Source organism: Pecten maximus, chromosome 9 (assembly GCF_902652985.1).
Source record: "Pecten maximus chromosome 9, xPecMax1.1, whole genome shotgun sequence".
NCBI classification, from domain to species: Eukaryota; Metazoa; Mollusca; class Bivalvia; order Pectinida; family Pectinidae; genus Pecten; species Pecten maximus.
Window position 1 is genome coordinate 24,580,753 of NC_047023.1, and position 72,089 is coordinate 24,652,841.

The 72,089-nt window shown below is 37.9% G+C and overlaps 6 protein-coding genes across 7 annotated transcripts; 1 reads left to right on the forward strand and 5 right to left on the reverse strand.

Moving 5' to 3' along the window:
- Nucleotides 1-11,590: 11,590 nt before the first annotated feature.
- LOC117334975 (UPF0235 protein C15orf40 homolog) lies at nt 11,591-33,586 on the reverse strand. Its single transcript, XM_033894850.1, has 4 exons — nt 33,319-33,586; nt 31,902-32,034; nt 14,417-14,544; nt 11,591-14,254 (listed from the first exon to the last, which is right to left on the reverse strand). Exons 1-4 carry the CDS (start codon nt 33,478-33,480, stop codon nt 14,162-14,164), a joined length of 516 nt encoding a protein of 171 aa, XP_033750741.1. The 5' UTR covers nt 33,481-33,586; the 3' UTR covers nt 11,591-14,161.
- Nucleotides 33,587-33,662: 76 nt separating this feature from the next.
- LOC117334976 (nuclear receptor 2C2-associated protein-like) lies at nt 33,663-36,382 on the forward strand. The gene is made up of 4 exons (XM_033894851.1): nt 33,663-33,731; nt 34,261-34,351; nt 34,779-34,949; nt 36,034-36,382. The coding sequence occupies exons 1-4, from the start codon at nt 33,697-33,699 to the stop codon at nt 36,151-36,153; spliced, it is 417 nt and encodes a 138-aa protein (XP_033750742.1). The 5' UTR covers nt 33,663-33,696; the 3' UTR covers nt 36,154-36,382.
- Nucleotides 36,383-38,706: 2,324 nt separating this feature from the next.
- Nucleotides 38,707-39,871, reverse strand: LOC117334756. The gene has a single exon (XM_033894552.1). It carries the CDS (start codon nt 39,553-39,555, stop codon nt 39,016-39,018), a length of 540 nt encoding a protein of 179 aa, XP_033750443.1. The 5' UTR covers nt 39,556-39,871; the 3' UTR covers nt 38,707-39,015.
- Nucleotides 39,872-41,181: 1,310 nt separating this feature from the next.
- On the reverse strand, nt 41,182-47,288 carry LOC117334754 (putative uncharacterized protein DDB_G0282133). The gene is made up of 3 exons (XM_033894551.1): nt 47,014-47,288; nt 45,041-45,290; nt 41,182-44,901 (listed from the first exon to the last, which is right to left on the reverse strand). The coding sequence occupies exons 2-3, from the start codon at nt 45,281-45,283 to the stop codon at nt 41,362-41,364; spliced, it is 3,783 nt and encodes a 1,260-aa protein (XP_033750442.1). The 5' UTR covers nt 45,284-45,290; nt 47,014-47,288; the 3' UTR covers nt 41,182-41,361.
- A 5,706-nt stretch (nt 47,289-52,994) lies between these two features.
- LOC117335180 lies at nt 52,995-55,357 on the reverse strand. 2 transcript variants are annotated; one of them, XM_033895162.1, is made up of 3 exons: nt 55,172-55,357; nt 54,870-55,051; nt 52,995-54,497 (listed from the first exon to the last, which is right to left on the reverse strand). In XM_033895162.1, exons 2-3 carry the CDS (start codon nt 55,011-55,013, stop codon nt 53,145-53,147), a joined length of 1,497 nt encoding a protein of 498 aa, XP_033751053.1. In that variant the 5' UTR covers nt 55,014-55,051; nt 55,172-55,357; the 3' UTR covers nt 52,995-53,144. The 2 variants fall into 2 exon arrangements, with proteins under 2 accessions (XP_033751053.1, XP_033751052.1); XM_033895161.1 differs by having other exon boundaries at nt 54,870-55,357.
- A 153-nt stretch (nt 55,358-55,510) lies between these two features.
- On the reverse strand, nt 55,511-56,573 carry LOC117335181 (cell wall protein DAN4-like). Its single transcript, XM_033895163.1, has 2 exons — nt 56,393-56,573; nt 55,511-56,127 (listed from the first exon to the last, which is right to left on the reverse strand). Exons 1-2 carry the CDS (start codon nt 56,544-56,546, stop codon nt 55,670-55,672), a joined length of 612 nt encoding a protein of 203 aa, XP_033751054.1. The 5' UTR covers nt 56,547-56,573; the 3' UTR covers nt 55,511-55,669.
- Nucleotides 56,574-72,089: the final 15,516 nt, after the last annotated feature.

The following is a 72,089-nucleotide window of genomic DNA, read 5'->3' on the forward strand; positions in this document are numbered from 1 at the left end:
AATACGTCATAACATTAATTTATAATTTTTGTCTTTACGTGAATCTCACGACAATAGGACAACGGTTATATGTCGTTAACCAGGTGGAACAGACGCTGCCGACCATACGACCTCTATGTTAACAATAGGATAGTCTCTCCGGTGTCTGTAGCTCGTCCTCTTCAGAATCAGTTAATGTCCGTTCCCGTATCCCCAAGGTTATCCCCGTATTGCAGCGACACATAATTACCATTTCCAATGAAAAGGACACTTTATAAAGCAATGCGCCTGATCTATTTATAGAACGTTGTCGATATAAAGACTGCATTCCATTTGCTATCTCTATTACCGCCAACATTTTTAAATGCGTGATCAATTCCACTATACGTCTCCGCTGTTATAGTGACAGTCTCGTTATTGTGCCTATATTTCGATAGATGAATATTGGTAGTATAAAATGTATTAAAACTATGGATAGTTTGTAAGATGAATGAACGCCACTTACACTAACCAAGCTTAACATGTGTATGTTATTGTAATATTGACTTGTTCATACTGGGTAATCGTCCTAAAGGAAATCAAAACCTAATGTCTGCTAATTTTCACGAAAAGTTATATTCGAAGCAAGGTCAAGACCCTGTACCTAAATATATAATATATATATATGCAAATTACCGTACCTCGTAATCCACGCTTTTTTCTATCTGTTTTGTTGGATCTAGATTTAACTTAAATGTTTTTTTCTCACTGAACAAATCACAGAATATATTAAATTGTTTGTCTCAGATGATCTACATAAAAGACATTATAGAGTAAAAGTCTAGGTTCCAATAAAAATCTTCCAGATATAAATTACATGTATTAGAAATTTGCGACAAATTGAACATAATGTTCCCCTAAAGATTGAGGTTATCAACCGTCCGTGACGGTACGACGGGAGAAGTTGGGTTTTTTTTTTTGTTTTTGTTTTTTGTTTTTTTACAAATGTACGATATCTATATTCATTGTATTGATTCTAAGTGGAGAGGCAATAACGATAGGAGATACGTTCATTATATGATCAGTTCCCCACACCTGTGGTCAGCGGGAGTGATATTCGTCATGTTGTTATCAATCCTTATAGTCTGGTTACTATGGTTACATGATACCGGAAGAAAACGGAAGTACAGTGTATTGTTTGTACGAGTAGACGGAAAGTCGTCCTCGGGACAGTTCTTGGTACGAGGATTATCAGAAGTGTTACAAATCTATCAAAGTTACTGTCAGGCCGACCTCGCCATGAAGATACAAAACGTGACGCATTTCCTCGTGGCGGAAGCGCGCGCTGTTTTGTAGTAACTCCCACAAGCCGCTATTTTAGTCTTTGATCGATGATGTAAATTTTTAGAGACAGTTTCGTATTTAAATATCTGTATTTCTGCAGCATTTGTTTCACACCAACCGGTAATTTTCTATAGTTGGTGAGTTCAGTTGTGATTCGTCTTCAGTGGATGGCATCTCTATTTGTTTTCCGTTAAATTATGCTTTATGGGAAAGTTTGAGAATCAATGTCCAGGTTAAGATAGCGTCTTACCGAGGGTGCTTACATGGGAACGCCGCAGTTATTTCCAGGCCTTTCTGAGAAGGAACAGATGTCTAAAGAGAATTCCGTGAATCCAGGTTCTTGTCGAATTCGCCATGCCGACCAAAAATTAAATCAGTTCATTGCAAGAGTGTGACATTTACGTTTATATCATCATATTTTAACGCCAAAACATGTCTTCCATGACACGCTTCTAACTGATCAAAGACATTAACAAGGTCTCTCGGTAATTTGTTATCACTAAAATCCGTGATTTGGGAGAGTTAACTTTGTAAATTAGGACTCTTTTGGGTCGTTTGTCCATATTTCGAAACGATAAATCGGAAAATTCTCTCTTTGAAGTTTTAATTAAAAGCCATTTTCTTCGAATAAAATAAATTGACGAAAGAAAACAAAATACGATAAATCATCTATAAATGAAATTGTTCCGTATTGAAATTAAATTTGAACATTTTAATTTTGACATTAATCTCATAAAACTGCACGTATCCATTCGGCAACCCGAGATCTTACGCAGAGTGACTATAACAGTTTATATCTACACACGCACATGTTCATACCTATAAATAACCAGGTTTATACTCTTAAAGTAACCAGGTTAATACCCTGATACAAGTAACCAGGTTAATACCCTGATATAAGTAACCAGGTTAATACCCTGATACAAGTAACCAGGTTAATACCCTGATATAAGTAACCAGGTTAATACCCTTATACAAGTAACCAGGTTAATACCCTGATACAAGTAACCAGGTTAATACCCTGATACAAGTAACCAGGTTTATACAATAAACAAAAACCAGGTTTATTCTCTGATAAATGACTATCTGTAAACTAATAAGATGGCAGTCTGATAGACCATTTCATACTCCGATAGAAAATCGAATATCGTGACACTGCCATTGAAGTTTTTTCTGAGTTGGCAGCTGCGATACTTCACCCCAAAGCAAAACGTCAATATGACGTCAGCTATATTTTAATATATTGAAATATTACACTAGGTTTGAGGTCACAAACGTATGCCAAATCTACTGTACAGTTGTTAATCATATTCAGAATGGTTGCCGAGATTCAGATGTCCCCCACACTGCCCCAACATTACAGTCCTAAAGTACATGTACGTCGGGGAGACCGGCAACGACCGGTCGACTACGGCCATTTGATGTATGTCATAACACCCCCTAATAAATATCCACAAATTAACCTCTCTATAATAGGTGGCGCTGCTTTATCACATTTGCGAATTAGTCTGAACTGAATCCCAACCCAGTATTAGAGATTTTTCTCCTCTCCCGTAGGGTATTGTTCAGGCCTCCTTTCATTGTAACACATCGTGTCACGGACAGACATACTTCTACATAATATGTAGATACGTTGTCCACACTGGGGACTGAATGTAAAGTGTACTGTGCCTTCTGTGTGCTGTATTGTTGTGTATTTGTAATGTATATATTACATGTACATATGTATATGTATTGTTTTAAACCGATGAGTCGTATGACTCGAGATTATAAATAACTTAACTTGAACATGTACCTCCATCTCAGGCTGTAGAGCGATCACACAAACAACAACAGAGATTAGGGACTTGGCGCGAACATACAAACGGACGTTGCAATAATGCATATAATTATAATATTCATTATTGACCCTGGATTGGGACTTCGCGCCATGTCCCTCTAAATATGGCTACGTATAAGTTGTGTATATACGATAAAAACAAAATGTCCAGGAAGACGTGGACAAATGATTGGTAACATGACCAGTAGCTTTTTTGTTATTGTCAATGAATGTAGTTGTAGTTTGTAGATGACCTTGTTGGAAACAGTTTTCAGGACCTTCCGCCATGTTTACATCAATCTGTTGTATTCATCCATCCGATTTGACATTAGCACATACCTTGTGTGATTTCAACGATCTTCACTTTTACATCGTCTTCCTTGACAGTACACTTCCAAAACAGTACTAATTATAACAGACACTGTTACATATGTCCCCAGAACCATCCCACAGTTAATAAAGTAGTGTCTGTAGTGTCATACTACACCGACATACCTTCATCAAAATCAGGCAATACCAATCAATCAGAGACCAACAGTTGAGCGGAATTAAACGAATCTCTAAATGAGTGTTCGTGTAAGACCGACTGTGCGCAAAAGTGATTTCGTTAAAAAAAAAGAGAAAATATTCATGCCCACTGCCGGTCATACATGAAGATTCGTTTAATTCAGCTCTACGGTTTTTGAGAAACATGTTGGAAACTTTGTCGTCGGGAAATGGTGGAGGTCTTAAGGAGCCCCGTGAAATATGCTATATGTACTACAAACGTAGATATTTTAGCGGAAATCTTATTTAATTACGATACCAAATGTGTCAATGGGGACAAAAGATCTATATTGTTCTCTCCAATGTCCCCTTAATAAACGGCACGGAAGAAGTCACCGATTTTCTAATGCGCCTACGTTTAGTCGCTTTCTACGATGCAGTTGGAGACAGCGAGCCTTATTCTGGGGCTCTCAATGTCATCTGAACAGAAGACAAAGGAGAAACCACCCGAACCTGAGGTAGGTACAACATTGCGTATGTAGGTACATTTGTAGGTACATGTAGGTAGGTAGGTACGTAGTAGGTACGTAGTAGGTATGTAGTAGGTACATTTGTATGTATAGGTACGTAGTAGGTATGTATAGGTAGAGGTACGAAGGTAAAAAAAACCCAATAAGTTGATAGTGTAGGTACAGGACAGCAATGCGGGGCAGGGCATAGCATACACATAGTAGACTTTCGCTCACCAGAATCAAGTACGCACGGTATCAGGTAGGATGCAGACCTTTCTGTTTCTTATTTGATGACATTCACACAATTTATCTTTCGTCTCAGAATTATATCTTTGAAAACTGTCTGGGTCATATTCTGTTTTTCTTTTCGGGCTGACTCTGTTAATGTTTCAAGCACATTTTCGTTCGGCCATTTTTCTTTTCATCAAAACATCAGCTTTCCTACTGTAACTACATGTAGTAATGCAATTAGGGATATAGACAAACATTAATTTTCATTTTATTTATTTAAAAGTAAGACACATATGGTAAGGTAAGGTAAGGTAAGGTAAGCGACTGTAAAAACCAATACACTAGGTTGTGAGGACATATTCTGTCACCGTTCTAAAATACAGACCGACAACGGAGGGGTCAACTCCTGTCAGGCCTACACATGTACACATTCTAAAATACAGACCGACAACGGAGAGGTCAACCCAACTCGGCCCAAAACACATTCTAAAATACAGACCGACAACGGAGAGGTCAACCCAACTCGGCCCAAAACACATTCTAAAATACAGACCGACAACGGAGAGGTCAACCCAACTCGGCCCAAAACACATTCTAAAATACAGACCGACAACGGAGAGGTCAACCCAACTCGGCCCAAAACATATTCTAAAATACAAACCGACAACGGAGGGGTCAACCCAACTCGGCCCAAAACATATTCTAAAATACAGACCGACAACGGAGAGGTCAACTCCAGTCGGGCCTACACACATTCTAAATTACAGACCGACAACGGAGTGGTCAACTCCAGTCCGGGCCTACACACATTCTAAAATACAGACCGATAACGGAGGGGTCAACTCCAGTCGGGCCTACACACATTCTAAAATGCAGGTCGACAACGGAGTGGTCAACTCCAGTCGGGCCTACACACATTCTAAAATACAGACCGATAATGGAGTGGTCAACTCCAGTCAGGCCTACACACAATCTAAAATACAGAACGACAACGGAGGGGTCAACTCCAGTCGGGCCTACACTACAGACCGACAACGGAGGGGTCAGCACACATTCTATTGCAGACTGAGCTGTTTTTGTTTGGCAGGCTAATATGATTCAATCATGACAAATTGGGGGAAGAGGAAGTTAATCGAAATCGAACACAAATGTGGAAAAAATATAATACGTCTTAGCTCTGTTGGTATATGTGTGCAGCTTAGTTTAAAGTGTGAATAACAAATTTATTATAAATAAAGCATTAAGAATTTGATTCAATACTCTCGAGAAATATAAGTTTATGTTGTAACGACTGGGGCCTAGTGTCGTCCATCAATCAGCGATACTGTCACACAGGATGTTGATTCCAGAGATCGGCTCAGCTAGCCCCTCCAGCTTCCGCATTCACGTACAAAATCTGTCGCTGAACACCTCGTTTATATAGAGTTATTACAAAATTTTCCAAACAAACATCAAAAATATCAGCAAGAAGCACCACTGATTCCAATACATCGCCCGCTGTGTCTGTGATATGGGGAGATCGGTAATATAACCAGAACACGTCGACATGTCACGCACAGCTTGAGAATTAAGTGGCATGTGTAACTTCCGAGGACGATGCCAGAAAGATCCGTTCAGTGCGAGAAAACCGTAATCATATATAGGCCTCTAATGTATATAAGTTGTAACATGAGGAAGGGAAAATCATTTTAAAAATGGTCATTGTTTGTTACAGAATGAATATTTTAATGCTCGATAACTGGCTATTGACCCGATCAATGTTCCACAAGACAACTTCAGACTTAAACACATCCCTATGGTAAATATCGCTCCTTCGACCAAAACGCGAAGGAGTGAAGGAGCGAAAACATGATGGCGAAGAAGCGATGGAACTTCGCTCCTTCCCGATCGTGTTTTCGCGCCTTCGCTCCTTCGGTTCTTCGTCATCGTGTTTTTGCTCCTTCGACATCGTGTTTTCGATCCTTCACAAACTTCGCGTTTAGGTTGAAGATTAGCACAGTAAATATTTGCCATACAAAACAAATGTGCGTAATTAGAACAATGTATTCAGTGCTAAAAGCGCTTTATATCAGTAATATCAGTCTATTTCATGTTTCTGAGGAGACACATCGGCATTACAACTGTATATCATTGGACCTGAATGTAACGAAAAATTTTGAAAAACGATGCAAAGCGCCCCTTAGGGTACCTCTAATAAACCACACCCTTATGGGCCTCACGCCAATCGATTGGGGACGTGAGGGGTAAGGGTTTCTCGGGGACGTTTCCCACCGTGGAGTTGTCAACACCGCAACTTTGCCTGCATAAATGATTTAGGTGGGAACTGTGGTGTGGGACCCCCAGACGGCACTAAAGTCAGTTCCCGACATCACGGTCTACACAAACCCAAGGCTACTCTTCGTACATATCGCAATCATATACACAACCAACAGATACGTGACGGATAGCCACGAAAATGTTTATTGCTGAACATGTTTTACATTCAAATGTTACATCCACCTCATTTCCATTTCCTGACAGACATGCCCGATACATGATTCGATATTCCGGGGAAAAAAACACAATTTTTCCTTCAAATACCACATGAACTTTGGTGCAAATGGGATAAGCTCTCCTAAAACTGTCAAGAACGAGCACGTGATCGCTAATATGGCATTAGTGGGATGTGCGCTTGCATTTGGAAGACTCAGACAGTTTTACAGTTCCCGGCAGGAAAGGAAGAGTGTTTATAGGGATTTGGAGGACAGGAGAAGCATAAGCCTAAACTCATCTACAATGGAAAGGAAATGACAATTATGAACTATTATGTATTTAAAAAAACAAAGAAAGATTCCGTAAAAAGGCCGCTTTGTCATCAATGACATGCATTGATCACATGATCGCATTGTCATGTCCGTTATATCTCAAACTGTCACGAGAGCACCTTAAAACGTGATCCACTTAGTATTTCAATATAATTAATTTGATAATTATATCGTACTCTCATATTCAGAGGCCTGTTCGTTTGAGCGGACGAACAGAAACCTCAGTTTTTAATGAAACATTTCAGACATAAGTATTAACATACTTGCAGAGGTTGATACAGGTCTTGAAAGTCTTCAAAGCTTGTCCGAAAGCAACATAAAATCACTAGATCCGTCCTTATTTCATAAACGAACAACTTTGGTCAAACCGGACGATAAAAAAGGCCCAGGTAATATTATATTGGTTATTTTACCTTTAAAAGCAATGCACAAATAGAACAAGTCCACAAGAATAACTACAAAAGGCAATGGTAAAGCGAGTAAATGATGGCCCCTTTTGTGCACCATAAGTAGAAGTCACAGATAAAATCCCCCGATTTTTTAGGGGACACAGGGACACAACTTTAGCCGAGTCCCCCAACCAACGTGCAATGGGATTACAGCAGGGCTTATTATTATTATTATTATTATTATTTTGTTCTTCGATGTGTCTCAAATGGCAAAGCAGGAATCAATGTCTATCATGTAAGGAGGGGAGGAGGGGGGGGGGGGGGGGGGGGGCTACAATTAGTTTTCTCTGACAATCCGTTCTCGGTCATACACAGGTGCGAAATTCTCCGATTGAAGTAACAGAACCAGCGTTGGAATAAAGTTTCCAGGGAAGTACATTTTCCGGGGAGACGAGTGGAAATGTAAATTTCAGTATTAAACTACTTTCCGTCATTATAGGCAAATAAACGCCCACGATGACAGGACAAAACATGAACCGGTTCGTGCATGTTATTTTACTGTGTTGCAGTGGGCGTTCATATGCCTTTGAACCAAAACGGAATTAAGTTTAATGCTTGAATGACATATCAGATCAAAGTTAACTGTAAAATAGAAATACCTCTCCTGTTCAGATTGTTTCAAAATATAGGCAACATGGCCTTTCAGGCAGGTGAGCTAAAAATGAAGACACAAGCTCAATGATGAAAGTACACTACATATGTAAGTATAACACTAGAAGTGACATACACTCATGTTTATAGCTAATACTTATTCAGAATTTTGCTTTCCATGCACCGTACTAGTGCTATTTTACTCTCTAGCTTATGCGATACACAATAATGTTTGATAGTTATGCTCTGTTATTTAAATTTTCCTTGAGTCAAATAATGATATCAGCAAAGATTTACAAGAATTTTACATCAAGCTGATGCCCAGCCCTACTGTTGTCCGTCCGTCTGTCTTTGTCTATCCGGTCACTGCAGACTGTCACACTTTTCATTGTTTTTTTGACCGAGGAAGTTTTAACAGTTGCGTTAGTCTGGGTTTCTTCTGGTTCAAAACCAGACACGAGGCAATAACATTACATTACGACTGACATGCCTAGTCCAAACGTCTTGTATCTGGTGGTGAGGCCAGAAGAAACTCAGACTACAAGTTTGTATAGTCAGGGTCACCTGATTTTATATGGTAAAGTGCAGCACTGAGCAGTCCCTTCTCTGATATTTCAAGTAGCGTTATTTATTAATTGTGCCCATTTTATTAGGATGGAATAATCAGTATTAAGACGGAAACGGAAGTGAACTCGACAAGCCTGCCACCATCTCTTCACAACTTAGCTATTTCTATAAAGGAATCACTTTTCCTGGGAGGAGCGAGAGCAATGTAATATAAAGACAGTATATAGAGTGTGTGGGAACGGCCACAAAACCACAAGAACTCCCGTCTACAAAGTAGGAAGAAGAGAGGATACAGAACGCCGTGAAGTTGTTTGATTTGGTTATCGCACACTAAATGAGGAAGGGGGTCATTTTTATTGACACATCAACCATAAGATTTCAGTTGAGTAAAGAAAAATCACTGTTATATCCAGACCATGTGTAAGAAGATTATCTAGACCGTGGCTCCCAGCTAACAACATATTCACTTGTCAAAAAACCAGGGAACAAGAAGATGTTTGAGAAACTTTTAAACAGTCATTTAATTTGAAGCTGTTAAGAAACTTGTTACTTGGACATTAGATATTATTGTCACAAGTATTCAGTTAGGATGTTCATTTGTCGACTATTGTTGGTGTATGATACGGTTATAATGGGTTTTTTTTTTTTTTTTAAAGAATTCTATTTGAAATAAATGACAGAGATGATTTTCGTCACATACCTATAAATAATTACCAAGACGAACTTTGTGTTAAATTGAATCCTTCGGAATGTAATTTTTTTTAAATCTTTTATTTATAAATTGAAAGACAAAGCAAAGAAGAAACGTAAGCTAGGTGGATTCTAATTAAGAAAATTTCTTTCTGAACTTTCTACATCAGTATTTAAATGGCAAGTTCCTGTTGACAGGTATGAATGTGAAACAGATCTTAAAGAACATAAAGAAAAATTACAAGAGGGAAACAGACAATTAACAAACACTTTTGAAAAGAAAAACAACAACACTACACCAGAATGTTCAAAACTTCATCGTCGAAAATTTTCTGAAATGTCAAAATCTGATCAGTAGAAAAAGAGTGAAAAAATCTTTAATGATGAGAATATAAAACCTTTGCCTTTATCTGTTGAGAGAGAAAATTGCAAGAAAGGGGAATCTGTAATGAATGATAGTAAAGAGAAAAAAAAACATGAGGAATTCTGAGGCCAAATCTGAAGACTTAAATGCTTTGCTTTATATTTACAATGTAAGACATTTTCAATATTAGGAGGGAGGCATATGCAGAACTAAGTATGTATCGTAAGAATTTACCAAGACGATATATACTACAATAACACCTGTCTGATGATGGATTTAAGATAGTTTTGGACACTCCTAATGGTCTGGGGGTCCAAAAGTCTTCGAAAACAAAACTTTTGCAAGAGTTCCTTAACTTCTGAAGATAGCACACATCGCCCCAAATGGAAAAACCAAAATCACGTTACCGTGAGACGGTACCAACTCGGGAAAACGCTTACATGTTGTAAATGTGTCATCTATAGTCATCAATGAAAAAGATGCCTATCTGCCAATGGAAATTACCCTCCTTGTGTGATTAATTCAAATGAAGCCAACAATGAGCTTTCTGGTGGGCTAAGTGATTTGAGACAAGAAGTTCATGAATTACAGGATGCAACTCTCACTGTGAATGGAAGGGATTTTACTATAGATAGTAGTATACTCCTTGGTGGAGATTATAAGTTCCTTTTAGTTGCAGTAGGAATACCTTGTATAACTTCAGAATAATTCTGTGTGTATTGCAAGAGCAGTAGGTCTGAAAAGTGGAAGTTGGTCACTGACTGACATGGCAAAAGGTGCTAGGTCTCAATATGAATGTTCTGAAGGTTGTCCGACAGCAAGCAAAAAGAGCAGTAAAATATTCTCTGTAGTTAACTCTTCCCAGATATCGGACCACTGAGGGTTGTAGTTGACTCTTTGCACACGTTTTTAAGAAACTCTTCCACCTGCTTGTAGCAGAACTCAGAACATTTGACAACGTAAATGCTAACACAACATGCAACTCGGGTGATGTTCACAGAAGCAAAGTGCGATATATTGCAAAATCAAAATCTGTGTTAGAACAATTAGGAATAAATTTCTCACTCTGCTGTCGTCCGGGATACAAAGCGCCTCGAGTACAGAGTATCCTGTTGGCCCAGAAAAGCTGAAACTGATGGAGTCTTTTATTGCAAAAGACCTCATTTCAGATGAAGAAAGAGCAGAAGTTGTACAGAAAGTATGGGGTGGTTTGTCTGTTATTGTAAATATTATGAAATCAGAATCCCCTGATGCTGATGAATTTGAAGAACGGGCAAAGGAGTGGTGCTAAGTGTATGTTAAACCTTTCAGTCAGATGTTACACCATATAATCATTTTCTCTGATGTCATGCACATGAACTAGTCGGACGTCATGGAAACATTTCTGTTTATCAAACAGGGACTGGACAAATTGAATGACACTTTAACACAACAAACTTTCGAGGCGCCATTGCGCCAGAATATAGACAAACAGAATCTCAATCTTCGAAAATTCACAAAGGAACATCGCAAAGACATTGAAACGTTCATGTTGTGGTGCGGATCACAATACGATTAGTTGTGGCAGTGGTCAGTCATAACATGTATATAGCCTATTCATGGAACAGAAAGGTTGAACAATGTTACTGTTAGTAAGCCTGACACGTGACAGAAAACTAAGAAACCTGATACCAGGTGAGGGTGTGTTAATGTGTTCAGCACATACAGTTCTTTTTATGAAATATAATACATATTGTTGTATATAAAGTACTAATTGATTTGCATATACATAAGTGAAATCCACAGCCACTTTATTAGCCAGTGCACAATATATAAGTCAATTTGCTAATACAGCACGTACATTCTTTTACGAAACATATTGGATATTGTTGTATATGAAGTAATACATGTACCTGACTTGTACATAACAGTTAAACCCATTGCCTCTAAATTAGACAGTGTACAATGTATAAGTCAAATTGCTAACCACATATTGTAAGAGATTTTACACTTTATTATTTGTGTTTGTTAAATGTTAAAAACATTTTCTCTAGCGGATTTATTTGACAAACAAATATTTTATTTTATCTATAAATAATTCGCCCACTAATTGGCTGAATAAGTGTGACTCCCAATGATGTCATTGCAGTGGTAATAAGCGATTGGCTTTTTCAAAGTTTCTACTAAGGGCTACCCCCTCACCAAATGCCGCCTTTACATTGGTAGTGCTGCACGTTACCATACATTAACTTGTTATTTTACGACGTTTATCTGATCCTGATGTAACTGCAAGCACATTATCAAATGAAAAAATAAGCACATTTAACTGCAATCGAGAGTAATAAACGATACAAGGTCAATATGTCAAGGAAACCAACATTTTCACGTTAAAAGCCGGTCAAGATGCACTGGCGATCGTGACGGAGCATCCCAAAGGACAGACATACCTTTCACAGTCAACATGTATCTGATATTATGGCGAATGGGTGTCCTCTTGTGCGAGGGACAATTTATGTCTCGTGACACATGTAATATGCTTTTACGAATAAAATTTATGTTGAACCTTAAAAGTAGAGTATCCAATGTGTAGATTGTTTTATAAAAACACTCCTTCAGGCAGGGACAAATGATTAGGATCTAACAATGTTAGTGATTGGATTTCACAATTTTAAGGTGCATAATTTTTCCGAATGTCATCAATGGTACAGATATTATGTAGTTTAGCGGGAGCCTGCATACTGATTATAAGCTAATTGTATAGATTTTCTTAAACTAATGAATGGGCTAGGTAGAATGTTCTTCTAAAGATTGCTATGTCAGGGTACACACTTTCCTTATGGGAAAGATGTTAACTTCTGTTAGATCAGTAATTCCAGGGTTTCCAAGCCCAATGGCAATATGCTATTGTAAATATATTTCTCGGGCTGGGAATTACTTCACTAGAACGGGAATAACCGTAGACCAGACTGCGAATTACTACACTGGAACGGGAACAATCGGGGTCCAACCTGAGAATTACTAGATCGGAACGGGAACAATCGGAGTCCAACCTGAGAATTACTAGATCGGAACGGGAACAATCGGAGTCCAACCTGAGAATTACTAGATCGGAACGGGAACAATCGGAGTCCAAACTGAGAATTACTAGATCGGAACGGGAACAATCGGAGTCCAACCTGAGAATTACTAGATCGGAACGGGAACAATCGGAGTCCAGACTGAGAATTACTAGATCGGAACGGGAACAATCGGAGTCCAGACTGAGAATTACTAGATCGGAACGGGAACAATCGGAGTCCAACCTGAGAATTACTAGATCGGAACGGGAACAATCGGAGTCCAAACTGAGAATTACTAGATCGGAACGGGAACAATCGGAGTCCAACCTGGGAATTACTAGATCGGAACGGGAACAATCGGAGTCCAAACTGAGAATTACTAGATCGGAACGGGAACAATCGGAGTCCAAACTGAGAATTACTAGATCGGAACGGGAACAATCGGAGTCCAGACTGAGAATTACTAGATCGGAACGGGAACAATCGGAGTCCAACCTGAGAATTACTAGATCGGAACGGGAACAATCGGAGTCCAAACTGAGAATTACTAGATCGGAACGGGAACAATCGGAGTCCAACCTGGGAATTACTAGATCGGAACGGGAACAATCGGAGTCCAAACTGAGAATTACTAGATCGGAACGGGAACAATCGGAGTCCAAACTGAGAATTACTAGATCGGAACGGGAACAATCGGAGTCCAAACTGAGAATTACTAGATCGGAACGGGAACAATCGGAGTCCAAACTGAGAATTACTAGATCGGAACGGGAACAATCGGAGTCCAACCTGGGAATTACTAGATCGGAACGGGAACAATCGGAGTCCAAACTGAGAATTACTAGATCGGAACGGGAACAATCGGAGTCCAAACTGAGAATTACTAGATCGGAACGGGAACAATCGGAGTCCAGACTGAGAATTACTAGATCGGAACGGGAACAATCGGAGTCCAAACTGAGAATTACTAGATCGGAACGGGAACAATCGGAGTCCAACCTGGGAATTACTAGATCGGAACGGGAACAATCGGAGTCCAACCTGGGAATTACTAGATCGACACAAAACGAATCCCAGACTTTGAGTTCTCTCTGTAGTCTTTAGAGTCTTTTAGCGATTAACAACCGCCAAACACTTCTATATATGAGATTAACACAATGGTGTAAAACTGATGTAGCACCTTGAGATGACAAATGTTTTAAAAATTGGAGCCACAAAATCGCAGACAATTGCTGTCACGGGACACTGATTTGTAGTACACAGGCATCATGTATGAATACACATTATCTCTCCACAAGGATAACTGCGTCATCCAACGTCCACTTGGGAGTATAGTTTTTCCAGTACCGACTGCCTGTCCATCCCACTGACCAGGATCATCTTCTGTCTGGATCTGGAGCCCTGTAACAGACATTTAAAAAATTGTTAAGGCCATGCATATGTAAAACGCGTACAAGACTGTGAGAAAAAACACGTGTCTGAGGTCGATGCGTCTCTAACAAAAAACTTTTTTGGAAATTACCACCTATGCATCTGTATATATGGCACGAGTCTCTTTATCACCTTATCCAAAGAAACGTCTGATTTCCTGACACCTAGCACCTTGGACAGGTATTTCACTAATGCTATGTTCGCTTCTCCGTCGACAGGTGGCGCTGATATTTGTACCCCTACTCCTTCCTCTCCAACACCTGTAACATGTGAAAGCGAAATGTATCCATCACAGCACACGCACATGCGCTGTTCACTATATATCACCGACCTTACAATAAAAGATACAATATACACAACTTTTTATCTTGCATATTATATTTTAACACGTACACCTGCTAAATAAAAACAGCATATGTTTATAATTCAAATCAATTTAATTTTCACACAAAAAACTCAATTATATACAGCTATTATATTTTTCAGTCTTTCAACAATTCGAAAGCAAAACGATCACCGCAACATGTACGCGTGTAAAGGTGAGAACAATACACTTCAGGTAGATAGGAATTTCCCATTCCCGAGAGATCGCTAGTTCGAGGACGGCCTACCTCGATGGTCAACTATTTACTGTAGTCAGACGGTTCAACAATAACCAGTCACTGCCGTAATGGCAGTCGCCTCCGACATTGTATTGCGATCATTTAACTGTGCAATATCGGTAAACATGTTTAATAACGTAAAACACACAACTCATGACCTGTTTTAATGACAAACTGTTCTCAGTTGCAACTCTCACGGTTCTTGCAACTCTCACGGCGACCGGTGCCCTCTCTGTGTAACTTACAAGTACATGTACCAGAAACGGAACTTGCAACTCTCACGGACTTGCAAATTACACGCTACACCATGCGTCTAAACGGTAACGCATGCGCAAACGAGAAGTAGTTGCTATAGTCGGGCCAAGTAGTTGAGCAAGGTCGACTAGACATGCGCATTGTAACTTCGTGTTTCCAGGGACATACATGGTGTTTCTTTATACATGCGCATTAGATGTAACAAAAGTGAGTTCGTTTCTACAATAGCTAGACCACAGTCACTTTAAGTAGACACACGAAGTAGGACGATATTGTTCTGTTCGAGGATGAAACCCTGTGAGCGAGTGAGTGCTGAATAGAGTGGTAGGGCGAACGGTCAAGGAGTTATACAAAATGAGCGTCTCTCGATTCGCTCTTGTCACTAGTACGTGCATGTATGTTCTGATAAAATACAGTATCGCGACGAATCTCATTTTTGCTTCTGTGATAACGCCCGAAAAGAAACAACGAAAAATATTGTCGTTTTATTTGATGTCTTTAGGATGTTTCATAACAGGTTTTTATCTATTCGTTTGTTGACAGATGCACCTTAAGATATCAAAATTCAATTAATTTCCGTATAAAAATGAGACTTGGGGAGGTTTTGTCTTAAAAAAAACATGCCGATACGTTTATTTGATCCTACTTGGAATTCACATGATGACGATGAAACATTTACGATACCATGTGAATTGTAATATGACGATTTCTCAGTCCCTACATGTACAGACTGTACGCTAAGGTACATACACTCGTACTTCGCCTCTTTGTGGATCAAAACTCTGTCATGTGGCATATATCCGTCCATTCTCCGTGGCCATGAGCATCGACTGCGCATGCCATGAACTGCAAGAAATGGTATTTCATCGTATGTAAACAGAACCAATTCAACAATATCAAAACGCATTGAAAACCTGTGTGACCAACGCAATTTTTTTCTCTAATTCTCTAATCACATATCTGAAAATCTGGCCGAATTTAGAAATGATTTTCGCTTTGAAAAATGATTTGTTCATTAGGCATATAAAGTAATAATCAAGAAAAATGCTATTCCACGCCAGGGTTTTTGCAGACTGAAGCAGGAAGTTCAAACGCATTTTCTTCACTTCCGCAGAAAATTCTACATCAATTCAATATCGACGACGAGCAATGAAAGCCACATACTCACAAAGAAATATATATTAATGTTGACCTCTTGACATTTTGACCTCTTGACAGTTTTTAGACTTAATATATATCAATCAAATTATCCCGAATCCAAAATTGGAGGGAAATGTATATTTATGAAAGTATACGGGAAATTCCCAATAATAATAACTGGGTCCGACGGACCAACTTTCTGTGCAAATTAGTCCCACAATACAACGGGCGGGTTATCTGTCAACACAAAATGGCGGACCGCCGAAAGCCGTGGTCCTGCAAAAATGCAGACAGATTCTGCCTAAAAGAAACGTAAAAGGGACTGGAATCATCAAAACATTCCTTAGGAAAAGAATTGATTCGTTGGAATTTATCAAGAGAAGGAAAAAAATAGACCCGAATTCCGACTTTGCCGGACGTGTATTGGATTGCTACATAGTTAGCTTGATCCGTATTTCTTAATTTAACGATGTTTTGATGTACCCATATTGATTTATTTCAAAATTAAGTATTTAGCTGTATGTTTATTTATATTGATCAGTTATAACGAGAATATTTTGCTAATATGTTTAAATGAAAGCATTAATTGACAAGTTAACGTGTACTCGATATGTAAACAGCCATGTGTGAAGTTAATGTGTAGTGTATGTTTTTTGTAGCCTCGTTCTCGGCTCCGTGACGAATCTCACGATAAAAATAAATGCGGCGAGTTATTTTTATACATTGATGTTGCAAGGATTCCCCCGTTCATGCGTCCAGTCCAGTGGCCATTTCAATGTAAGGAGAGCGTGAATGAGCATCTTGGATTGCTCACACACCAGACACACGCCAGTAACTATCAGTGTAACAGACACAGGTCAGTAACTATCAGTGTAACAGACACACGTCAGTAACTATCAGTGTAACAGACACACGCCAGTAACTATCAGTGTAACAGACACAGGTCAGTAACTATCAGTGTAACAGACACACGTCAGTAACTATCAGTGTAACAGACACACGCCAGTAACTATCAGTGTAACAGACACACCAGACACACGCCAGTAACTATCAGTGTAACAGACACACGTCAGTAACTATCAGTGTAACAGACACACGCCAGTAACTATCAGTGTAACAGACACACGACTGTAACTATCAGTGTAACAGACACACGACTGTAACTATCAGTGTAACAGACACACGCCAGTAACTATCAGTGTAACAGACACACGCCAGTAATTATCAGTGTAACAGACACACGACTGTAACTATCAGTGTAACAGACACACGTCAGTAACTATCAGTGTAACAGACACACGCCAGTAACTATCAGTGTAACAGACACACGACTGTAACTATCAGTGTAACAGACACACGCCAGTAATTATCAGTGTAACAGACACACGCCAGTAACTATCAGTGTAACAGACACACGCCAGTAATTATCAGTGTAACAGACACACGACTGTAACTATCAGTGTAACAGACACACGCCAGTAACTATCAGTGTGACAGACACACGGCAGTAACTATCAGTGTAACAGACACACGCCAGTAATTATCAGTGTAACAGACACACGACTGTAACTATCAGTGTAACAGACACACGGCTGTAACTATCAGTGTAACAGACACACCAGACACACGCCAGTAACTATCAGTGTAACAGACACACGCCAGTAACTATCAGTGTAACAGACACACGCCAGTAACTATCAGTGTAACAGACACACGCCAGTAACTATCAGTGTAACAGACACACGACTGTAACTGTCAGTGTAACAGACACACGGCTGTAACTATCAGTGTAACAGACACACGCCAGTAACTATCAGTGTAACAGACACACGCCAGTAACTAACAGTGTAACAGACACACGGCTGTAACTATCAGTGTAACAGACATACGCCAGTAACTATCAGTGTAACAGACACACGCCAGTAACTATCAGTGTCACAGACACACGCCAGTAACTATCAGTGTAACAGACACACGACTGTAACTGTCAGTGTAACAGACACACGACTGTAACTGTCAGTGTAACAGACACACGGCTGTAACTATCAGTGTAACAGACACACCAGACACACGCCAGTAACTATCAGTGTAACAGACACACGCCAGTAACTATCAGTGTAACAGACACACGCCAGTAACTATCAGTGTAACAGACACACGCCAGTAACTATCAGTGTAACAGACAAACGACTGTAACTGTCAGTGTAACAGACACACGGCTGTAACTATCAGTGTAACAGACACACGCCAGTAACTATCAGTGTAACAGACACACGCCAGTAACTAACAGTGTAACAGACACACGGCTGTAACTATCAGTGTAACAGACACACGCCAGTAACTATCAGTGTAACAGACACACCAGACACACGCCAGTAACTATCAGTGTAACAGACACACGCCAGTAACTATCAGTGTAACAGACACACCAGACACACGCCAGTAACTATCAGTGTAACAGACACACCAGACACACGCCAGTAACTATCAGTGTAACAGACACACGCCAGTAACTATCAGTGTATCAGACACACGCCAGTTACTATCAGTGTAACAGACACACGCCAGTAACTAACAGTGTAACAGACACACGCCAATAACTATCAGTGTATCAGACACACCAGACACACGCCAGTAACTATCAGTGTATCAGACACACCAGACACACGCCAGTAACTAACAGTGTAACAGACACACGCCAGTAACTATCAGTGTAACAGACACACGACTGTAACTACCAGTGTAACAGACACACGCCAGTAACTATTGTAACAGACACACGACTGTAACTATCAGTGTAACAGACACACGCCAGTAACTATCAGTGTAACAGACACACGCCAGTAACTATCAGTGTAACAGACACACGCCAGTAACTTTCAGTGTAACAGACACACGCCAGTAACTATCAGTGTAACAGACACACGCCAGTAACTATCAGTGTAACAGACACACGCCAGTAACTATCAGTGTAACAGACACACGACTGTAACTATCAGTGTAACAGACACACGGTTGTAACTATCAGTGTAACAGACACACGGCAGTAACTATCAGTGTAACAGACACACGCCATAACTATCAGTGTAACAGACACACGCCAGTAACTATCAGTGTAACAGACACACGGTTGTAACTATCAGTGTAACAGACACACGGCAGTAACTATCAGTGTAACAGACACACGCCAGTAACTATCAGTGTAACAGACACACGGTTGTAACTATCAGTGTAACAGACACACGCCAGTAACTATCAGTGTAACAGACACACGCCAGTAACTATCAGTGTAACAGACACACGCCAGTAACTATCAGTGTAACAGACACACGCCAGTAACTAACAGTGTAACAGACACACGCCAGTAACTATTAGTGTAACAGACACACGCCAGTAACTATCAGTGTCACAGACACACGGTTGTAACTATCAGTGTCACAGACACACGACTGTAACTATCAGTGTAACAGACACACCAGACACACGCCAGTAACTATCAGTGTAACAGACACACGCCAGTAACTATCAGTGTAACAGACACACGACTGTAACTATCAGTGTAACAGACACACGCCAGTAACTATCAGTGTAACAGACACACGACTGTAACTATCAGTGTAACAGACACACGCCAGTAACTATCAGTGTAACAGACACACGCCAGTAACTAACAGTGTAACAGACACACGCCAGTAACTATCAGTGTAACAGACACACGCCAGTAACTAACAGTGTAACAGACACACCAGACACACGCCAGTAACTATCAGTGTAACAGACACACGACTGTAACTATCAGTGTAACAGACACACGACTGTAACTATCAGTGTAACAGACACACGACTGTAACTATCAGTGTAACAGACACACGCCATAACTATCAGTGTAACAGACACACGACTGTAACTATCAGTGTAACAGACACACGCCATAACTATCAGTGTAACAGACACACGCCATAACTATCAGTGTAACAGACACACGCCAGTAACTAACAGTGTAACAGACACACCAGACACACGCCAGTAATTATCAGTGTAACAGACACACGCCAGTAACTATCAGTGTAACAGACACACGACTGCAACTATCAGTGTAACAGACACACGCCAGTAACTGTCAGTGTAACAGACACACCAGACACACGACTGTAACTATCAGTGTAACAGACACACGCCAGTAACTATCAGTGTAACAGACACACGCCAGTAACTATCAGTGTAACAGTCACACGCCAGTAACTATCAGTGTAACAGACACACGCCAATAACTATCAGTGTAACAGACACACGACTGTAACTATCAGTGTAACAGACACACGCCAGTAACTATCAGTGTAACAGACACACGACTGTAACTATCAGTGTAACAGACACACGCCAGTAACTGTCAGTGTAACAGACACACGATTGTAACTATCAGTGTAACAGACACACGCCAATAACTATCAGTGTAACAGACACACCAGACACACGCCAGTAACTATCAGTGTAACAGTCACACGCCAGTAACTATCAGTGTAACAGACACACGCCAGTAACTATCAGTGTAACAGACACACGCCAGTAACTATCAGTGTCACAGACACACGCCAGTAACTTTCAGTGTAACAGACACACGCCAGTAACTATCAGTGTAACAGACACACGCCAGTAACTATCAGTGTAACAGACACACGCCAGTAACTATCAGTGTAACAGACACACGACTGTAACTATCAGTGTAACAGACACACGACTGTAACTATCAGTGTAACAGACACACGCCAGTAACTATCAGTGTAACAGACACACGCCATAACTATCAGTGTAACAGACACACGACTGTAACTATCAGTGTAACAGACACACGACTGTAACTATCAGTGTAACAGACACACGACTGTAACTATCAGTGTAACAGACACACGCCATAACTATCAGTGTAACAGACACACGACTGTAACTATCAGTGTAACAGACACACGCCATAACTATCAGTGTAACAGTCACACGCCAGTAACTATCAGTGTAACAGACACACGCCAGTAACTATCAGTGTAACAGACAGACACAGTGACCAGCTATTAAATGTAACCACAAATCGTTAAACTTATGTGTAGCCAATAAAACAATTTCCCCTGGTAACACTAGACAAGTGAAATCCCATCAAAAAACCCGAAACGGTTCAAACTGAATTCCTTTGTGAGGGAACAGGATACCTAAATTTCTCAAAAGATAAACTGGAGGCAATAAATTATCGCCAATATTGTACGCCTCGTTCACAAAGAAGCTGTATATTACAATTTGGATCATTGAGCAATATTTCATAACGAAGTGTGTGTGTGTCGGAATCACTCATTTAACAAGATTAATCTTATCGGATAACTGACGTATGGGAGGTGCCTCTGTTCTCCCGTCTGTCCCCGGTGACTAGGAACCACGGTAAACATTGCCTCGACCCGAGTTAGCGCCTCCATCGCTTTACCATAAATCACAGACACTAATTTGTTTAGCTGTAAATAGGCTAAGCCTCGCCGATTCATGTTCCGTACATTACTCATTTTGTTCATAATAGCAAAGAATAAAAAAAATATCACTAAATATTGAAATCCTATAGATGGAAAATCGATGCATCTTCATAGGTTTAATTATTTTTATATCTTTCAAAATTTTCATTTACAGGCAAGAATGTTCCTAAAACGACCAAATTACGATATATTCACTTCATAAACAAGAGAAATTCTCTTATTTCCAAATCAATATTTTAAAGTAATATATTCCTTTTAGATTTTCGAACTTAACCTGAAAAATTATATGATCATCAAGCACACTATGTAATTTTTGTAATCTGAAATTGTATGGCTGAAACAGCAACCAGCGAAAAGCAAAGCTACCTGATTTACAAAGGTTTAACTTCGGGATAATGGAATTTTGTAGAATTACTTTGCAAGAGTGGTCCTTCCTGTAAGTTTGTCATCTTATTTCAAACATTTCGCTTTTTAATAGATTGAATTATCCGGAAGAAAGTAAATTTCCTAACTAAAAGAAATGTATTATACTTTCAAAAATAACTAATTTACAGGCAATATTCTCCATACCTTTCTGATCAGTGTTTGATAGTGTAATACGGTACTCTCTAGTTCCTGGTAAAATATACCATACAATAAGTAACTTTACACAGAAAAAAAATTATTTTCTTAATTAAGGATTTTATTGACATTTCATTCCTCACAACTCCACAGAATAATCCACTCCTACTCACGTGACACTGGTCGTAGCCTATAAAAACCAAAACACTTAAACCATCCCAGACAATTACGCCAGCTTGTAACCGAAACAGTTTGGATTTCTTTATTCTGCATTCCCTGGAGAAATTAGTATGCACCTCTACCAGCCAATCAAAAGCGACGTAACAATCAAGGAAGTCATTTTGTCGAGAAATGGAAAATGCACATGTAGCGTAAAACGGCCATTACAAACTATTTCTTCCCAAGTGTTTTGCATGTATGACAGTGTTATAGTCGATGACGTCATGACACCAAGACAAGGAAGAGAAATGCAACAATATAAAGGAGTAATCCATAGACCAGGACAAAGAGTTAAAAGTGTTATGGAATGTCTAGAGGTTACAAAACAGTGTCACCAAATAACTCAGACTGGAGTAAAGGTAACAGAAGAGGAAGCTGGTAGACCAATTCAGGTAAACTTTGAAACGGAGACTTACACTGAAACAATCGCATGGAGACTTAAAGACACTGATTCCAACGTACTAACAACCCTAGGTACATAGCACAGGCTACGACGAAGGAAGAAGACAAACATACAAACATATAAGGAGATGAGAGCAGAGACCTCCCGGAAATTACAGACGACGCCACTACAACGAAGGGTTAGGGTTAGGCAACAGAGATGTAGAGTCTAAATATAAAATCTTCTGTAATATCTAAACCTAAATTTATGCATAGGAATATCCCGAGAAGTTCACTACAAAACAACTCCAAGAAACCATGTGATAGAAATATTATAACAGCAATCGAAAATAAGCATAGATGTTGGTAGAGATATATGGAGACAAAATCAGGGTAGAAATACAATAGATATACAAAAGCAAGGGTCAAAGTCAATTCCCTCATCAAGAGTAACAAAAAGAAGATATAAAAAGTCGACAGCGAAAGAAGTCTAAAAGACAAATCCCAAACTGCCAAAGGTGGTGTATACCGGTGTATACCGGAACTAGAAGTAAAAGATGGAGTGAGGAATGCAGACGGATAAGGAAGAATATGACACATGTTCTCGCAGACTTTCAGGAACGAACCATCAGATGAATTCCAAGGTTATGCGAAAGGGAAATCAAAAGTGGCTTTGCGAACAAGAAAATTCCAGATGAAGAAACACTTAAAGTGCTATTGAATTTACAGTAGTAAAATTCACCTGAGCCAAATTAAATGCATCCTGGAGAACTGAGACAACTGCAGAAATATTGACAAAATCCCTCTATATTTTATTCAACCAATCGCTAATACAGAGGGGAATACATTAAGCTTGGGAAAGAGGACAAATAACGACAATACACAGGAAATTATCGCCCAGTCAGTCAGCTTAACCACTGTCACAAGCAGAATAATGGAAAATCTCATCCGATCCAGGTAAACGGAACATCTAAAAAAAAAACAAAAATATTGGGAATTTCTAAAGCAGTACGTGTCCCCTACCGACCACCACTTAAAATAGCAATAGTGACCTTGACATTGACAATATCCCTGCAACTCGAACTTTTACGAGATATAATGGTCCTTTATCACTGTATTCAGTTTCATGAATGTCCTCGAGGAATGAAGCTGCTAGAGCGCTGATAATCTTTGTCGTACATACGTACTTTCGTACGTGCATGCGTACTAGTAAGACGGGCGGTGAGGAAACATAACGTACGTACATGCGTACTAGTAAGACGGGCGGTGAGGAAACATAACGTTCCCTCCATTTCACCGGTAAGGCACTCATAATAACCTTTCCATCCAGACACATATAAAGATATGACTATAAGTAAAATATGAGTGAAGATCCCCACAAAGATACCAAGAACGAACGAGTGAAAGTGGCACTCCCTAAAGCTGGAGAAGAGACGGATCTCTGGATAATAACAGATGATGAACTGATGATTTTAAGGCAAATAAAAGAATAGGACTAATTAGGAGATCTAGATAACACAATATTCTGTCTGCTCGTTAAGGCCTTAGTCAGACCAGATTTAGAGTAAGGAGCGGAAAGACATCGATAAGCTGGAGAGCTTTCAAAGATGGGCAACTAAACAAATACCAAGGATGGAAGACGAAAGGCTCGGGCATTTAAAATTTCCAACATTACTATTCAGAAAACAAAGGGGGTGACCTGATTCAAGGCTTCAATATAACACACAACCTGTATGATCCGATAGACTCAGAAAAGTTCTTAATGTTGAATTCTAGCAAAAGAACAAAAGATCATGAATATATTGTTAAAGAGCGTAGCAGATTAGATATATACAAAAGTCATCATTTACACAAGGAGTGGTACACAGCTTGTGAGACACTATCAAAGGTGTCACTGTCTGACAGAACATGAAACAGGTAGATAGTACTGCTGTATATAGTGCTTTATAGAGAATAGGGAGATTTAATAAGTATTAAAAGTTGTAACATTGAATGTTTCATCTAATTATAAGCAGGGCGATCATATCCACAATCAAATGTACTATTTTTGGGTTTGTATAGTTGTAGTGGATTTAGATGTTGTAAATGCCTTTGCAAACAAGTACTGTATGTGCATTAGTGACCTTTGTAAACAGTGGTTTGAAATTGGGTTCATTTGTATAGACAATGTTTATGCTGGTACACCTGAAAGGCGCGTGATGCTATATGTAAGTATCATATAGTAAGTATCATATAATGCTTACTAAAGCATGTTTTAAGTGAAATGAATGTTGACCCTTACAGCAGATGGTTTTTTTTTTGTGCAGTTAAATAAAATGTCATGTAAATAGTGACTGGTGTCCCGTGGTCTGTTTCGTCGGCACACCTGGCTGTCACTTTGGACAATACTGTCTAGAATTTGGGAATTGGCCAATCAACGGTTGTCACGCTTCTGGTCGTCCCTATACATACATTTAAAAAGTCCAATCACTTAATCACACCAAGTTAATAATATACATCATTCCACCGCTTCAAGTGAACTTTTCGAACATGGCGGCATTGGTTGTAAAACGTACGGAATGTGTGTATCAAACGGAACAAATATAAAGTACAAAGAAAATAGCTTTTCGTTTGTTTTTGTTCTATATCCTTTTTGTATTTACCGGGCCGACATTTTCAATCCAAGTTGTTACCGGAACGAAGCCTTGAATGTAAATTAATTGTGTGTCTTTGAGTCCTATTTTTGTGGATTTAACATCTTACATTGTTGGAGTAACCTACCATCTGCTGCACGTTAAAAGACGTATACAGAAATCGAACCTAGAATCCTTTTTGTTGACTCTATTGAGTAGGGTGACACTGGAACACCCAAAAAATAGACTCGATAGACTTAAGGCAAACATATATCTATATTAACAATGTAACTACAAGGCCGACTTCAATCAGAATATCAATATATATCCAATGTTACTCCAAGGCCGAGGAGAACAATGATCTGGATATACAGGTGTAAGAACCTGAGATCAGAACACGTCTATATTTTTATATATGTCATTCCACGCCTACCGAGACTGCTCTTCGAACGTCGGATAAGGTTAACGGAAAGGTTGGCCTTAAAATATTTTCTGTGTCAAACGGAGCATTTTTTTTCAGTTCATTAAGATTGGGTCTCGTTCTTTCCATGTTACTCCACTAACACCAATACTTAGCAAAACACAACCAGGACATAGGAGTCGGAACGTAAAACTTACAAAATAACAGTGTTACCACTGAAATACTGTTTGTTTGTTCGTTTGTTCTTTTGTTTGTTCGCGTTGTTGCAGAGCGGCGCGTGACAGGACCATCAATGTGTCATCACATTTAAGATCTAACCAATCCTCAGTCAGTATCTGACTTTTCAGATCCAAATCAAATTTTATCGGAATACTGTAGCACTAGTGACTGTCTACGTCACAAAGTGCTGTAGCACTATACAGTCGACAAAGATTCGCGCCAGGACAAGGAGACAAACATTCACTACACTACATGCATCTTACACTGGTGCATATGATAAAAGCTGTTGATAGGAAGTTGAACAATACAAAACAAACACAAGTAGTACATCACAAAGATCACAAGTAGGCATGATTTAGTTTCTATTCAACCTATATTATCTGCAAATTAGCATCTACAGAGATATTAGTAGTCAGCGAACACATTGGTTTTCAAAGAATTTTGTACTGCAATAACATTTTCAGTACGAAATAAACCTGCTTTACCACCGGGTGATACCGGAAGTTACGAATCCGACGGGGAGTATATACAAATCCGACGGGGAGTATCTACCCGAAGGGCGTAAGGACATGGCTGGAGTATGTTTTATTGTGATACATGGCATTTTGATATACTATCGGAAATATGATGGTACTCACGGAATTCTACGCTATTTCCTTTATACACATCAGTAATTCGTTAATCTCATAAACTTGCCGTGTTTGATTGATGCTCAATATTATCCGGCTGCCCTACTGTCAAACGACGAATTTGCTATGATTTTTGTCAAAAATACCCAATAATCGCGATCAAAACACAATGGACAGAGTTTTGGCATTAAACATTGACTACAATAAACTATTAGTAATCAACAATTCGTTTGGATTACAGCTATAAAGTACCTTAATTGGCAAATTATAATGGCACGAAAAATTCCGACGGTGAAAATCTCTCTCCAATATCTGAATCCGACGGGGAATATCAGTACACGAAGTCGCGACTGTGTGATACTTAAGCATTGAGCTTCTTTCATTTGGAAGTTATGGGCTGGTGAATGCCAACTGGACAAAGGCAAATTTAATGAAGCGCGCTAGCGCATCATGTTGAATTTGTCTTTATCCAGTTGGCATTCACCAGCCCATAACTTCCAAATGAAAGCAGTTCAATGCTTATACATTGTATTTACATTTGACAACGATTTGTAAAGACTATATCCTGGAATTGTGTTCCTACAATGAATGAACAAATTATTATCGTCAAAGACGGAACAGCCTTTTCAACAGTAATTTTTCGTTATCGCCGACGTGACAAGTATGACGTCACTATAGTAATAACGCCATAATAAATATTTGGAAGTTATGGACTCGTAACCTTCAGGCGTGTTCAGTGCTCAGTTTCCAAAATGTAATGAGTCTAACTGAAAACTGAATGGGTCCAGTTGCTATCGATCTTATGAAGCTCAGTTCCACTTATGATATTGTTCAGAATTAGCGAAACTGCCAACAAACGAAAAAACTGTATACAACAATTTGATGAATAAAGCTCCACGGGGCATTCGCATCTAACAGAAAATGTTTCTAACCTCCTCCGTAAGCCAAGTGAAATCATTTAAACCATACGTTAGATGTATTGTTGCGCTGTTCTACTCCCAGGAGCTACTTCCTCTCTCGGACGCATAAATGTCGTAGTATATATTGCAAAACAATTTACTGTTGGCTATTCTGGGAAACTTTGATTCAATCCTGTATGTAACGAATTACTGATATGTTGTATGTTCACGTGAAAATGTCCAATTGACAAATATCATATAAATGATAACAGGAATTGTACACCTCTGAGAAGCCAGGATTTTTCTGTATTAAACTTGTTTTCTCGTATCTATTTTGGAAATTGGATGTCGTGCCATAGCAGAAAATGGTGAACAATCATATGTCAATGTGCTCGTTTTCGAGCTATTGTTGATCAAATATAGAATACCAATTTATGTAACCCCTTACCAATGAATTTTGAAGTAGAGACTTTAATAATGTCAACACTTATTTTCTTTAATTTTCATGATAATGCCAGCACGTAAAAAGAGTTCGTTGTGGCTTCACGTGCCAAAAAAGGGTTAAATCTAATTTCGATAACTCCAAAACTTAAACGTTTTATTACGCCTACAAAAATACGCCTAAACATCAACGGGTAAGAAGTCCCTGGATCAAATGTAAAACACCAGAATATTCCGATAACTGGGTAAATCTAGAATTATCTGGAAATAATTGAAATCATGTGCCATATTGATAACAAATATTTGATATCTGAATGAAAATCAAATGAAAGCTTGTGTACTGATATTCCCCGTCGGATTCAGATATTGGAGAGAGATTTTCCCCATCGTCCCCGAGAGTGGATACCAAAGTTTAGGGGTACAACCAATGGAAAGGTCCTTGTACGGAATACTTGAACAACAGAACACGGCCAGAACCACAGGTTAGAACATCTTATCGGTAGTTAAACCCTTAATAGAAAAACTGGGGTAGACACTTCTGGAGTAGACCCTTAATAAAATATATGGCGTGGACCCTGGATAGAATAACTTGGGTAGACCCTGAATAGAATATCTGGGGTAGATCATGAATAGAATAACTTTGGTAGACCCTGGATAGAATATCTGGGGTAGACCCTGAATAGAATATCTGGGGTAGACCCTGAATAGAATATCTGGGGTAGACCCTGAATAGAACATCTGGGGTAGACCCTGAATAGAATATCTGGGGTAGACCCTGAATAGAACATCTGGGGTAGACCCTGAATAGAACATCTGGGGTAGACCCTGAATAGAACATCTGGGGTAGACCCTGAATAGAATATCTGGGGTAGACCCTGAATAGAACATCTGGGGTAGACCCTGAATAGAACATCTGGGGTAGACCCTGAATAGAACATCTGGGGTAGACCCTGAATAGAACATCTGGGGTAGACCCTGAATAGAATAACTTGGGTGGACCCTGGATAGAATAACTCGGGTAGACCCTGGATAGAATAACTCGGGTAGACCCTGGATAGAATAACTCGGGTGGACCCTGAATAGAATAACTTTGGTGGACCCTGAATAGAATAACTTTGGTGGACCCTGAATAGAATAACTCGGGTGGACCCTGAATAGAATAACTTGGGTAGACCCTGAATAGAATATCTGGGGTAGATCATGAATAGAATAACTTGGGTGGACCCTGAATAGAATATCATGGGATAGTCGAGTCAAGATTACGGGATGGTCAAGTCAGGATTACTGGATGGTCGAGTAAAGATTACGGGATAGTCGAGTCAAGATTACGGGATAGTCGAGATTACGGGATAGTCGAGTCAAGATTACGGGATAGTCGAGTCAAGATTACGGGATAGTCGAGATTACGGGATAGTCGAGTCAAGATTACGGGATAGTCGAGTCAAGATTACGGGATAGTCGAGATTACGGGATGGTCGAGTCAAGATTACGGGATAGTCGAGTCAAGATTACGGGATAGTCGAGTCAAGATTACGGGATAGTCGAGTCAAGATTACGGGATAGTCGAGTCAAGATTACGGGATAGTCGAGATTACGGGATAGTCGAGTCAAGATTACGGGATAGTCGAGTCAAGATTACGGGATAGTCGAGTCAAGATTACGGGATAGTCGAGTCAAGATTACGGGATAGTCGAGTCAAGATTACGGGATAGTCGAGTCAAGATTACGGGATAGTCGAGTCAAGATTACGGGATAGTCGAGTCAAGATTACGGGATAGTCGAGATTACGGGATAGTCGAGTCAAGATTACGGGATAGTCGAGTCAAGATTACGGGATAGTCGAGTCAAGATTACGGGATAGTCGAGTCAAGATTACGGGATAGTCGAGATTACGGGATAGTCGAGTCAAGATTACGGGATAGTCGAGTCAAGATTACGGGATAGTCGAGTCAAGATTACGGGATAGTCGAGTCAAGATTACGGGATAGTCGAGTCAAGATTACGGGATAGTCGAGTCAAGATTACGGGATAGTCGAGTCAAGATTACGGGATAGTCGAGTCAAGATTACGGGATAGTCGAGATTACGGGATAGTCGAGTCGAGATTACGGGATAGTCGAGTCAAGATTACGGGATAGTCGAGTCGAGATTACGGGATAGTCGAGTCAAGATTACGGGATGGTCGAGTCAGGATTATGGGATAGTCGAGTCAAGATTACGGGATAGTCGAGATTACGTGATGGTCGAGTCAAGATTACGGGACAGTCGTGTCAGGATTACGGGATGGTCGAGTCAAGATTACGGGATGGTCAAGTCAGGATTGCGGCATGGTCGAAACCAGATTACGGCATGATCAACACCGATTTTGAGAGATGGTGAGGATTCAGAGAACACATGTGCTTAGTAAATAACGAAATGCGACATGCCAGATTTATGAAGAAAGGACGAAAATAAACGGATATCGCCTGCTCACACTAATTAGGCCATCAGTGGGACTGTCAAGTCATCAGAAGAACCAAGGTCTGTGGCAGTCATTTGGGGATCGATGACCGATCTCAGAGGTCTGCGCCATGTAACAACGGACCGCATGAATCTCCTCCCCGACCTATATCTCATTATTAACTCTGTAAGAACAGCGAATGAAGCTGTCTGTTTGTCGCCATGACTTATATACCTCGAGTTCAAGGATACAATTTGAATGAGTTGACCACATACCTTGATAAAATCGTAACAATAAATTGAGGAGTATTTAGATGTCATATGACTGATGTTTCCTGGTTACAGATTGTAGATTATAGGCACATCCTGACGGGTTCTGATCACCTGACCCAGTAAAAGTTTTATATTCTTCACAATATCACGATAAAAATGGATTAGACATCGACGATAATAAAATAACGATTTGACGTTTCAAGGACGTTGGTGAAAATGGCGACCGTTACAATTAAGATTTGTGAGCGGAGAGATTTCATATCAAAAGTAAGATTGTTGGAAATTAAGGGTTAACAAAATGTATTTCGGCTGGGGAGGAGGTAGATATAGATAGAACACGTCCGGCTAATCTACACTTATATATTATGACAAACATCACAATGACATTAGTACCGATTAGGGAACTCTATATATATCTTAGATAATTTGCATCTTTGAGTCACTCTGGAAGACCACTGATGTTAATCTCTAGGTATACATTAATGGTGTATCTGAGGTAGAGGATGGAACATTCTGTACAAAGGCATTGAATCATCTGTAGTGTATATTACATGTACATTAAGTATACGACCAGTTCATACCGTTTATATATCCCAACAGGTTTGAGGTAGTGAACACAAAGCAATTTCAAATACAGGAGACTTTCCTTTGCTGTGCGTTATGTCAAAACCGAAATATTCACAAGTCATTTTGAATTATTTACAGTTCATTTCGTTTTAAGCTTCATAAATAGAAAAAAAATAGTTCTTACTAGTACATTAATTACATGTACAAATGTAGTTCATCACACCTCATCTTTATAACTGTGTTTGAATAATGGTTGGCTTAAATAGCTATATATCGTAAAACACAGGGGCTTAGCACACACATTCCCGATCTGAGGTCCATATATGTTCATTATATATGTGTATCATCACATAATACATGGTCACTTTTGTGTCGAATCCCTATGTAACAGACGGACGTCTCATTTCACTTACAAAGCGAGATAACTCTTACATCTTACTCAATGTATACCTGTGATTGCGTTAAATTTGGCTCCTGGTTTTGCCAATATTTTAATTGTGACGGTAGAATTAGGATTGGTGACAACAGCTCCTGAGTTATCTCCTCCTGGTGTTGCCGCACCAGCGACAGCAGATGACGTTCCCTGAAAATGAGGGCCGATACGTGTATGAAAGAACTACATGTACATAATCACTTTTGAAGAAAACAAAGTAATTCTAATTTTTATCATTTGTTAAATACCAGCATATAGTTCATTTTAGTATAAATACATTATTTTTAATATAATACTTTATTTTAATATATATTATATTAAAAATAAAGAATATGCCATGCAGGTAGACTGTCCCCCCGTCTTTAGAATCTTAAAATTATAAATAAAATTGAGCTTTATGATTTTGGTCCCTAGGATATGTCTGATTCTCTAAGTTTCAAACAAGGGGCAGATAACCTAGTATTAGAATTAAGCTTAGTAATTCTTAACCAAAAAAAACAACACTTATGGTCTGGTGGCCCAGTCTAGCAATGCAGGGTGAACTTCGTACGTACAATACAGAGTAGTTACCGTGTACTACCCGAGATGGACTCCTTGACAAAGTCGTCGTATATATTTGTTGCCGCTTGAATTTGTATCGTTATACGTGTGTAGATATAGACAATAGTAAAAAAATAAATACATATTTATCATCACATTCCCTTGCATTTTAAAACTAACAAGAAATATCTTTTTAAAAAGATAAACGGCATAGTTTTAATGCTGGTGGTTATAATGTAAAACTGCTGGTGAAATAAATTAACTAACTAGAAATGCTTTACAGCAGGAATAACAAAATTATATAATTTTGAATCATTTTTGGTGATTATAAGACTGCATTTGAATCAGGAATATGATTGTATTAATGTGTCATTTGTAAAGATACACCGACTAATTCAGCTTGCATTCAATCTTAACATTGTTTCGTTTTTAAATGCACTTCTGTATTTTGCATTTACCGCTGCATTGACCAATCACATACTTCATCTTGACCAGTAACGCCACTTGTCGCGTCATATCCGGGCCAAAAGAATATTATACATGTACGTCTATGCCGAAAAACGTTTTCACTCAGATAACAAATAAAAGGTTTCAGTATGAGTAATCAGTATCAATACAAAAAGCCACATTCATGTTTTTAATCTAAAGTTCATGTATACTGTTATGTAATACAAACAACAACATTCTTTATCCTAAAAATAAGTCTAACTAAATTTTATATCACCATGTGCATCACCCATATCACCAGAGACATACAAATGTATATGTCTCTGATATCACCTAACCTACTTTGAAAGACATTGATAAACATTTGAAGAAGAAAAAATAACGTTCTCTTTCAATGATTACATCAACATATAGTTATCATAGATTGTTAAAAGCATGCTTCTTTACCTTTTCGCCTTTCTTGTGTTTCTTTGGGGGCATATTACATGTGTTCGTTGAGGACAGGTTTCTGAATATTGAAACACAGGCGGATCCGGATTCTGTCTTATTCCGATTTGGCACTCTCTTGCAAATATTCTGAGCTAATCTGATGAGAAATAAATCGCTCATTTCATTGGTCACATTAAAAGCGCTTTTTTTTGTAAATAATTATTTAACTGACAAAAGCATGTGATCACAAACGTTCCCTAGAACAAGTTAAACGTGACATACTCTATCCGTTGTCTGATTCATATGTTAGTAAACATTAAGCTTTCCGGTAACGCCGACTTCTGTAATCTTTGCATTCAAGTGCTTGTAAGGCACGTACCGTGTTTTGTTGACAATATGACAGCAGTTGTGGACGGGAACGCACGTGTACGGTAAGCTTATTTCCTGACATATAAACAGAATTTGCGTTATCTTTCCATGAAAGCGATATGAAAACTTAAATGTTTAACATGTGATGTACATCATAACATCCACTAACAATACCTTGAAACCACAAGTTACATAGGCGAACACACGTTAACTGTCAGCCGACTGTTACATGATCTTGTCAGCTGTTATTGGATTACTTTTTATGCCTGATCATGTGACCTAATACTAAGGTTATTTGCACCAGACACCTGTTGTACATTTCAAGTAAAATGGTGTTACATTAATTAACTGCCACACATTTAGGTATATACAGCTACAGTGTATATCAGCATTGTGCAACTATATGTAGTCCTACTGGGAATCTGTGACGTACATACATTGTATATACTAAATACATGACTCATACAAATAAAGAGGTAAATAAATCCTCACCCCAAAGACTCACATCTCCTATGAGGTTAAGTGTAAAAGTAATGTAATAATTAACCGTACATTTAACAGCTTGTGACATTTTCAATTATTGTGTTGCAGTGTGAGTTCTGTCCTTAATCGGGATACCAGGCAGTTTGGTAAGAAATATTTATTTGATGGAGAAGAAGACACCTGTTGGAATTCAGACCAGGTACATGTATGCCCATCCATATGATATTTACAACATATATCATGTGACTTATATTGTTTCCTATACATTTATGTCATAAATACTTGAGCTAACAGGGTATTGTAAAATACACTATATGTACATACATGTACTCCAAAATCCTACCGTCAGTATAAGTATAATTTGATCATTTTAAGTTCTACTGATCATTTCAATTTCATATAATTCGATCACTTTAATTTCATATAATCTGATCTTATTAATTTAGTTTACACAATTGTGAGATTCTGATTTATCTTGATTTCCCAGAAACACTTCAACTTTACCTCGCTATCAAGAACATTAAATCAAACAGAAATCCTAACAGAAGTTCAACCAAGATTTATAATTACTTTGTGATATTCATGTTAAAATGTATATGTTCCATCACATTTTACAATTTTTGAAGGGTTTGCCACAATGGATTCATGTGAACTTAGATACAGGGTGCGATATAGCAGAGATCCAGATAAAATTCCAGGGAGGATTTGCTGGAAAAGACTGCTGTTTGGAGGCCCATACTGATGAAGAAATTAAAAAGATAATGGATTTCTACCCAGAGGATGTCAACTCATTACAAATATCCTTTCAGAGTTTACATCTTTAGAAATTCATAATGACTTTTTAATCATTACATAGTTCAAATTAAACACTTATTACTGGAATATATCAAAATGGTCACCTCAGCTGATTTTATTGAAATAGTTAGTCAGTCGTTAAAAAGACTTATACTCAATAGCCAAGAGACTCGGGTTCAGGACATTTGCATGAAGGTATGAAGAGCTAAAAAGCTTCATTAAAGCTTGTTTTCCTATCCTATTTATGGACAACATATTTTCTTAGTAAGAGTTGTCCTTCTTTCTATTGGTAAAAATGCCTGTACCAGGATGAGAACTCAAAACTTGCATCTATCTGGGCTAGACTGGCCACCAGACCCTAAGTTTTTTTTGTGAAGAATTGGCAAGCTAAATTCTAATACTAGATAATTACCTGCTTCTAGTTTGAAACGCTAGACTCGGACATATCCTAGGGAAAATCATGCAGCTAAATTTTATTTATAATCTTAATATTCTAGAGAGAGGGGGCCTGTCTACAATCTGGGCCTGTCTGATTGGCAACTGGACAACTGAATTTTTTTTTCATACTGTAATGGTCTGAGGATAGTTCTGCAATGGCGATGTTTTAAAGGAGCTGAAAAGAAGATATCTTCCTCGAGTCTCCCAAGCTTAAGGTTACAGTGATGCTTTCACAAGAAGTGCTAAGTATAATTCCCATGTCCCATGCGCATGATTAATTAAATTCAAACCGCTGCCTTCGCTAGGGATCAAACCTGGGACCTCTAGCTTACTAGTCTAACACTCAACTGATCGAGCTAAAGAGAAGATCTCTCAAGCCATGTGCCATATTGGGCCAGTATTTTAGCTGGGTTACATACACATACACAAGGTAACCCTAAAAACTCATCAAGTTTCTCAAGTTACTCTGGTTTCAATCAACATTGTGATTGACCCTATTTGTACTTTCATCTGGGCCAACTAGAGGGATTAATTTGAGCTATACATTTGTTACTTTTTTCTTTTAAGAAAAATTCAATCTGGTTAAAGAGTTCCATGTGTTTAATAATCTTCATTCATCATTTGAAAAAGTTTCCTTGACAATATCACAGTTTCAAACTTCCAGAGCCTCTGAAGATGTCCAGTTTCAGGATTGTGTTCAACAGTAGTACAGACTTTTTTGGACGGATTACTATATACCAGCTTTCAGTATTAGGATCGAAAAGTTGATAAGTTATGATCATAATTCAAATTGAATATACCATGAAATGAAACAGGCTTGATCTGAAGTCTTCTAACTACATGTACATCATACGAAAGCGAGTGAAGAACCAAGTCTTGCTGTGGTACTGGAGATGTTATCATTCACATTTAAGCATTGAACTGCTTTCAGTTGGAAGTTATGGGCTGATGAATGCCAACTGGACAAAGGCAAATTTAATGAAGCGCGGTTGAATTTGCCTTTGTCCAGTTGGCATTCATCAGCCTATAACTTCCAACTAAAAGCAGTTCAATGCTTATATTTACATTTGACAATAATTTTTAAAGACTATATCCAGGAATTTTGCTCTGACGATGAATAAACAAATTATTATCGTCGAAGACGGAACAGCCTTTTCAACAGCCATCTTTCGTTATCGCCGACGTGACAATTATGACGCCACTATATTAATGACGTCATTATAAACATTTGGAAGTTATGGACTCATAACTTCCAAGTGAGCTTGGTAAAGTTATATAGTGGGGCTGCAGTGTAAATGTAAATATACAGTGGTGAAATAAGAGGAAGAAAAACTGTTTTTCTCAGCTCATCATTTCTACAAGTGTGAAAAATACAGTAGACTGGAATGATGATTTTTATCTGCCAACCTGATAATGAAGTTCATGCATATGATGGTCAAGTAAGCCAGTTGTACCTAAGATTACATACATTACATACAAATTAAACTGAATGTGTTGTATTAATGGCCTGAATGGAAATTTTGACTGTTGACAGTATGTAGTGAAAAATGTTTAACATTTATAAGTCGTCCTGTTAATATTTTATTAAAAGTGAAAATATTGATTATTTGTCCAAAATCTGTTACATACAGTATGTTTCAGAAATTGTGATTAGGATTATATGATTGTCAGTTCTATCAATTAATGTTGACAGGTTTTCGACTTCTGTGAGTTCTTGTTTGTAAATTTAGATATGAATATGTCGTAATTTCAGTATCCAGCATTCATACTAGTTCCTTTTAAAAACATTCAACTTTCCTCACAAATTTAAATGTAATGTAAAAGAAGCATGCTTTATCTGTAGCTAGTCAAGAGAAATGTCTTTGTGCTCTGCTGTGGAGAGTAAATGTATACCAATACTTTACAGAATGCCTGTTGCATGTACATACATGTACATCTGTGTCTCATTGGATAAAGTAATAAGATATGTGATGTAATGATTTCTTTCATTCTTCATTTAGTCAAAATTGATAAACATACTATTGTTTAGGAAATGGAAGCCATTTCTTTTGTTATCTGTAGTTGGATGCCTCTAAAAGCTACAGGTACACCTATATCTCATTTGTATAGAATAATAAAATATTTTAATGATTTTATTTATTCATATTGGAGTTTGGTAGCACTATAAAACGCCTGTGAGTGGCTTTCCTGGCACTATAAAACAGACACCCTTGGGTAGTTTTGATGACAACATAAAACACCCGTAGGTGGCTTTGTTGGGACTATCAAGGCCTTTATGTGGCTTTGTCGATGCAATAAAATGCCTTTTGGTGACTTGTCGTAGTTCAAAACACTTTTAGGTGGCTTTGGTTGCAATATCAAACAGTTACATGACTTTGGTGGCGCTAGGTGCTATCAAGCACCTTTATGTGGCTTTGGTAGCGCTATAAAGCGCCTTTAAGTGACTTTTGTGGTACTATCAAGCACCATTATGTGGCCTTGGTAGCGCTTTAAATCGTAATTAGGTGACTTTGGTAGTGCAAAAAAGGCTTTTAAGTGATTTTGTGGCACTATCAATTGCCTTTATGTGGCTTTGGTGGCACTAACAAGCGCCTTAAGGTGACTTGTACTCCGGAACGCTTTTAGGTGGCTTTGGTGGCAATATTAAACAGTTACATGACATTGGTGGCGCTAGGCGCTACAAAAACGCATTAAACAGGCTTTGGTAGCGTTATAAAGCGTCTTTAAGTGACTTGGTGGTACTATCAAGCGCCTTTATGTGGCTTTGGTGACGCAATAAAACGCCTTTTGGTGACTTGTCGTAGTTCAAAATACTTTTAGGTGGCTTTGGTTAAGATATCAGACAGTTACATGACATTGGTGGCGCTAGGCGCTACAAAAACGTATTAAGATGCATGGCTTTGGTAGCGTTATAAAGCGCCTTTAAGTGACTTGGTGGTACTATCAAGCACCATTATGTGGCTTTGGTAGCGCTATAAAGCGCCTTTAAGTGACTTGTTGGTACTATCAAGCACAATTATGTGGCTTTGGTGACGCTATAAAAACGCATTTGGGTGACTTTGATAGTGCTAAAAAAGGTTTTTAAGTGATTTGGCGACATTATAAAACATCCTATAGTGTAATAATTATCCTCGGTCAGCGCTTTATAAATATGTCTTTAGCAGTTGTGATGACGTCAAGCCCTATACAAATTAGTTTTATTTCGGTACATTCATGTCAGTAAAACGTTTGTTAGATTTTGATTTTAAACCTCCATCTTCCATGTACATTATATGTAAATCATGCAATCATATACGTCTCAGATAATGAACAAAACACGAAAAACTTTAATATTTTATTATTGAAAATAAAAATCTTGAACAATAATATTTTATTATTGAAAATAAAAATCGTGAACAATAACGATGGATATATTTACAACATTGCCGTACAATTCTGTCGATATATGTCTGATTGCCAATTTGTCTGAAGAAGTTACAGCGTATTTATAGTTCTTTACGAGACAATACCATATTACAACAGTCAATTGTGTCATGCTCAACTGATACATGATATTTCAAGATAAAGTTTGATGAAATAGATAATAACGAGGGGAATATAATCCTGAACATGCACACTCGTGTCGACTCGTCACAGAATAGTGCAACAGCAGTCATCAGCGGCTTCCTGCCTTTGGTGACTTGCCACGATTTCTTCTGCTATCTGCATTTTCAGTTCGAGTCTACTCTTCAGTATCAGTATCGGTATGAAGTAATTCTCCACCATCCACTCCATTTTGAAACACATGATTCGGTTGACGCGTGTTTGCGTTCCACCAATCATAATGTTGTTTGACACCAGCAGCTGTCGATTGACTGAAGATATTTCGAAAAACTTGTTCCTGGAATCTCCACACATTTCCTCGTTGTGAAATATACACTTGTCCGTTAAAAGGCTGGGCGACAAAAGCAAGCACATAATGGTGAGTTGGTCTATTTCTGTCTCCGTTAGAAGATAATATCTCCGGTAGTCTGTCAGTCTGTTCATATCCTCATCTCGCTCCTCCAGATTGATGAGATCACAAATACATTTTAGGTAGAACATCAGTTTTGCTTTGACGTCATCCGGCACGTGCACGGTAGATCCCACGTCACGAACGCCCACCTCGCGTCTTGTCATCACCGCAGCCATCTTCGTGTCCTTCAGGTGTCAATTAAATTGATTGTATTGATTTTGTAATTCCAATGCCTTCTTTCCTCATTAAAAGACTACTCGGACGTATTCAATTGTCCACCAGAAATGTGTTGATTAGCACTGGCACAACTTTCCAATGACTTTAATATGTGGTGTCCATTCTATTGCAGGTACTTTTCACCAAAAAGTCAAATGGGTGGATTTATGTTTCTTCTCTCTGCTTATTTATAGTTTTATAATATCTATTTACTTCCTGCTATAGACAAATATGCGATAACAAGTTGATACACATGCACTCGCGCGGATCCTTTGTGCAAGGTTCTCCACGGTATAGACGCCATGGTGTAATTACCATATTAGACAAACCATTGGTTTACTTACTGCAGATACATGAACTATGTATAACATGAACTGCTATAACAATGAAGTCTCGAGCGCTCTGATTTTCTTTAATTCGAAAACAAATACAACAAATACAAACCACCTAATGTTTACATAATGCGTGTCTATAAAATGTTATCGTACACACATGTACGTTACAGGTGACAGGTGTAGGATATTTATATAGACTTGGCGGTGTTTAAACCAACTGATAGGCTATCGATTATTGGTGACTGGTATATATATAGCCAACGGTCACATAGCACTACGTTTGTATTGTACCAGGGCAAGCTGTGGTGTGCCTATATTAATTCTTCCGAATTTGAAACTTTTTATGAAAAACTGATAAGAATGATATATACCCATGTATTTCATAAATACACAGTACCAGTTAGTTGGTTAGATGTGTATAGAGTACTTACTGTCTTTAATATTGTTAACAAATCGCATAGAACCCTCAGCACTGTTCGTCTATTGACAGACATAACTCGGTTGTTTACATATTAATTTCGATGCAGTATATATTCAGCTTAAGCCTGATATAGGGGAGAGTAGCGAGACTATAAAAGTTTATTAAGTGTATGACATTTACTTACGTTCAGTATCATAGTGGTCAAATTGTTGAAATCTTTAATCGACTTCTATATGTACATGTAGCCGATATGAATGGGGTCGTGATATTATGAGCATGCTGTGATGAAGGACTACCGAATTTAGTCAAATGTAGCTATTTTCGAGGTCACAACAATCTAATGTTGAAATCTTTAACATCTTGTTCTCAATAACCTTCAGTTCTAGGGTCATGATACTGGGATAACGGCATGTTGAAATGAATGACTGCAATATTTGTTCAAGTGAATGACCTTGACCTATTTCACATAGGTCAAAGAATTACTGGAGTCAATTGTGCTACAATGATCAAATATTTGTTTCGGCATAGAAAACTTCCAGGGTAATAATGATAGAAGGTAATGATTACTGATAAGAATGAGTGAGAATTTTAGTTCAATATATATGCCAAAAACGAACTTTGAGAGCACATGAATTAAATCTTCCAAAAAAACTTTTCTGTACAATTCACAGAACAGGTGAGTGGTACAGACCTGTAGACTTTATCCTACACATTTAAAATGAAATATTTATTTAAATATTGTTTTCGAAGTTTGACACTCACATTGCCAGATGTCTCCTAATCAATATTTTTTCCTTGATTGAAATTCATTGGCGAATATACTGGTACGGTCAGTTCTCGGCAATGAAAGGTGATGACACCCACCTGATCCACGATATTAAGTACTTCAATTCAGTGACAATTATTGGCTAGTTACCTCAGCGTAGGATGATAGTATCAACTTAAGTGGCGAATTGAATGTATATGACTTATATCTCTTGGGTGGAGATTGTACGCAAGACACACCAGATTTAAGCACATTTCAATACAGTTTCTGAGTTATAGTAGACATGGTGATACCGTAGTGACAGGTCAGAAAAATTATCAAATAATTTTAATGCCGAATGTTTGTGAGCGATGTACGTCGCGAGGGCCCTACTTGAAACAAAGAGTTTGTGATAGGGATGGTTGTCATCCATCAATATACTGGGTTGGTTGACACGTGGCGGACGATTAGATCCTCTGTCACTTGCAAATGAAGATATATCATCCCAATCGAATTCTTCCGAGCGTTTTTTTCGTCGTTTAGTTGGTAATTCTACAGAAAATATGTCATTATCGTTTTCAAAAAGTGTGTTCAAGCTCTTACTCTTACGCATTCGTGTATTTGGAGTAACTTCCTCTGTTTGGAGGTACTTCGGTTTTCCTTCCAACAGGTCCCAAGCAGGCTCGTTCTTGCGGGTCTCTCTTGTCTTGACGAAGTGTGCTTTCGCCATTGCGGCGGAAACGCTTGCTGCAAATTTAGATGTATGTTTATTGTTATCTTTTTCTTTGTTCGAGCTACCTCCCATTACGTCCCAATCTGTTTTCATGTTTGGAATTGTATGTTCCCTAGCTACGGCCAGCGCAGCAGCTGCTTTCCAGTCTTTACGACCTCTCGGCTTAATGGCAATACCAAGGGGAGGTTTTCCATCGCTGTTTGTCGAAATTATGGGAGACTTCGATCTAGGTTGGTTGATGTTTGCACCATCGTCATTGGTCACTCCTGATCTATTCTGGCCTATGTTCCCTGCCATGTTTTGATTCGCTACTGTTGCTGCAGACATAGTCGTAACTGTACTGACACTATCAGGTCTATAAGAGACATTTTGATCATTTCTGATCGTTGGATTATCGCCCTGTGGATTGTAGTTTGACTTTGAGATGTGTTCGGGGTTACTGTCGATAGGCCCCAGTTTCAAACCGTTTTCAGACCTACTTGATTGGTAGGTATTTGGTTGATTGTTAGCATTGTTATTTGAACTTTGCTGATTTACCGAACGGCCAGCATTATTTGAACTTAACTGGTTCACCGGCTGGCTAGCATTGTTATTTGAACTTTGCTGGTTCCCCGACTGGCCAGCATTGTTGATTGTCAGATCTGAACTCGAATTACCTTTCTTTGGGTAAATGTTTCCCGACAATAAAGCCATCACCGCTATATTCTTTTCGTTCTTTTTTGCCTTTCGTTCTGCTTTTCTTTCTTCTCTTGTTTTCTCCGGTGATGCAGGAGCATCGCTGATAGAGTCATTAGAAGGCGCATCATTTAAACTTAGGGCGCTTTGTTTTACGCTTTTATTCGATGATCCGTTGTTACTTGTTATTTTGTTTGTTTCTGCTGCGGTATTGTTAGATGAAAACAAGGCAGAAATAGCCGCGTTCCTTTTCTCCGCAGTCTTAACTGTCAAAAGAACAGGTTCTGGAGTTTTTGCCTTTTTGTTGGTGCTCGGACCATTGTTATCTTGATAGAAGTCGCTTTTGTCTGTTGAAGCCACATGTTCATTACTAGAGCTTTTGACATCTTCAGCAAAAACAACTTTGCGTGTAGATGAGCCGTATTTTGTTTCCATATACGACGCCACTGCTTCTTTTTTCGTCAATGGGTTTTTCTCTGTTTCATTACCTCGCGATGCTTGTTCTTTATTTTTTCCTGTTTGAGTGTTATCATTTCTTCTCTTCTCATCACTTATCCGATCATTGGTTGATTCAGGTACATTGTTCACCTGTCTATCAGTACGATCCTTGGATTGTTCTGGCGTTTCATTTAAAGCAGCTACAACCAGTACCGGTGGCATTGTCGGTTTCTTTTCAGGCACTTTCGTGTTCACATTTGGTTTTGGCAGTGATTCGTTTTTCTGATGATTAGTAACTGTTTCTTTCATTTTGTTCTTTCTAGATTTTTTCGTCGATCTTTTGGTAGGTTGTTTACTTATTTTTTCTGTTCGTTTTATTACAAAGCAGCACACCTTTTTCTTCTTTACCTTGTTTTTTGACTCCTTTGATTTTGCCTTGTTTTTCCTGCTTTTTGTTTTAGATTTGGATGTGTGTGCTCCTGTCGCTGATACAGTGGCTCCTCCTGCTGCTATAACGGTTATGTCATCTATGATAGTGGCATTGTCTTCTTCTTCGGCGTTATCGGTATAGTAATCGTCAGAATAATCAGAATCGTCATACTCGTCAGACCTGTTGCCACACACACAAGATATGGTGCTTGTTGATTTTTGTCTTGAGTCTCTTATTCTAGGTTCGTCTGGTTGATGACCATCACTGTCACTATCGTAGTAATCATCGTCGTCAGAATCGTCGCTATATTCTTCCTCCTCATGTGATTTCTTGTTGCAACAATTTGTACAACCAACACATTTAATCTTGCACAGAAAACAACCCCTGCACTTTTTGTTGCCTTTTGATTTCTTCGTTTTCTCCGATCGAGGACGCGATGACTTTGCAGATTTGGATTTCCTGCTCTGCTTCTTTCCTGCTTTATCTGTAGCATGCGCTCCTGACATTGGTAATGCTCCTTTATTATCTTGGGTTTGGAGCGAATCAGAGTCATAGCTTTCTTCTTCACTAAACTCGTCATCAGAATCGTCGTAATACTCATCATCACTTTCATAACCAAAACAGCAGCATACTGCCTTATTGTTACCAGTGTCATTTTCAATCGATTTCTTATCAGTTTGTTGCTGTTTGTCTTTGATCTTTTTGTTACTTGAAGGACGACCTAATGATGATTTTCCTCTCCTTTGTTTACTCGCAGTTGCTGCAACTACTCCGTTTGCATTGCCCGGGTTATTTAGAGATCTTCGAAGACCCTCCTCATCCTCATCGAATTCGCTCTCCTCGAAATCTGAATCTTCGTACTCTGAGCTATCCGACGGAATGAAACAACCAACACAACACGAATGCCCGCCATTTGCCTTGTCCTCTTCTTTCTTTTTTGCCTTATCACCCGTCTTCTTTGAATTTTCTTCTTTCTTTTTTAGGTTTTCCTTTCCTTTTTGTTCTTTTATATTTTTTATACTTTGAACGCGTTGTTTCTGTTTGTCGTTGGATGTCTTGGATGTCTTGGATGTCGCCGTATTTTTGTCATTGGATGTATTTCCATCAGAACTAGACAAATTCTGGGTTGCAGCCGCCGCAACATGTATGCTTTTCGGTGAAGTACCTCTTTCGTTTGGATGATCATCGTACTCACTTTCCTCATCATCAGAGTCGTAGTAATAATCATCATCCAGTGAGTCACAACAACAGCAACAGTAGGTGCAACACAATGCACATCCTTTCTTTTCCTCATTTTCATCGTTGAAGTGTTTAGGGGTGTGGCGTCTGACACATGTAGACCTACCCGCAGCGTTCGTATCGCCAACAGCTTGTCGAGTTGTACTTCTGGTTGGTCCGCGCTCATCTTCAATGTGATATGTATCGTTGTTGCGTGAAGGGGAAACAACTACAGCGTCTGTAGGACTACTCTTTGGTACACGATTTGCCATTGGCCTAGAATTCTGTTGTCGCGCGTAGCCACTGATATTCTGAAAGAATAAGAAAGGGGTGTGGTAAATACATGAATATTTCCCCAGATAGATACGAAAAGTGGAAACTATTATACATAATAGACCTTAATATTGACGATTATTTAAAGAACAAATTATAAACATGAGCAAATATTACCTGTTGGGAATGGTAGATGTCGTCATCAAAAACATCATCGTCGTCGTCGTCGTCATACCGGTTGTGATTACGTCGCTGTCTACGTTGACGCCGCTGTCGTCGTTGTCTAGCTTCCTTTTTCTTTTCGTAGCAGAGATAACACTGCTTACACATCCAACACGAACAGAAACCAACCACAACGCCTGCCACTATTAACCCAGCGATGATTGCGATGATGAAGTACAGAGGAATGGTTCCGAACATGACTCAACTGAAACGTAGCATTTTGTAGATTCAAGAACTAGCGGAGATCTAGTTATCATTTCAGAATTACAATATTAACTATGCAAAGTGTAGATAATATTGGTTGGTCATTTTGTATCCTTATAAGTGTAAATAGTATATATATATATATAAAGAGAGCAAACTATTAACAGATTATAAAATTACACTTAAAAAAGTACTAGATCAATAAGACAAAGTGTCTTCTGCCTTATAGAAAACACCTGTCATGCAAATTTAGGTAAAAGTCAGGATATCCACGTCAAATAACGAGAACCAAGTTAGTGATAAATATCTCGTATGTCTTGGTGTGTTAGTGTGTTGATGCATCACGCAGGAATAAATGCCCTTACGGATAATTTTCAAAGGGCAATTCAGTTTGTTTACAATTTAAATAAAACATTATGTTAACATGAGACAGATGCATTATCATATAGTACATGTATATATAATTATACCGTTTTGTCAAGAATATTAACTTATCTTTTAATGCTTGGGCTTATCAATCCCAAACTGGGAACTACTTAACAACTCTTACTTATTTATTTATCTATTTATTCATGTTTGCAAACATAAAGTTCACATATATTTCAAGGTGTTGTATCGAAGGTACAGTTATAAGGCTTAATGGTGTTAACCATACTGACATCTGTTATATACTATATTACCGTAGAGGGAAAAAGTTCATAATATACAACTTAACGTTCTTTTGAAATATTGTACATTATGCAAATCTAATATCAAAGATTTTCAAATGTATTGAATAATGGGTCTTCTGCACCTCCTATCTAGGTTTTTGGGCATTTCTTCCTGTTTGTGTAGCGTTTTGGTCGCCTTCTTTAGCATCACTGACGAGTCATAGATGGACAAAACTGCGGTAAAGTGCAGTTTAATTCATTTTCGCTCTACTGTATTTAAATGTATCTTGGGTGTCCTTTGTACAATCCATACAGTTACAATAATACACATGTTTTAGGTAGCTTTAAGTCGGTAAGTTGAGGTCACGGTTATAAACCCGTCTACACTGTGAGGATTATTATCAAACTTTAACCGAGTACTGACATCAGCTTGTATAGCAGGAGGGCTTAATGAGGTCAAGTGTTAATCGTGTTAATCCACTTTTATATTATACTACATATACACGTATTTAGAATCTCCCCATAGCATATCAGTAAAGACGTGTATACTTTATGATAAGTGATGCTGATGTAATGCTTTTGTTACATCGAATACGTCATTATTACTCTAATTTGAAACGCAATATTGAAATTTATTGAAAATAATATTCTTTTGTAGAAGAGTTTGGCATTTGATATATTTCTAGTATTTAATCCGTTTTGGCTCTTTATCTCACTCTCAATTTGTTCTGAAAGATGTTAATATTTTGTGTCTTTTGTACTATTCTCTGACTTAATGAAAACTTAATGTAAGTTTAACTAATGTCAAATGTTGTAAACGGATGAATTATTCCTATCAAAAACAGAAGAATAAGTTTAATAATTGTGATTCAATGTCGTTCCCGAAACGGCAAGATGCTGTGAACAATAAATATAATTGAGGTAAGAGAGTTCATGTGATATTCGACAGACAAATGCCTAACTAATAACTATAGACCCCGATATAACAGGAGTAATCACTAACCGGTAACACGGGAGATTATCTAAAGTAGTCGTCTCTGGCTGATTTTATTATAATTATGATAATTCACTTACCTTTAAGTTCTATATTTTGCCAAAATATTAATCCATTTTATAATAATGATGACGGGAATACTGTGGTTGTCGTGTGTCGTGTGTCATGTGACATCATCCTAGCTTGTTGAATAACGTCATGTGATATCCTTCTAGGTGTTGAGTAACGTCATGTGATATCCTTCTAGGTGTTGAGTAACGTCATGTGGTATCCTGCATAGCTGTTGACTTACGTCATACGATATCATCCTAGCTGTTGAGTAACTTGTTTTGCCATTACGGATATTGTTATCGGTCAGTGTGTTAACATCAAATAAATAATCCAGTAATCCAAATTATCCAGTATCACTAATCCTCCGATAATGTTATTATTAGTTTAGCGCTTATATAGCGGGTGTATTAAAATGGTCAGCATAAAAAGCATAACCTAAATACTTCTATAACACATCTGGATTATAAAAAAATTTTATACACCTCCTACAATATTGACTAACGTCCATACCACCAAACAAGGAATCATCATATGAATATTCTGTCCTTATTCCATCTGACATTAATAAATAACATATCAGTTATCACGGAAGAGTTGTTGTTTTCAATGGGCTCTACTTTTGCCAATTAGACATAAAACAAATCGAAAATTCTGATATTTTAAAAATATCATCAACAGAGAAATTATAGCCCGTTTCGTAATTTCTGCGAAGAATACCGCGTCCATTTCGTTTTCAAGCCTTTGATAAAAATACTAAACAGTCAACCTTCCTGGTCATCTCTAGGCGTTTGATTTATATATGTATATACAACATAGCAAAGCAACACAACTGACGAAGGAAGATAACTTTATGACTCGTACCCTGACCGGGCCTCGAACTCACGATCTACGGCACCCAATCGCCTAGCCAGAAATACCCGCAGCTAATACCGCTGCTCCACATCGGCGTTCTTAACAAGAACTTTTTAATGGTGCAGCGATGGCCGGCCCGATATCCTGATATGATCATTGTGGAAGTCATCTATTCGATGATATGCATACCTGGATCGCAAAGTATATACAGTATTGTATCTGTTATCTTCTCTCCCTATTTGTTGATGCTGTTTCAAGACTCCATATTTCATTTCCCTGTATCTGTTTTGTTCATCGTTATAAACAATACATAGCTCAGCTCAGATATGTGGAGACAAAAGTTATAATTTGTGAAGAGTTTTACTGATTTTACTGACAAGGTAACAATAAACAGTGAACTAACACAAATAATACAATGCATTATAATGCATCTGATCACATTAATGAGATAAATCTTATAATCATGAGGATTGTATATAAATAAGCGAAGGAAACATAAGTTAATAAACACAGAATAAGTAAAAATGACTTAATAACATTTACTGAGGTAATCAATGTTTCATTTCATTTAACACAGCTTAACATAACATCTTAATCAACTTGAACGAACTGTCATACAAACATCTTATTGAACACGAACAGATTATCATATAAAAATACATATATTATTGAACATGGACGGACTATTATATAAACATCTTAGTGAACATGGACGGACTATTATATAAACATCTTATTGAACATAGACGAACATTCATATAAACATCTTATTGAACATAGACGAACTATCATGTAAACATTTTATTGAACATGGATGAACTACTGTAAAATAAAAATTTATGTACCAATGAACATGAACAGACTATCATATAAACATCATACTGGGCATGGACAGATAATCATATACAGTGTAAACATCTTATTGAACATGGACGGGCTATTATATAAAAAAAATCTTATTGAACTAGGACAGACTATCACATATAAATAACATTGATTGTTGAAAAAATAAATAACACTAAAAATGCCCTATTCTTTGAGTGTATTATATGATTTAGTCTATCAATTTTTTAATCGATGCTAATGAAATAGACAGAGGGTCCCCAGCAGAAGTCGAATGTTTATAAACAACCGCTACGCGTTGGGAAACCTGTTTTTCTTACACTTTTTATCTACATATGTGTCGTGTTCAAATTCTATCAACGTATCGATTAAATTCAAATCACTAGGCGACAAAAAGTAAGTCGTTGTGAAGGAAAGTTTATATTTTTTGTATGAAGACTATTGCTTATGGTAATATATTTGCAAAATATGTTTGTGTTTTTATTAATAGAACTCTTGTTTAAATGACTCCGAGCAATTATTCAAAGATGACACTGCGAAGTCGAGCGTCACAGCTGAATATAAGATTAATAATTGTCAGATTCAATCATCGATACTTTCTTAGACTCAGTAGGTATGCTAAAATAAAGCGATGTTCAAAGTTCATCCTAAGATTTGTTTATTCAAGACAGCACGTATTTCAATAAATATTTCGGAAACCGAGCTGGATTGCTCAGCAGTGTATTTCACACTTTTCAGTGTATTTACATGAAATCTCTTTATCCGTTTGTTTGTATTTGTTTGTTTGTTTTCTTCTGTTAGTGACAAGATTCGTACCGAGTGACACCGACCTAGCCCAGTATCAGGGAAAGGGAAGCTCGAGACTTAGTGACTACTTGATAAACTACTACAAACGATATGATATCTCACTTCCTTGAATAGTCTATTCTATATACGACTCAAACCCCAGATTAATTGACTTTTCGATGAGGCACCCCTCTCTCTCATTCATGACAATGCTGACCCACAGCATATCCACACAAAAAAATGTTGATGTTTTGAATGATGACAACAAAAAGAATCAAAGGGCCAAAGGCCCTGAGAAACGTCAGGGTCCGAGGTCATGAAATAAGAGCTTTAAAATTGGAATTTATAGTCAGACCGCTACATTTGTATCAGATGAAATGTCTTAATATGGTTATTCCTATTTTATATATATTCAAGAAAACATGTATTTATCTGCTGAAAACTTTCCAATAGCTGAGGATAGATCTTTCCCTGATGTAATTATTTAATGTTTGTGGAAGATTATTGAAATACTTCTGAATCAGTAAAGCTGCTTATAAACTTTGGGGGAAAAATCAACTTAAAGACAAATCGGTCTATTAACAGTTTCATATACAATCAGAGATAAAATCCAAGATGTACACAGCTTAGTTTTTTTTATTTATATTATAAGATGTTAATTAGGCTCAGCCAAAATCTATTTTATGACCCCTAGTGACATCGAAAATGCAAATATTTTACCTCCGATAGAAAACTGCGGTCGCGTTGTCGGTCACTCTGTCCGACGAGACAATATTAAATAGGTCTAGTTTTGACAAACAAAACGCCAGTACATCAGTCACGGATCATAACCATTAGATTATTTTCAAATTAACAAATAATAATCTTATTTAATCAAATCCTCATGAAAAACGGCAAAGTAGTTTGTTACAACTTGCCTTCAATTCCCGTTGTTATTTCTGCTGTATTTTAGCGACATACAAATAAATTTGGAACTGTGAACGATCGCTGGTTTAGTTACATTAGACATAACCGCCATTTTGGCTGATGATCACGTGATTAGTCATGTGACAGCTGAAGTTATCCCTGTTCCGCTGCAAAGCTATTTATAGAATTGTAAACATTTTACTACGTAAACACGGTTGGTTTTAGGCTTATATGAAATGTTCATGCATATGAACTCAGGACAAACATATGAGTCTAAGACATGTGAATAGTTTTTTCTGGGGATGCATGTAAATTTCCACGACGATCAAAGTGATTTTTTTACTTTCGTTTTCAAGGCAGGATTGAGACAGAACTACGTAATCCTACGCCATCATCTAATTGCATATACTGGTGAGGAATTGTTTATGTTTACAATCTAAAATAGTCTAGAACACCAAACATTCATATTTCATTTTAAACAAGAGGCCCATGGGGCCTGTATCGCTCACCTGGTTGGATTTGACCAAATGTCAAAATAATGTTCATATTCAATTTGTTAATACACATACTCTCTAAGGGACTGAAAGACCCTATGGATTATTTTTACAACCTATTTGTGTTTGAAGAAACTAAGTCCCTTAGGGTGGGGAAAGACCCTTGGGCCTATTTTTACATCAGAATTGTGTTTATCCCTTAATGTCCAGCGATGTTATACATAGTTATGGGATGGAGGGTCACAGTAACCATTTATGCAAAATCTGTTCCCCTTTCACCAAGGATGTTTCTGACCAAATTCGGTTCAAATCCATTTAAAACTTTATGACTAGGAGCGATATAAAGACAGATCTCTATTTCCCCTATTTGGCCCCACCCTTCAGGCCCCTTGGGGTTCAGAGTCAATATTTACATAAACTTTCTTTCCCCTCTTCCCCCAAGGATATTCCAGACCAAATGTGGTTCAAATCCATACATAACTTTATGATAAATAGCGATTCATAGGATAAACCCCTATTTTCCCTATTGAGCCCCGCCCCTAATGCCCCTGGGGGTTCAGAGTAAAAATTTATACAAACACGATTCCCCTTCTCCCAAGGATGTTCCTGACCAAATTTGGTTCAAATGCATTCATAACTTTACGACTAGTAGCAATTTAAAGGATTAACCCCTATTTCCCCTCTTAGACTCCGCCCCTCAGGCCCCTGGGGGTTCAGAGTAAAATTTATACAAACTCTGTTTCCCTCCCCCCCCCCCCCCCCCCCCCCAGAATGTTCCTGGCCAAATTTGGTTCTAATTCATTCATAACTTTATGACTTGTAGCGATTTAAAGACTAATCTCTATTTCCCCTATTTGGCTCCGATCCTCAGGCCCCTGGGGGTTCAGAGTAAAAATGTATTAAAACTCTGTTCCCCTTCTCCCAAGGATGTTCCTGACCAAATTTGGTTCTAATTCATTCATAACTTTATGACTAGTAGTGATTTAAAAGATTAACCCTATTTCCCCTATTTGGCCCGGCCCCTCAGGCCCCTAGGGGTTCAGAGTAAAAAATTATACAAACTCTGTTCCCCTTCCCCCAAGATTGTTCCTGACCAAATCTAGTTAAAATCCATTAAAACTTTATGACTAGTAGCGATTTAAAGACTAATCTCTATTTCCCCTATTTGGCCCCGCCCCCAGGTCCCTGGGAGGCCAGATCCATTGTTTATACAAAATTGGTTCCCCTTCACCCAAGGATGCTTCAAACCAAATATGAATCAAATCCCTTCATTTCTACAGAAGAAGAAGGATTTTAAAGAATTCGCTATATTTCCCCTATTGGGCCCCACCCCTTAGGCCACTGGGAGGGCAGACCCACCGTTTATACAAAATTGGTTCCCCTTCACCCAAGGATATTTCAGACCAAACATGGATCAAACCCCTTTATTCCTACAGAAGAAGAAGGATTTCAAAGAATTTGCTATATCTCCCCTATTGGGCCCCGCCCCTCAGACCCCTGGGAGGCCAGATCCACCGTTTATACAAAATTGGTTCCCCTTCACCCAAGGATGCTTCAGACCAAACATGGATCAAATCCCTTTATTCCTGCAGAAGAAGAAGGATTTCAAAGAATTTGCTATATTTCCCCTATTGGGCCCCGCCCCTAAGGCCCCTGGGAGGGCCAGACCCATCGTTTAAACAAAATTGATTCCCCTTCACCCAAGGATGCTTCAGACCAAATATGAATCAAATCCCTTCATTTCTAGAGTAGAAGAAGGATTTTAAAGAATTTGCTATATTTCCCCTATTGGGCCCCGCCCCTCAGGCCCCTGGGGGGAGGGCCAGACCCACAGTTTATACAAAATTGGTTCCCCTTCACCCCAGGATGCTTCAGACCAAATATGAATCAAATCCCTTCATTTCTACAGAAGAAGAAGGATTTTAAAGAATTTGCAATATTTCCCCTATTGGGCCCCGCCCCTAAGGCCCCTGGGGGGCCAGACCCACCGTTTATACAAAATTGGTTCCCCTTCACCCAAGGATGCTTCAGACCAAATTTGGTCAAAATCCACTGAGTAATTTAGGACTTTAGCGATTTAAAGGAAAGGTTTGCGGACGGACGACGGACGAGTAGTAAAAGTAATCCGTGGTCAAGGCCTGTGGTCAGAAATGATCAATCCTAGGCTTTGAAAGTGGTAACACACCACGGTGGGTAAACAAAAACAATAACACACTTAAACGAATTTTATCACGTGACATATCAGTTTCGAAACAGGCAAAGTTACGGGATAATTAAGTCTAACAATCCGTTGAATCCTTCCTATGATGAGGTTCATACAAAATGGCTCGAACTTCTGGACCTTTCACAGCAGGAATATTATTAAATGTCGTCTGTTTTTCAAGTCCAGGTTTTATAATGTCATGCGCATCGCTTTTCTCCGGGAATGGATCATACATACCTACAGGAGATTCCACATTGCCCGGTATTGCAGCAAGTCTCGGCGGTCGCGAGACTTTGGGTTTTCGCGCCATTTTCTTGGCATCCTCAAGAAAGTTGTGGATGTAGGTATTGTCTGTGTTGTTTACACGATTGTCATATATCATGTTGTACTCGATACGATTTATCGGAGGAGTGACATCGCCCGAGCTATCTTTGCTGGGGTACGTTATGCTATCCGGGTAACTTTTCAGTGGAATGTCCCAAAGTGTGATTGGGTGACTGGCAGCTTTAGATGGATATCGTAGATAGGAGTGATCACGAGTCCGTGGAATGTCTTGTGGTCGGAGAGGGACAGCTGTGGGACAACTAGCGATGTCACTAAAAGGCACCCTGTGGTCACTTGCTGCTGTTGGAGGAATATTTACACTGTTGACATCTACCGATTTAGCAGTCGAAGTTAAGGAACGCTGTGGAAATATGTCTATTTCAGCTTCAACATCATTGGGTAAAATTGTCGACGGATGTCCAATAGATTTTGACTGAGTAGAGTAACTTTTTGGAAGTGGACTTGGCGGCTTTAACACACTTAAATCCGTTTGAACATTTGCCGATTTAAATCTTCGCTCTGGACTACTCATAGCGGAAGTGGATGCATCCTTTGTTGTCATAACTATCGGAGTCAATACTTCTGGATTTATTTGCATCGGCGCAACGGCTCTGAGTGTGCGTGGCGTTCTTGCAGACGACATTTTTGACGAAAATTGGGACACACTAGGTGTTAGTGAGCCGCGCCTGTCCGTTATGGTTCCAATGTCTTTAGTTGGCATTTCCTCCTCGATACATTCATACTGTGTACCGAAGGTCTTGGACTTGGGCGAGGGGTAGATGACACGCTCCGCTACGTCCTCGTACTGTGTCCCAGCATTCCTAGCCATCGGTGTGGTATGGATTCGTTCATACTGAGTTCCGGTGACCTTAGCCATTGGCGTGGTATGACGTGTTGAATGTCTCCCTGCAGACGACGGTATCAGTATCGGGACTGCGTCCAAAGAATGATGGCTGTCAACACTGACCAGGCGCATCGCACGAGGTTTGACCTCATTAACTCTATATCCATCCAAGGACTCCATGGATACCACGCTCTTTGTTCTTTGTTTTCTACTGACATCGTCTTTCCTTCCATCCCTTTCCATAAAAACACCGTCCATTTTCTGAAATAAAGTTGCGTTTTAAAATAGTAAAGAGTAATAAATCAATGGAATGCAACATCCTTATTCTAATCATTATTTGGATATTTCAACAATAAGACAATTACGTGTTTATATATCATATCTTTGAACAGACTTCTATGTAGTGTAAAGATATCGGCAAATTCTACATGAAAAGGTATTTTCGTAAAAGACGAGCTTATTCAGACGAATATACGATTAAGAAAACTCAAAATAACTCTGTTATCTGAATATGACAAATATTATTATAAGGTTAACCCATGCTTCATATACGATAGTTACACGGTGCATTAGTCGCCATTGATTAACCAGTGTTTAGCAATGTTTTCTATATATTATAAATGTAATCGGTACCCTTTTGTCGAAAACTCTCTCCTCGCCTCTCGTCTTAGCCCCAACAGCTGCTTCCTCGAAACAACACCACCGGCAACAACAACAAATTAACAACGACAGCAACAGCAGTAGCAGTAAGGCGCCAACAGCTATGGCCACTAACATCCAAAGGTCAAGGCCAAGGATCTTGTCGTCAGCCGAGTCTGTTGGAAAGAAGAGTTGAAGACATTTTGTAAAAGCATGCCAAAACCCACACAGACAAAAATGGATATAAAGTCACAGTGCTTCAATAGTTCAGGAGAGGAAATATAAACCCAACCAACTTTGACACTGCTTATTCGATCTGAAAGATGTTTACATGCATGCCGGCATCATATCCCACTGCTTCGAAAGACTTTGCAGACATAACAGTAAACTGGATAAACCATCTACCAATTACAGACACCACATTTCCTCCAAACATGTTATCAGTAAATTCAAAATCGACACCATTGAAGTGCCCCCCTTTGCTAAAGTACGAGACAAGGCAGAATTTATCAGTATTATCTCGTGTAATGTATATAATTCTATCGCAGGAACCTCTCTCCGCTGGTACTGCCAAACTGATAAGGCTGAAACGTTGGACAAACACGATAAATGACTGAATACGAAAGTCTTTTGAAAGTTTAATCTTTTATCTGACACCATTGCGGTATAAAGCATTATCCACAACGTAAGGGGCAACAGGTTAATCTTACAATGTCCGCGTGTGTGTGGTAAAGGAGTCTCTAACTAAACACAACATAACTGAGAAGCAGTCAACATGCTATCTAGCACATGTCTTAATCAGGGTACTTAGATGGATGCTTGCCTTTGCGTGTAGTTTCTGATGGCCTCGTCATTGCTATGGGCGTGGTCGTATGTATTAAGTAGGACGAAGGAAACTTTTTGGTAAAGATTGACGTCATATCACTGCTGCTTGTGGACATAAGCGCTATTGTTGCACCTGAAGTTACCAGTGGAGCAGTGACTTTAGGAGATAGTTGATTTATCGTAACGGATGATGACGATAATTTCGGGTTTGACACCACATGTGTCGTAGAAATACCGACTGGCAGCGTTTTCGTGGTTTGTACTATTTTCGTTGTGGCAGGAGTTACAATTCTTGGCGAAGTAATGCTTGTTGACTTGGACGTTATCGGAGCGGTGGTGGTAGTGGTGCTGGTAGTGGTGGTGCTGGTAGTGGCAGTAGTAGTAGTGGTGGTGACGAGGGTGGTTGATGTAGTGGGAGCTGTAGTAGCTACAATGAAATAAAGATATTTATGTTACATCTTCCATATGATCAATGAATTTGAAGTGTAAATTAACAATAGATATATTGGTATTAAATAAAATGTCATGCCTCATGAAGTTCATATTGGAGAATTAAGTAATAATGAATGTAAAATGATTATGTATCCACTGTATTTCCAGTTGTCTATTTTGTTTACATGTGAGACAATTATTTATCTTTACATAAAACGACAGAGGATATGAAAAGAATGATATCTTTATAAGTTACTGACGTAGAGGATTGGTGGTGACGGTGAGAAAGGGTCTGCTCGCTGGACCTAGACCTACGTCGTTGATACATTGGACTAATATCTGATAGACTGTGGAGGGCTGCAGACCCCGGATGACTCCGGTTAGAGTGCTCTCCCCTGACACATTAGTAGACATTACTTTACCACTTACTGCATCTCTATACGTCAATCTGTATGGTAAAAAGAAACCTTTTGTAAGACATAAGAAATGTTTCTCATACCAAATATAATTGAGATTTCTCAATTTATTGTTAAGATACTGCTGATATGTAAGCAAATAATTAGATATTATAATACATCTACGATACATACCTATTACACGTAGACGTACAGTGCCATGCAAAAAGTGAGTAGCCACTTTCAACGTCAAAAACGACGTTTTCGCCGTTACGTCGTATTTTAATAAAATGAAAGAAATATATTTTCAAGTAATATTGTTATATCATACATCATTTTAATCGTGATCATCGTGTCCTTAATCCGGAACGCGGAATACGGTATTTGGTTTCATTTTAAGCACCGTTGTCGGTGTAAACAATATGGCGCCACACGGTAGTGAGATGTCACAGTGCCAGAAGCAGACGATCACAGCAATGCACGAAAGTGGAATTTCTGGACGAAAAATTGCTGAAATATTGAACATATCCCGTTCAACAATTCAGAAGTTTCTCCAACGTTTTCACGAGAGAGGAAGTTTAGAAAACAAGCCCCGAAGGGGTAGGAGCAAAATTACCACCGTCAGAAGTGACACTCGGCTTTCGCGGCTGATAAAACAGAACAGACGTCAAAGTTTTCCGGATTTATTGGCATCATTTAATGAGTTAAACCCCACTGAAGTATCTGAGAGAACTTTAAAGAGAAGACTCAGTGATTTTGATTATAAAAGATGCGCTGTTAGGAAGCGTACTACCATTTCAAAGGTGAACCGTGAACGGCGTGTAAAATGGTGTCGAGATCATCGGACATGGACAGTTGAACAAAATTGGAAAAATATCATTTTTACGGATAAAACAAAGATTGTCTTAGGTCATGATAGAAAAGTATATGTCTGGAGAAAACGCGACGAGACATGGAAACCGGAATGCCTTGGTCAGTATAGTGCTCATTCGCCACGATTAAATATCTCGGTCATGTTTTGGGGTTGTATAACTTTTCGAGGAGTGGGGGTATTGACCCCAGTGGAGGGTAATATTAATTCTGAGAAATACATAAATGTTTTAGATACACATTTGTGGCCAGTTGTTGCGAAAATGTTTGGAAATTCTTATTGGATATTACAAGAGGACAACTGTCCCGTCCATGTGTCAAGACAGACCTGCCGGTGGAAAACGGAACATAATATTGAAACAATTCCTTGGCCAGCACAGACCCCAGACATCAACATAATAGAAAATCTATGGAGATTACTAAAAATTAAACTAACAAACAGACTGAATGACATTAGGTCAAAGGCAGATCTGGTGAGTGTCGTTTCTGAAATTTGGAATCAGCTGGACCAGACAAGAATACAGGCATTATATGAATCAATTCCAAAGAAAATACAGGCAGTTATTAAAGCAAAGGGGTGTATTACCAAATATTAACAAGTAAGTTACATTATTTTTGCTATTATATTGAAAAAACGTCGAAAATACAAAGCCATCTACTTGACATTGCAAAATGACGTCGCGTAGAAGTGGCTACTCACTTTTGGCACTGCACTGTATATTATATCTAGTACAGTAAAAGAGGTATAGAGCTCGATCCCAATTAAAAGAATTAATACATTGATATCTTAAAATGAAAACATAGATGTACACGTTAATGAAATAGACACAGTATGGTTATATGATTTTGAATACATCTGAATATATAGCACACATGCTTGCATAGAAAATGGGATATGGCAGTGGTAACGTGTACTGTGGGAATCACAAGGTTGGCAACTCCGCTACGAGCGAAACGGCACCCCACCACACCTCAATCCACTAAAAAACTCATTAATTCAAACTGACACAGCGCATACTATATACTGCCGCCATCTAGAAACATTCATCTTTAACCTACCGTGTCACTCAATACGAATTGTTACATCCAAAACACAATAATCCGTGAAAACATCGCCGAATTCCTCCTTCAGGACACCATTTTTGAAAGGTCATGCGTTTATATAATCGACTGTCACCAGGTGCACTTTTTGGGGTCATCTCGGCATGCTTTAATTTACAGGTGCATGTACAGGACGTCGTTTGCGAGATCACGAACTAATTAAGATAGCATGTTTTAATGCCAGTGATGAGATAGTCCTTTCCCTTTCTTCAACTGCATCATTTCCGTAGTTGTTGAAACTTCGTTTTGAAATCGAAAGATTGCAAACGGTGCTCAATCACTTGTTCAAGACAGGGCCTGGGCATTATACGTATACCATGAACTAGCAGTATCGGTTGATTTTTTTCGAAGTTGTTAAAATATGGACGGGGTAATAGCTGACAGTTATTTGATATTTTGGTTTTCAAATTGAACTTATGTATTTAGGGTTATGCCTATCTTTAATTAAAAAAAAAAGCAAAAACAAAAAAACATGGACCACTACATGACTATAAAAAGTATTAACAAATATATAGACCACACACAACACCGGTAAATATTGGAGGTTTAATTTTTTAGGCAGTTCTACAACCGTCGGTTCATTTAATTTGTTCTGAGAGATTGTTTTCCTTTTTATTTAATAGCATTTGACCTCTATCGTTTAAGCGTGATGCCTTTTTATTTTCTGGGCGGGGGCTCTGGCGTTGACACAAAATAACAACTAGAAATACTTAAGTATTATCTTTTCTTTCTCATTTCAATTCAGTTTCTTTACTCTGTAAGCCCTTCGGCCAGCTTAACCATTATTACAATACAATACAATACAATATTTTATTTATTAGAATGTCACACATTTTTACAACATGGTAAAAACAAAGTCATGATAGATAAAAATACCAATTAGAGTAAAAATGTCCAGCCATATTTGGCTTACGAGACACTTAAAAATTATATCTATTAAGAATATCAAGTATCTTGTTAAAATTATTTAGGATTTAAGAACACAACTTCGACTTATCTAAAATTGCAAGATTAGAAAAACTACCAGTGTAGTAACATAACCTCCATATTTGGGTAAAGATACATAATAATGTACAAATTAAACAAAATTAAAACATAATCTTCGTCTGTACATGTTGTATAATGTCGATGCTAACGTGGATTGTAAGTTGGCATTTTGCATAAGAAATAGTAATTTGATTGAAGAATCAAGATTTGTGATTTGGTAAATAAAATAATGCTTTGTTGTATAAAGAAAGTTTCAAATCTGAGTAAAAGTCACAATCTATGAGAAAATGAGTTTCATCTGCCAAAGAGCCTGAATGACATAAAGTACACTTTCTCTCCTGTAAAGGCGTAACAGCATGAGAATACCGACCCGTCTCTACTTTAAGTTTCAAATTGCCACAACGAAATTTGGCTAAGGTTTGTCGATGTTTATAATTCATGATCAGGAGCTAGACTATATTTATACGTTCGGTAGGTCCTAAGTTTATTACCATTGTCTTGACCAGAATCGTTCCACATTTGTCTATACCATGTAGTTTCATCCTCTTGTCGGAGCGATAGCTTTGCTTCATTGAGACATGATGTATAAGACGGGTTAGGTTCTAAAAGAGAGTTCAAGTTCCGTACATTTAACAGAGATTCCACGCGTTTGTCCCAGCTTCTTCCTCGGGAGAGAGACCAGATATGAATTGTTTTTATAAGACGCCCGGGCTCACAACACTTGATTTTTAGCCAAAGCCTACACACTTCTATTTTTTGTTTCGTTGCGCATGAGTTCCACCCGAGGTCGCCATGTTCGAAACATTTTTTCCGGAGCCCAAGAAGTAGCGCCCGGCCTTGTTTTGCACAGTTTGAACAAAACGATAAGAATTAACTCCCCATATACCGGCACAATAGAAAAGTACGGGCTCCACTAATGATTCATAAAGGTTCTTAAACACACCAAAAGACATGCCACCTGCGAATCTAAATTTGCTGTATAGTGCGCCGAGTGCTCGACTTGCTGATTTCGCTAATTCCTTAACGGTGAGTTCCATGCCAAGTGTTCCGTAAACCAGACACTCAGGTATTTATAATGATCAGCGGTCTGGATATCAAGATCGCAATATTTGAACTGGAAATTTGATCTAGGTACAGACTTGTTTCTGAAGTGAATGACGTTAGTTTTTCCGACGTTGACCGTAAGACGCCACTTCCGACACCAGTTATGTAAACAGTTCATCATCCGTTGTAAGGACGGCTCATCGGGCGCCAATAACGCCACATCGTCAGCATACAGAAGAATCGAGAGCATACTATCACCGATCGTGTCGTCGCATCGAAGATTGTTGATTTCTTCTACAAGATCCTTTATGTATATGGCGAATAAGCTCGGCGAAATATTACAGCCTTGTTTTACGCCGTTGTTCACGTTGAACCAGTCGGTGACGTGATTTTTCAGCCGTACCGCACATCGCGACTGTGAATAGAGAGATTTCACTGCGTCCAGGAACAATCCACATATGCCGATCCTTTTACGTTTGTACCATAGGCAATGCCTGTTGACGGTGTCGAACGCTTTTTTAGCGTCTACGTAACAAACAAACGTCGACTCCCTGGAAAGTTTTCGGTTATTTATGACACTATAAAGCGAATAGATGTGGTCGAGGCCGCTCCTCTTGGAACGGAAACCGTTTTGTTCGTCCGCTAGTAAGTTGTGGCGTTCCAGCCAGGTGTTTAAGCGTTGTCCTAGAATATCGGTATAAATTTTACTACGTACGGACAGGAGAGATATCCCGCGGTAACTAAGCGGATTGGTGAAGTCCTTTGTATCCGACTTGGGGATAGGATGAATTATTCCAGATGTCCAATCTTTTGGTACAGTACTGTTGTCAAAACAATATTTAAAAATCGTGACAAGTATGTTCACACACGCGTCGTTTCGGAGAACCTCATCAGGAATGTTGTCAAATCCTGGTGATTTCCTGTTCTTTGCGCGCGCGATAGCTTTCTGTACCTCCTCCCTGGTGATTGGTGTATTAAGGGACGTAATATACACCGCGTAAGGAACCTCCACACTATTTGTCTCTAGTTTCGATTTTACTTCGGTGAGACGAGCCTCGTCAAATACGTTTGGATCACTTTGACCATTATAAAGTTCTTCATATTTATTTTTCCAACATTCGAGGACTAGATTTTTTTCACGTACTATGCTACCATTGGTGTTCACGGTTTCCATGGGGATTTCCGTTTGCCGTGCGTTTACTATACCAAGCTTGCCAATCTCTTTCCACATATCTCTGGAATTGTTCTCTATTAACAGAGAATTCAGTTTAGATTGTTCTTCTAATTGGAATCGCCGTTTATGTTTTCGGTTAAGTTGGTCGAACGTTTTCCGTTCCCGACAAAAATGCTCCTTAAGTCTGCGTTTAGCCAAACCAGACCCTTTAATTTTAAGCCATTTACGTTCTCATTCATGAGCAATGCTCCATTGTGTTTGAAGTTCTTCGTTCCAGTAGGGTTTTAATAGATATTTGGATTTGGGTCGACCAACACTTTTCCACGTTACTTTCACCCGTCTGTCCATTTCCGTGAATATTAGATCTTTTTAATTTTGAGTACGCTTGATCAATGTTTTCACTATCATTCAGATCACGCTCAATTTTCTGGATTGTAGAGTTAATTATTTCGATACTTTCGACATCCCTTAAAAAGTCTGACGGTAAAGTTGACAAATTATAACGTTTGCTGGAATCCGGGATAACATCATGATCACTTGTTGGTGTTCGTTTTGTTACCATATCAAATTCGAGTATAGAATGATCGGGGACGCTGGTGTGAGCTTCCAGGCCAAGGACGTGCACAATGTCGGACATTAAAAGTACGTTAAAACTATCAAATAAGAATAACTGTTCGTGCGGTACTATGACGTAATCGACAACTGATCTGCCCCTACTTGAGACATGAGTAAAGTCATTAGATCCAAGTCTACCGTTTAAAACACAAGTATTGGTTTCGACGAAAAAGTCAATAAAAACATCGCCATAATGATTTATTCCGTCGTCAATTGAGTGTCTAGGGAGTACTGTATCAACACCTTCAATGAAGTCAGCCGAATCGCCAATTCTGGCATTAAAGTCCCCTGTTATACATATGTTGCCTAAAGTTTGATAAGAGTAAATACTTTCCAAAAGGTTATGGAAAAAGGCATCACTTTCCGCTGTTCTCGTTGAGAGTAACGTTGGATGCTTACACACTCAATTACACTCAAAAATTTGAATAAAAAAGGTTGAAAATAAAAAGAAACTCATTCTCAATATTTCGATAATCACATAGTGATAAATCTATATGCAAGTCCCGAGTCCTGTTTGTACTCATAGAATTTTGAGAATTTCTTGGAAATATTAATCCATCATTGTAGGACTCATGAAAATAAATTGTAGATTGATCACTGACCACACAATCGTTTGGCAGGTCTGAAGTATGAACTTCGGATTTGACGACGACATTATATTTGTAAAATTTGTGGAAATAAATTAACAGGTCTGAAGTAAGCAATGTTGGTATATGTACCAGTGACCTGAATGCAGTCTTATTCGTAATACACTTTTATTTTTTATCGTCCTGATTTCAGCAATCTGACAAAAGTTAATCGTATAAAAAAAGCCTTTTTGTTCTACCTTTGTGACAAAAGTATGCTAACCCATTTCCTTTTAATTGCTTTTTTTTTTTTTTTTTTAATTTTCAAGTATGAAATGTCTAGGCCTACTACGTGTATGCGATTACAGAATGGGCATTCTTGACTTCGTTTGCTTTTCCTGTGTACCGTCATATTCGGTGCATGGGAATCTCACTTTTAAAATAATGAATAATTTATTATTATAAATCATCGTTCATTCGACAAAACTCTTCAAATAATCGTAAATTAGACGAAACTCTTGAACGAGCCGAAGCGTTTTCCGGACAAAATGCATGTGGAGATGACCCCAAAATGTGTACCTGGTGACAGTCGATTATATAACGCATGACCTTTCAACTCCGTATGTAAATGAGGAATCTGGACAGGCTGAGGGAGGAGTTTGAAAAATGGTATCCTGAAGGAGGAATCCGGCGATGTTTTCACGGATTATTGTGTTTTGGATGAAACAATTAGTATTGAGTGACACGGTAGTTAAAGATGAATGTTTCTAGATGACGGTAGTATATAGTATGCGCTGTGTCAGTTTGCATAAATGTGATTTTTAGTCGATTTAAGTGAGGTGGTGTGCCGTTTCGCTGGTGACGAAGTTTCCGGCCTTCACTTTTACACAGTACACATACCACTGATATCATTTTTTATAATTCTTATTTTCTATGCAAGCGTCTGTGGTCTCATTTGGTTAGTTTATATCGACGAGGTAGCACTCTAAAGTAAACAAGACAAGCGAATTTTGCAAAATGGACAAAATCGGTAAAAGAGTAGTGATCCCATATTTGCATAACAAAAAAAGGTTGAACACCTAAGGATATCCATAATGATATGGTAGCAACACTAGGGAAAGATGCCCTTCATCTGTCACAGTGAAAAGGTTGGTGGCAGAATTTAAGAGCGGCTGACAGAGCCTTGAGGATGACCCCCGTCGTGGAAGGCCTGTCAATGTTGTTAACCCCAAAAATGGTCAATAAATTTCATGATATTGTTATGACTGACAAGACGAGTCACAGAAAGATATATAGCTAGTAGATTTGTCATTTCACAGGAAAGAGTACATTCCATTTTTTTACGAGGATCTCGCAATGAGAAAGCTTTCGGGCCGATAGGTACCAAGACTTCCGTCAGTTGAGCAGAAATACACCAGGCGCACATCATCGCTTGCTAATCATAACCTTTTTTAGGAATAGCCTGCCAACTTTCTTCAGAGATTTGTATCTATGGATGAAACATGGGTCCATCATTTTACCCCCAGAGGCCAAAGAACAATCGAAACATTGGAATCACCCTGGCTCTCTCCCGCCAAAGAAGGCAAAGACTGTTACATCAGCTGGAAAGATTATGGCCTCGGTTTACTAAGCAGATGCAGCCGCCTGTGATTTAATCGGATAATGATTCTACTTACTTGTACCCCAAGACGTCCCCATTCCTTTGAAAGAGAGTCACTTGGTCCCATCCCACTGTAACACTGTCGTGTGTCTTGGACAACATGTGTAACTTGCCCGGAGGAGAAGCCGGAACTGGAACACAAACATCAATCAGTCTTACATCACATAGGGTTTACATGTTTTACTTGTAATATCCATATGTGGTGAAAATGTATCCTTTCTAAAACATCAGTTATTTCCTGATTGACTAGGGAAAATAATTCTCCTTAGTCCATCCATTAGAGTGTTGGTCTAGAATTCATGGTTCGAACCTAAGCAGAAGTATTGAAAACACATCACCACCACTGTTTCAAAAACAGTGAAGATGAGCGTATGGTATCGACTAGATTGTGAAATGTTTTGTTGTCAAGTAATTAATTTGAAATTATCCTATTCATAATTAGCTGATGTCTGTTACTAGTCCGTGGTGGAGCCACAATCTATACATATATGTTTTATGTTCTAGTTGTTTTGTTTGTTTGTTTTTGGGGGTTTTTTTGGTTTTTTTTATACATTTAAACAATATTTCACAGTCGGTGTCAATCATGTGTACTATTTGTTGGAAGTACTCACGTGTTTTGGGAGCTTGATAGACGACCACTGGCGATTGGACCACACCTGTGTTTGTGAAAGCCTGTACAAACACGTTGTACTTGAAGTTGGGATGAACGGGTATAAAGGACTGATTAACATAGCTTCCTGAATTGTTTCGGTTCTGGTAGATTCGAACTGGGCTCACCGAGTCGTAATGCACCATCCAGTTTAAAACGGAGCACCCAGGCGCAATACCAGATACGCTCCATGTTACTTCGGCAGCAGTTCTGTAGCGTTGCACTTTGGTACCTGTCAAACTTAGACAGACTCCTGCAAATAAAAAAAATGATTGTAAGATAAATAATAACTATCCAAAATTCTCAAGGCAAATCATCAGCAAAAGAAGGATATTTTGTATATACGGACACCCTTGAAAATATCTTCCCTTCCTCAGCGATGTTTTTTTTTTTTTTTTTTTTTGTATTTTTCAACAGCTAAGATCATTAAAGAAGGTCTCCCCTGTGTGCAAGATGCATGAGTGTTCTGGAAGGCTGTAGTTACTTCGTGTTTGTCTCCTTGTGATAGTGCGAAACTGATACCGACTTCATAGTGCTACCTCGCTGAAATATACTGCCGAAGACTCCAGCAGGACACCCCACCCGATCATCGGTGATATCTAGCATTTCAATAGATATATAGACTTTTGTATTCCTCTGCAATAATTCCTAAAATAATCTAGGCACTCGTAAATATGTCCTCTGTAAAAGACTCCTTACGTTAATCCTAATTAAATAACGTACAATGCCACTGGTTATCACAAAGAGAATACCAACAATATAAGCAAAAATGTAATCCTTACTAAAAACACAAAACTGTATTCCTGGCTCTAAAACAAAACAGTAGTCCTAACTCAAAAAAATATATATATAATACTCGCTCAATAACCAAACTGTATTCCTAACTCTTAAAAAAACTGTCATCCTGGCTCAAAACAAAACAGAAGTCCTCACTCAAAATACAAAATATAATCCTAACTCAATAACAAAACTGTAATCCTAACTCAATAACAAAACTGTAATCCTGACTCAATAACAAAACTGCATTCCTGACTCAATAACAAAACTGTAATCCGGACTCAATAACAAAACTGTAATTCTAACTCAAAAACAAAACTGTAATCCTGACTCAATAACAAAACTGTATTCCTGACTCAATAACAAAACTGTATTCCTGACTCAATAACAAAACTGTAATCCTAACTCAATAATAAAACTGTCATCCGAACTCAATAACAAAACTGTAATCCTAACTCAATAACAAAACTGTATTCCTGACTCAATAACAAAACTGTAATCCTGACTCAATAACAAACCGTATTCCTGACTCAATAACAAAACTGTCATCCGAACTCAATAACAAAACTGTATTCCTGACTCAATAACAAAACTGTAATCCTGACTCAATAACAAAACTGTATTCCTGACTCAATAACAAAACTGTATTCCTGACTCAAAAACAAAACTGTAATCCTGACTCAATAACAAACTGTAATCCGGACTCATCAACAAAATTGTAATCCTGACTCAAATCAAAACTGTAATCCGGACTCAATAACAAAACTGTATTCCTGACTCAATAACAAAACTGTAATCCTGACTCAATAACAAAACTGTAATCCTGACTCAATAACAAAACTGTAATCCTAACTCAATAACAAAACTGTAATCCTGACTCAATAACAAAACTGTATTCCTGACTCAATAACAAAACTGTAATCCTAACTCAATAACAAAACTGTAATCCTGACTCAATAACAAAACTGTAATCCTGACTCAATAACAAAACTGTAATCCTGACTCAATAACAAAACTGTATTCCTAACTCAAAAAAAAAATGTATTCCTGACTCAATAACAAAACTGTAATCCTGACTCAATAACACAACTGTAACTCTAACTCAATAACAAAACTGTATTCCTGACTCAATAACAAAACTGTATTCCTGACTCAATAACAAAACTGTATTCCTGACTCAATAACAAACTCTAATTTGTACTCAATAACAAAACTGTTATTCTAACTCATAAACAAAACTCTAATCCTAACTCAATAACAAAACTGTAATCCTGACTCAATAACAAAACTGTATTCCTGACTCAATAACAAAACTGTAATCCTGACTCAATAACAAAACTGTATTCCTGACTCAATAACAAAACTGTAATCCTAACTCAATAACAAAACCGTAATTCTAACTCAAAAACAAAACTGTATTCCTGACTCAATAACAAAACTGTATTCCTGACTCAATAACAAAACTGTAATCCTGACTCAATAACAAAACTGTAATCCTGACTCAATAACAAAACTGTATTCCTGACTCAATAACAAAACTGTAATCCTAACTCAATAACAAAACTGTAATCCTGACTCAATAACAAAACTGTAATCCTGACTCCAAAACAAAACTGTAATCCTAACTCAATAACAAAACTGTAATCCTGACTCAATAACAAAACTGTAATCATGACTCAATAATAAAACTGTATTCCTGATTCAATAACAAAACTGTATTCCTGACTCAATAACAAAACTGTATTCCTGACTCAATAACAAAACTGTAATCATAACTCAATAACAAAACTGTAATCCGGACTCATAAACAAAACTGTAATCCTAACTCATAAACAAAACTGTAATCTTGTCTCATAAACAAAACTGTAATCCTGACTCAATAACAAAACTGTAATCCTAACTCAAAAACGAAACTGTAATCCTAACTCAAAAACAAAATTGTATTCCTGTGTCAATAACAAAACTGTATTCCTGACTCAATAACAAAACTGTAATCCTAACTCAATAACAAAACTGTAATCCTAACTCATAAACAAAACTGTAATCCAAACTCATAAACAAAGCTGTAATCCTGACTCAATAACAAAACTGTAATCCTAACTCAAAAACAAAACTGTAATCCTAACTCAAAAACAAAATTGTATTCCTGTCTCAATAACAAAACTGTATTCCTGACTCAATAACAAAACTGTAATCCTAACTCAATAACAAAACTGTAATCCTGACTCAATAACAAAACTGAAATCCTGACTCAATAACAAAACTGTATTCCTGATTCAATAACAAAACTGTAATCCTGGCTCAATAACAAAACTGTAATCCTGACTCAATAACAAAACTGTAATCCTGGCTCAATAACAAAACTGTAATCCTGACTCAATAACAAAACTGTAATCCTGACTCAATAACAAAACTGTAATCCTGACTCAATAACAAAACTGTATTTCTGACTCAATAACAAAACTGTAATCCTGACTCAATAACAAAACTGTAATCCTGACTCAATAACAAAACTGTATTCCTGATTCAATAACAAAACTGTAATCCTGGCTCAATAACAAAACTGTAATCCTGACTCAATAACAAACCTGTAATCCTGGCTCAATAACAAAACTGTAATCCTGACTCAATAACAAAATTGTAATCCTGACTCAATAACAAACCGTATTCCTGACTCAATAACAAAACTGTCATCCGAACTCAATAACAAAACTGTATTCCTGACTCAATAACAAAACTGTAATCCTGACTCAATAACAAAACTGTATTCCTGACTCAATAACAAAACTGTATTCCTGACTCAAAAACAAAACTGTAATCCTGACTCAATAACAAACTGTAATCCGGACTCATCAACAAAATTGTAATCCTGACTCAAATCAAAACTGTAATCCGGACTCAATAACAAAACTGTATTCCTGACTCAATAACAAAACTGTAATCCTGACTCAATAACAAAACTGTAATCCTGACTCAATAACAAAACTGTAATCCTAACTCAATAACAAAACTGTAATCCTGACTCAATAACAAAACTGTATTCCTGACTCAATAACAAAACTGTAATCCTAACTCAATAACAAAACTGTAATCCTGACTCAATAACAAAACTGTAATCCTGACTCAATAACAAAACTGTATTCCTAACTCAAAAAAAAAATGTATTCCTGACTCAATAACAAAACTGTAATCCTGACTCAATAACACAACTGTAACTCTAACTCAATAACAAAACTGTATTCCTGACTCAATAACAAAACTGTATTCCTGACTCAATAACAAAACTGTATTCCTGACTCAATAACAAACTCTAATTTGTACTCAATAACAAAACTGTTATTCTAACTCATAAACAAAACTCTAATCCTAACTCAATAACAAAACTGTAATCCTGACTCAATAACAAAACTGTATTCCTGACTCAATAACAAAACTGTAATCCTGACTCAATAACAAAACTGTATTCCTGACTCAATAACAAAACTGTAATCCTAACTCAATAACAAAACTGTAATTCTAACTCAAAAACAAAACTGTATTCCTGACTCAATAACAAAACTGTATTCCTGACTCAATAACAAAACTGTAATCCTGACTCAATAACAAAACTGTAATCCTGACTCAATAACAAAACTGTATTCCTGACTCAATAACAAAACTGTAATCCTAACTCAATAACAAAACTGTAATCCTGACTCAATAACAAAACTGTAATCCTGACTCCAAAACAAAACTGTAATCCTAACTCAATAACAAAACTGTAATCCTGACTCAATAACAAAACTGTAATCATGACTCAATAATAAAACTGTATTCCTGATTCAATAACAAAACTGTATTCCTGACTCAATAACAAAACTGTATTCCTGACTCAATAACAAAACTGTAATCATAACTCAATAACAAAACTGTAATCCGGACTCATAAACAAAACTGTAATCCTAACTCATAAACAAAACTGTAATCTTGTCTCATAAACAAAACTGTAATCCTGACTCAATAACAAAACTGTAATCCTAACTCAAAAACGAAACTGTAATCCTAACTCAAAAACAAAATTGTATTCCTGTGTCAATAACAAAACTGTATTCCTGACTCAATAACAAAACTGTAATCCTAACTCAATAACAAAACTGTAATCCTAACTCATAAACAAAACTGTAATCCTAACTCATAAACAAAGCTGTAATCCTGACTCAATAACAAAACTGTAATCCTAACTCAAAAACAAAACTGTAATCCTAACTCAAAAACAAAATTGTATTCCTGTCTCAATAACAAAACTGTATTCCTGACTCAATAACAAAACTGTAATCCTAACTCAATAACAAAACTGTAATCCTGACTCAATAACAAAACTGAAATCCTGACTCAATAACAAAACTGTATTCCTGATTCAATAACAAAACTGTAATCCTGGCTCAATAACAAAACTGTAATCCTGACTCAATAACAAAACTGTAATCCTGGCTCAATAACAAAACTGTAATCCTGACTCAATAACAAAACTGTAATCCTGACTCAATAACAAAACTGTAATCCTGACTCAATAACAAAACTGTATTCTGACTCAATAACAAAACTGTAATCCTGACTCAATAACAAAACTGTAATCCTGACTCAATAACAAAACTGTATTCCTGATTCAATAACAAAACTGTAATCCTGGCTCAATAACAAAACTGTAATCCTGACTCAATAACAAACCTGTAATCCTGGCTCAATAACAAAACTGTAATCCTGACTCAATAACAAAATTGTAATCCTGACTCAATAACAAAACTGTATTTCTGACTCAATAACAAAACTGTATTCCTGACTCAATAACAAAACTGAATTCCTGACTCAATAACAAAACTGTAATCTTAACTCAATAACAAAACTGTAATCCTGACTCAATCACAAAACTGTAATCCTGACTCAATAACAAAGTTGTAATCCTGACTCAATAACAAAACTGTAATCTTAACTCAATAACACAACTGTATTCCTGACTCAATAACAAAACTGAATTCCTGACTCAATAACAAAACTGTAATCTTAACTCAATAACAAAACTGTAATCCTGACTCAATCACAAAACTGTAATCTTAACTCAATAACAAAACTGTATTCCTGACTCAATAACAAAACTGTAATCTTAACTCAATAACAAAACTGTAATCCTGACTCAATAACAAAACTGTAATCCTAACTCAATAACAAAACTGTAATCCTGACTCAATAACAAAACTGAATTCCTGACTCAATAACAAAACTGTAATCTTAACTCAATAACAAAACTGTAATCCTGACTCAATAACAAAACTGTAATCCTAACTCAATAACAAAACTGTAATCCTGACTCAATAACAAAACTGTAATCATAACTCAATAACAAAACTGTAATCCGGACTCAATAACAAAACTGTAATCCTGACTCAATAACAAAACTGTAATCCTAACTCAAAAACAAAACTGTAATCCTAACTCAAAAACAAAATTGTATTCCTGTCTCAATAACAAAACTGTATTCCTGACTCAATAACAAAACTGTAATCCTAACTCAATAACAAAACTGTAATCCTGACTCAATAACAAAACTGTAATCCTGACTCAATAACAAAACTGTATTCCTGATTCAATATGGCTCAATAACAAAACTGTAATCCTGACTCAATAACAAAACTGTAATCCTGGCTCAATAACAAAACTGTAATCCTGACTCAATAACAAAACTGTAATCCTGACTCAATAACAAAACTGTAATCCTGACTCAATAACAAAACTGTATTTCTGACTCAATAACAAAACTGTAATCCTGACTCAATAACAAAACTGTAATCCTGACTCAATAACAAAACTGTAATCCTGACTCAATAACAAAACTGTAATCCTGACTCAATAACAAAACTGTAATCCTGACTCAATAACAAAACTGTATTCCTGATTCAATAACAAAACTGTAATCCTGGCTCAATAACAAAACTGTAATCCTGACTCAATAACAAAACTGTAATCCTGACTCAATAACAAAACTTGTAATCCTGACTCAATAACAAAACTGTATTTCTGACTCAATAACAAAACTGTAATCCTGACTCAATAACAAAACTGTAATCCGGACTCAATAACAAAAC

Excerpts from the sequence above, each read along its gene's own strand:
- LOC117334756 (XM_033894552.1), bottom strand. The coding sequence starts at position 39,555 with ATGGCTGCGGTGATGACAAGACGCGAGGTGGGCGTTCGTGACGTGGGA.
- LOC117334975 (XM_033894850.1), bottom strand. The coding sequence starts at position 33,480 with ATGAGCGATTTATTTCTCATCAGATTAGCTCAGAATATTTGCAAGAGA. Across the intron at positions 32,035-33,318 it reads AACACAAGAAAGGCGAAAAG|GGAACGTCATCTGCTGTCGC; the intron begins GTAAAGAAGCAT and ends CCTCATTTTCAG. Across the intron at positions 14,545-31,901 it reads CAAATTTAACGCAATCACAG|GTGTTGGAGAGGAAGGAGTA; the intron begins GTATACATTGAG and ends CACATGTTACAG.
- LOC117334754 (XM_033894551.1), bottom strand. The coding sequence starts at position 45,283 with ATGTTCGGAACCATTCCTCTGTACTTCATCATCGCAATCATCGCTGGG. Across the intron at positions 44,902-45,040 it reads ACATCTACCATTCCCAACAG|AATATCAGTGGCTACGCGCG; the intron begins GTAATATTTGCT and ends TTATTCTTTCAG.
- LOC117335181 (XM_033895163.1), bottom strand. The coding sequence starts at position 56,546 with ATGTCTACTAATGTGTCAGGGGAGAGCACTCTAACCGGAGTCATCCGG. Across the intron at positions 56,128-56,392 it reads CGTCACCACCAATCCTCTAC|CTACTACAGCTCCCACTACA; the intron begins GTCAGTAACTTA and ends ATTTCATTGTAG.
- LOC117334976 (XM_033894851.1), top strand. The coding sequence starts at position 33,697 with ATGACAGCAGTTGTGGACGGGAACGCACGTGTACG. Across the intron at positions 33,732-34,260 it reads GACGGGAACGCACGTGTACG|TGTGAGTTCTGTCCTTAATC; the intron begins GTAAGCTTATTT and ends ATTGTGTTGCAG. Across the intron at positions 34,950-36,033 it reads AGGATGTCAACTCATTACAA|AGTTTCAAACTTCCAGAGCC; the intron begins ATATCCTTTCAG and ends TGACAATATCAC.
- LOC117335180 (XM_033895162.1), bottom strand. The coding sequence starts at position 55,013 with ATGTTAGTGGCCATAGCTGTTGGCGCCTTACTGCTACTGCTGTTGCTG. Across the intron at positions 54,498-54,869 it reads AGAGAGTTTTCGACAAAAGG|AAAATGGACGGTGTTTTTAT; the intron begins GTACCGATTACA and ends ACTTTATTTCAG.